This window comes from Cololabis saira, chromosome 3 (genome assembly GCF_033807715.1).
Source record: "Cololabis saira isolate AMF1-May2022 chromosome 3, fColSai1.1, whole genome shotgun sequence".
In the NCBI taxonomy this organism is placed as follows: domain Eukaryota; kingdom Metazoa; phylum Chordata; class Actinopteri; order Beloniformes; family Belonidae; genus Cololabis; species Cololabis saira.
The window spans coordinates 50,295,228-50,360,862 of record NC_084589.1 but is presented as its reverse complement, the minus strand read 5'-3'; the positions used below and the strand labels follow the sequence as shown (position 1 = coordinate 50,360,862).

The following is a 65,635-nucleotide window of genomic DNA, read 5'->3' as shown; positions in this document are numbered from 1 at the left end:
TGACTGAGCCTCCAATCTGCACCATAATAACTCAGGAGACTGAAGCCAATAAATTAGTTTGTGAATATGCGCTGACCAATAGTAAAGCAAAAGGTTTGGCACAGCAGGCTGTTATCGCCCCTTTCTATGGGCAACCCCATGTTATTAATGCTCAGTAGGCACAGAAGTTTTGCAAAAAAAGACATGAAATAGTCTTTGCAGGCCCGAAAAGCAAGAGACGCGGTGACCTTGGACACTTCCGAAGGTCACACAGATCTGAAACTCTGCACATTGGATGAAAGTCACCTCCTCATACAGAGTCTAGAATTTCAGCCTCTTAGCTCAAAGCGTTAGTGAACTATGAAAAAAAGGACACCAAATAGTCTTCGCAGGCCCAAAAAGCAACAGACGCGGTAACCTTTGACACTTCCGAAGGTCACACAGATCTGAAACTCTGCACAGTGGATGAAAGTGCCCTCCTGATACAGAGTTTAGAATTTCAGCCTCCTACCTCAAAGCGTTAGTGAACTATGCAAAAGAAGACACAAAATAGTCTTCGTAGGCCCGAAAAGCAACAGACGCGGTGACCTTTGACACTTCCGAAGGTCACACAGATCTGAAACTCCGCACAGTGGATGAAAGTCACCTCCTGATACAGAGTCTAGAATTTCAGCCTTCTAACTCAAAGCGTTAGTGAACTGTGCAAAAATAGACACAAAATAGGCCTCATAACAATACATAACAAACCTCCTGTGCCTACTGAGCATTAATAACATGTCATAATCGAAGGAGAACTAATTAAAACGGATGTCCTTAACATGAACCTATTGTATTATTGACTTATCAAGGACACTTTCGTGTTTTTGTGTTTAGAAATGTTAAAGATATTAAAAGAAAACCATAACACAATGAGGAAAATACCGTGGCGAACAAGTCGTGCCCAGAGCGTGTCTCGAACCACAGTCTCCCAGACCACAGTCAACTGCAATAACCAGTCGGCCAAATGCTGATGTGTTTCCCAGGCGGGCAAGGCCTTATCTTATCTCTGGTCGTTACACTATGTTCCAAAAAGTATTGTTTTTAATGGACAAGATCCGGCATTTTACGTTGAATTCTATTGTCAGGTTTTAAAATTCTAGCTAAATACATAAAAAAGGAAGGTGAGGTATGAGCTTCATAACAAAACTTCTGTGCCTACTGAGCATTAATAACATGGGGTTAGCCATAGAAAGGGGCGATAACAGCCTCCTGTGCCTACTAATAGGTAGAGTAGGGCCCTACTGGCCCATATCTATGGGATGATTGTTATCGTTTTGTCCTTCATTCAATGGTATGACAGCAGTCAAATCGGGTGACGGATCCCATTGACTTTGCATAGTACTATATCCGTGGTGCTCCCATTAAAACCTCAATAAAACACTGCTAAAACAGCGTTAAAAACGTGCTTTTACAAACTGACAGTAAAAACAGTACCTTGCTCGACAAAAAAGCATAATTTAGCCACTATAACAAAGAATAATATATGAATAATAATAATGTCATAATCCGTGTATATATCACGACCACGGATCCCATTGACTTTGCATAGTACTATATCCGTGGTGCTCCCATTAAAACCTCAATAAAACACTGCTAAAATAGCGTTAAAAACATGTTTTTACAAACTGACAGTAACAAACAGTACCTTGCGTGACAAAAACGCATAATTTAGCCACTATAACAAAGAATAACATATAAATAATAATAATGTCATAATTCGTGTATATATCACGACCACGGATCCCATTGACTTTGCATAGTATTATATCCATGGTGCTCCCATTAAAACCTCAATAAAACACTGCTAAAACAGCGTTAAAAACATGTTTTTACAAACTGACAGTAACAAACAGTACCTTGCGCGACAAAAACGCATAATTTAGCCACTATAACAAAGAATAATATAGAAATAATAATAATGTCATAATCCGTGTATATATCACGACCATGGATCCCATTGACTTTGCATGGTACAATATCCGTGGTGCTCACACGTAATTATACCACTTTCCGTGTTGGTACCACGGAAAATAGTGGTGAGAGGTCGTGGGCATTTCACGGATTTTTGTGAGATCAGGTTGCATTGTGCACCTGTTAGACTCTTCATCCTTCCACCTGTCCCTCCTCCTCCTATCTATCCATTCTCCTCCTCTTCCTCCTCCTCCTCCTCCTCCTCCTCTTTCTCCTCCTCCTCCTCTTTCTCCTCCTCCTCTTCCACAGGTGCAGCTCTGACTCATTCCAGGATCAGTTCAATTGCGTCTCAGTTGGTTTTGTTCAGACTGCAGAATCTTCATCTTCAACTCTTTGGACTGTTTGAAGAAACTGTAAGTTTGAAATTCTTCTTCAGGAACTTTCTTGTTTGTTTCTGCTCTGTCATGGTTGGAGAAGGTATTTACTGGAGACTTTGATCATTCTTGTGTCTGAAGACAAATCTACATGATTGTTAGATGACAATATTTTTAATGGATTTATTTTTGATCTGTTGTAGCCGTTTTGCATTAAAGTGACTTATGTTTAAGAAGATTAATACCTTTTGTAAGATTCCTTTGGTTTCATATTTGTTTTAACTAGTAACAAGTCACAAAGCAGAATATTGCATTTCTATTGGTTGCTGTATGTAGAATAAATATACGGTAACTCAGTGAAAGTTTACAAGTCCCTGGACCTTTTAGCAACACAGTCTTTTGACCAGCATACTTTATTTTATTTACAAAAGTTAAGAATTTGGTTCTGTATTTTGTTTGATTTTTCAGTTTTTGAAGTAAACATACAAAAGAAGAACTTTGCGTTAAGACCTTTCCTTTCCATTATCGGTGTGCTGCGTGCAAAAAACCTTTATGGTCCAAAGCTCGTGAGGCAGCTGCTGCTGCACCCAGAGATAAGAAACAAACGCAAACGCCCCCTTACCCAGCACTCTGGACTCTGAACTCTGTCAATCATCACACCTATATCACATATTACTTGTTTATTTGTTACTATTTACTAGTTTATCTCTCCTTATCTTTGCACATTAAACCTTTGTCTCTGCAGATCAACCTCTGAGCTTCCTCACATTTGCAATAACAAGATCTTCGAGTTTCTGCAGTAAAACTCTGTTCACAGAATCACATCATTGTTGTTTCACACTTGTTCCAGCTAGTTAGAGCATGTTAGTCCTGGTGGACTGGCTTGGTGGAGGAGAGGCTGATTACTTTGGGATATTTCCAACATTTGAAGGATAAGAAAGAAAGAAAAATAAAAATAGAGCCAAGTGACCTCTACTGCTCAGTAGAAGCAAAAAAAAAACAAAAGAGAGGAACAAACCAGAGCAGGATCAGCTGATCTGTGTGCAGCACCAGTTATGTGTGTTTCCTCTGTAGGTGAAGGTGTATGTGTGAGCAGATGGGAAGTGCATTCAGTAGAATGGATCAGTGTGAGGACGGAGAGAAGGGAGTCCCTCCCTCTAAAACCTCTCTGTGTGGGGAACATGAGAGTCGGAGCAAAGCTCAGAGGTGAGATGAGCATCTCTAACTGTCCATGACTCTTCTGCATGTCAGAGCTCAAGACTCACATCACCAAACATCATTATTACAGGAATCAACCTGGACCTGGACCTGAACCTGGACCTGGACCTGGACCTGGACCTGGACCTGGACCTGAACCCAGCTGTTTGTCCTTGAAGAGCAACCAGTCAAAGGACTGGTTAATTGACTTTAAAGGAGACCAAAGTTCTTCTTCAGAGAGGTGAGATGTATTTAAACGCATTAAATGTATTTAAATCAGTCCTCATGTTAAGAAATGTCCACATGTGTCTTCCTGAGTAGATCCCTGTAGTCCTGGACCCCTGTGGTCCTCCATCACCTGATGGTGATCTGAGCTTCCTCCTCATAGACCTTCATCTCCTGTCATGAGCTTTTTCCTCCGGTCGACACATCTGGAGGTCTTACCTTCCAGAGGACTGATCCTGATGATGATCCTGAGTTCATCAGCTGCTTCATGTTTCCATCAGTTGTCCGTCTTCTTGATCTCGTAACTTTTCTTGGAGCAGAATTGGATCTTGTGAATATGTGAATGACCAGAGCTATCACTGAGGTCAAGTGTACGTTCTCGGTGGATCAGCAGGACTAGTAAACATTCACCACCACCAGTCCTCTGATGGACTGTCCTCATCCAAACAGGACTTCATGGACCTTCAGTTTGTGTTTGTCTCTGTGAGGACAGACATGATGTGAGCTAATTCTTCCTGGTTCCTCCACAGAGTGGACCAGCAGAGCTCAGAGTCTCCCAGCGGTCCATCTGTCCAGCAGCATCAGAAACAGCTGGACTCCATATTTCTGGTCTGTACATGAACAACAACTGCTTCTCCACCTGTTCTGTTGATGTTTGTGTCCATGCTGGTCTCTGGAGACCAGTGGACTGTCAGTCTGTCCAACATGGGTCTGATGTTTGTCTCCATGCTGGTCTCTGGAGACCAGTGGACTGTCAGTCTGTCCAACATGAATCTGATGTTTGTCTCTGTGGTTTCAGTCTGATTGTGTCCTTCATGTGGTCTTCTGTTCCAGCTGCTGGAGGAAAACATTGCCATGTTTGTGAAGAACGAGCTGAAGAAGATCCAGAGGGGTCTGAGTCCAGATTACCCAGAATCCCTAGAGCATCTGTTGCAGGGTGAGGATGAAGAGCAGAGGAGGAGCAGCAGAGAGGCGTTTGTGAAGATCACTGTGAACTTCCTGAGGAGAATGAAGCAGGAGGAGCTTGCTGAGCGTCTGCAGAGAAGTAAGAGGATTTCTCTGAACATTTAAGCTGCTGGATAAATAACCCAGAATGGCTCAGGAGATGAACAACATTCAAAGATCAGCCAGAACTTTCGCCCCCACATGGCCCCAAATCCTAAACCTGGAAAATCCACTTCACAGACACCACAACATTACAAGAAAGAACACAACAACCCACAAACCCATGACACATCAGGACTGTACTGCTATCATCCTGGTACTAGAAACTCCAGGACACCCAGGTGTTCTTCTCACTTCCACGTCTTGAATGTTCAGAGGTGTTTTGGTGGTAAAATTGATTCTACTCAATATTGGAAAGCTCATCGTAACATTAGAGTTGATCAGTGTCGGTTCACATCCTGATTCTTTGGGATAATTAAGTTGAACTTTATAAAACATTAATTGGTTTCTTTTTTCCACTTTTATTAAGGTACTTTGGCTGAAATTAAAAAGCGGCTGAAGTCTAAGCTGAAGAAGAAGTCCCGGTGTGTGTTTGAGGGGATTGTTATAGCAGGAAACCCAACCCTTCTGAAGCAGATCTACACAGCGCTCTACATCACAGAGGGAGGGACTGGAGAGGTCAATGATGAACATGAAGTCAGACAGATTGAAGCAGCATCCAGGAAACCACACAGAGCAGAAACAACCATCAGACAGGAAGACATCTTTAAACTCCCACCTGGAAGAGATGAACCAATCAGAACAGTGATGACGAAGGGAGTGGCCGGCATCGGGAAAACAGTCCTAACACAGAAGTTCACTCTGGACTGGGCTGAAAGCAAAGCCAACCAGGACATCCAGTTACTTCTTCCCTTTACCTTCAGAGAGCTGAATGTGCTGAAAGACAGAAAGTTCAGCTTGGTGGAACTTGTTCATCACTTCTTCACAGAAACCAGAGAAATCTGCAGCTTTGAAGAGTTCCAGGTCGTGTTCATCTTTGATGGTCTGGATGAGAGTCGACTTCCTCTGGACTTCCACAACAATGAGGTCCTGACTGATGTTACAGAGTCCACCTCAGTGGATGTGCTGCTGACAAACCTCATCAGGGGGAACCTGCTTCCTTCTGCTCGTCTCTGGATCACCACACGGCACGCAGCAGCCAATCAGATCCCTCCTGAGTGTGTCTCCATGGTGACAGAGGTCAGAGGGTTCACTGACCCACAGAAGGAGGAATACTTCAGTAAGAGGATCAGAGATAAGAAGCAGACCAGCAGGATCATCTCCCACATCAAGAAATCACGAAGCGTCCACATCATGTGCCACATCCCAGTCTTCTGCTGGATCACTGCTACGGTCCTGGAGAGAGTCCTGGAAACCAGAGAGGGAGGGAAGCTGCCCAAGACCCTTACTGAGATGTACATCCACTTCCTGGTGGTCCAGGTCAAACTGAAGAAGGTCAAGTATGATGGAGGAGCTGATACGGATCCACACTGGAGTCCAGAGAGCAGGAAGATGGTGGAGTCTCTGGGAAAACTGGCTTTTGAGCAGCTGCAGAAAGGAAACCTGATCTTCTATGAACCAGACCTGAGAGAGTGTGGCATCGATGTCAGAGAGGCTTCAGTGTACTCAGGAGTGTTCACCCAGATCTTTAGAGAGGAGAGCAGCCTGTACCAGGACCAGGTCTTCTGCTTCATCCATCTGAGTGTTCAGGAGTTTCTGGCTGCTCTTCATGTCCATCAGACCTTCATCAAGTCAGGAGTCAACCTGCTGGAGAAACAAAAAGACACAGAGACTCACCTCTATACGAGTGCTGTGGACAAGGCCTTACAGAGTCCAAACGGACACCTGGACTTGTTCCTCCGCTTCCTCCTGGGTCTTTCACTGGAGACCAATCAGACTCTCCTACGAGGTCTGCTGGAACCAGATCAAAGAAGTTCACAGAACAATCAGGAAACAGTTGAATACATCAAGAAGAAAATCAGTAAAGATCTGTCTGCAGAGAAAAGCATCAACCTGTTCCACTGTCTGAATGAACTGAACGATGGTTCTCTAGTGGAGGGGGTCCAGTGGACCCTGAGGTCAGGACTTCTCTCCACAGATAAACTGTCTCCTGCTCAGTGGTCGGCTCTGGTCTTCATCTTACTGTCATCAGAAGATCTGGAGGTGTTTGACCTGAATAAATACTCAGCTTCAGAGGAGGTTCTACGGAGGCTGCTGCCGGTGGTCAAAGCCTCCAAGAAAGTTTTGTAAGGACGAACACGGACACATCTGTTTTAATTACAATCACATGTTGTGTTCTTGGAGGAAACTAAATTCACTGTTGAACTAAGTTCAGGTTCATGTGGGACCAGTTCTCATCAATGATTCATCTCAGGAAACTTTACATGTAGAGAAGAGAAATCCAGCAATCGCTATGATCAGTACTAATTGATTATTAGTTGAAATAATCAGCATTCATTGATATTATATAATTTATTTCTTTGTTAAACGACAAACTTTTAAATAACCTCATGATTTATCTTTAATCTCCTCTGCAGGTTGAGTGATTGTAAACTCTCAAAGAGCATCTGTGCAGATCTGTCCTCAGTTCTCAGCTCTCAGTCCTCCAGTCTGACAGAACTGGACCTGAGTAACAACCACCTGGAGGATTCAGGACTGAAGAAGCTGTGTCCTGGACTGGAGAGTCCACACTGTCACCTGGAGTCTCTCAGGTCAGAATACACCAAGTGTTCAACTGTTGACCTTTAGAACTGTTTGTTTGGTTGTTTTGTTCGATCCCCGTTAGCTGCTGACCTTTCACAGCAGTTTTCCTGGGGAAGCTGAATTACAACATTATTGTTGTGGGCGGCAGTAGTCATTATTATGATTATTATTATGATTATTATTAGGGCCCGAGCACTTACAGTGCGAAGGCCCTATTGTATCTGTAGGAATTCTTCGCGTTATTATTATTATTTTTCTGACAAAAGGAAGGCCTTTTTGCCCCCCTAAACGTGCCCAAAAAGTCACCAAATTTTGCATGCAAGTCAGGCCTGGCGAAAAATTTGATATTTATTGGTTAGCATTAATGGGCGTGGCAAAATAGCTCAACAGCGCCCCCTTGAAAACTTTGTGCCTCAAGCCCCACAATGCGGTTTGTCGTACATGCACGAAAATCGGTACACACCTGTATCATGGCGCAACTTAAAGAAAAGTCTCTGGGCGTCATGTCGAGAAACCGAACAGGATGTCGGCCATTTTGAATTAATCGTGTCATTTTGACGAAATGTATGCCTTCCTTCGGCAGTTAATACGGCCCGAACCGTAACGTGCACCCAGGTGTGTTATACATCAAAATGTGCGTCTCCATCCTGCGACACCACGCATTACTTTTCTCTTTCAAAAGCGTTACCGTGGCGACGCTAGACGCCAAAAAGCGCGCCCACCCTTCATCTGATTGGTTCAAACAGAAAAAACTTTGCGCCTCAAGCCCCATTATACGGTTTGACGTACATTAACGAAAATCGGTACACACCTGTATCATGTCGCAACTTAAAGAAAAGTCTCTTGGCGCCATGGCCGAAACCGAACAGGAAGTCGGCCATTTTGAACATTCTGAATTAATCGCGTAATTTTGGAGCAATATATGACATTCCTTCGAGAATTAATACGGCCCGAACCGTATCATGAACCCAGATGTGTTATACATCAAAATGTGCGTCTCCATCCTGCGACTACGCGCATTACTTTTCTCTTTCAAAAGTGTTACCGTGGCGACGCTAGACGCCAACAAGCGCACCCCCCCTTCATCTGATTGGTCCATATTTGATAGTTCCCCAAAAGGCACCAAATTTGGCACGCAAGCCAGGCCTGGCGATAAATGTGATATTTCATGGTTTGCATTAATGGGCGTGGCAAAATGGCTCAACAGCGCCCCCCAGAAAACTTTGTGCCTCAAGCCCCACAATACGGTTTGACGTACATGCACGAAAATCGCTACACACCTGTATCATGGCACAACTTAAAGAAAAGTCTCTTGGAGCCATGGCCGAAACCGGACAGGAAGTCGGCCATTTTGAATTAATTGTGTAATTTTGGCGCAATTTATGCCATTCCTTCGGCAATTAATACGGACCGAACCGTAATGTGCACCCAGGTGTGTTATACATCAATATGTGCGTCTCCATCCTGCGACTACGCGCATTACTTTTCTCTTTCAAAAGTGTTACCGTGGCGACGCTAGACGCCAAAAGGCGCGCCCCCCCTTCATGTGATTGGTCCATATTTGATAGTCACCAAATTTTGCTCGCAAGCCAGGCTTGGCGATACATTTGATATTTCATGGTTTGCATTAATGAGCGTGGCCTAACGGCTCAACAGCGCTCCCTAGAATACTATTCTCTGCCATAACTTTTGAATGGTTTGACATAGAGAGTTGTGAGTGGTGTCATGGGACTCGATATTGAGTCCTTGACAATAATTGGTGAAAATTAGCTCCGCCCCTTCTTCTGATTGGTTGTCCATATTTCCTGCTATAAATTTTGAATGTTTTGACATAGAGAGTCGTGGGTGATGTCATCTGAATCAGTATTGAGTCCTTGAGCTTCATTGGCCTGAATTAGCCCCGCCTCTTCTTCTGATTGGTTGTCCCTATTTTCTGTTATAACTTTTGAATGGTTTGACATAGAGAGTCGTGGGTGGTGTCATTGGACGTTGTATTGAGTCCTTGACCTTCTTTGGCCTGAATTAGCCCCGCCCCTTCTTCTGATTGGTTGTCCCGATTTTCTACTATAACTTTTGAATGGTTTGACATAGAAAGTCGTGGGTGGTGTCATTTCTGATATGCTTATGGGGGGCGGTGGCCGTGAGTGCGAGGGCCCGTTCATCGCTGCTTGCAGCTTTAATTATGATTATTATTATTAGGGCCCGAGCACCTTCAGTGCGAAGGCCCTATTGTATCTGTAGGAATTTTTTTTTTTCTTTCTTTTTTTTCTTTCTTCTGACAAAAGGAGGGCCTTTTTGCCCCCCTAAACGTGCCCAAAAAGTCACCAAATTTTGCATGCAAGTCAGGCCTGGCGAAAAATTTGATATTTAATGGTTTACATTAATGGGCGTGGCAAAATGGCTCAACAGCGCCCCCCAGAAAACTTTGTGCCTCAAGCCCCACAATACGGTTTGACGTACATGCACGAAAATCGCTACACACCTGTATCAGTACACAACTTAAAGAAAAGTCTCTTGGCAACATGGCCGAAACCGAACAGGATGTCGGCCATTTTGAATTAATCGTGTCACTTCGGCGCAATTTATGCCATTCCTTCGGCAGTTAATACGGCCCGAACCGTAACGTGCACCCAGGTGTGTTATACATCAAAATGTGCGTCTCCATCCTGCGACAACACGCATTACTTTTCTCTTTCAAAAGCGTTACCGTGGCGACGCTAGACGCCAAAAAGCGCGCCCACCCTTCATCTGGTTGGTTCAGACAGAAAAAACTTTGCGCCTCAAGCCCCATAATACGGTTTGACGTACATGTACGAAAATCGCTACACACCTGTATCATGTCCCAACTTAAAGAAAAGTCTCTTGGCGCCATGGCCGAAACCGAACAGGAAGTCGGCCATTTTGAAATCTGATTGGTCCATATTTGATAGTTCTCCAAAAGTCACCAAATTTTGCATGCAAGACAGACTTGGCCATAAATTTGATATTTCATGGTTTGCATTAATGGGCGTGGCCTAACGGCTCAACAGCGCCCCCTAGAATACTTTTCTCTGCCATAACTTTTGAATGGTTTGACATAGGAAGTTGTGGGTGGTGTCATGGGACTCTGTAATGAGTCCTTAAGCTTCGTTGGCCTTAATTAGCTCCGCCCCTTCTTCTGATTGGTTGTCCCGATTTTCTGCTATAACTTTGGAATGGTTTGACATAGAGAGTCGTGGGTGGTGTCATCAGATTCTGCATGGAGTCCTTGACCTTCATTGGCCTGAATTAGCCCCGCCCCTTCTTCTGATTGGTTGTCCCGATTTTCTGCTATAACTTTGGAATGGTTTGACATAGAGAGTCGTGGGTGGTGTCATCAGATTCTGTATGGAGTCCTTGACCTTCATTGGCCTGAATTAGCCCCGCCACTTCTTCTGATTGGTTGTCCCTTTTTTCTGATATAACTTTTTTTTTTTTTTTTTTTTTTTACTAATATTTTTATCCCGGTTTTTTCCCCATTTTATCACCCAGTGCTCCTACCTAACAGTCCTGTGCATTGCCATCCTCTACCAACCCCGGGAGGGCCCTGCATTGAGCTCAGGTCTCCTCCTTAACCTGAGGAGTGAGCAGGCCGCATCTTTTCACCAGACAGGGTGGGGTTTCTCCGGCCGGACGTAGCGCGTGGAAGGATCATGTTATTCCGGCCGGATCCTCCCCACCCCATCTGGCGCCCCAGTTGGCCAGAGGGGGCATGTGTAGCCCAGGACTGTTGCATGTTTTTGTGAGGGTAGCTCCCATTAGCTACCAAGGGGACACGGGGAGAACATGCAAACTCCACACAGAAAGATCCTTTCGCAGTGTTCTCCGTATTTCAGCACACAGATTGGTCCCTAATGAAAACTGCAGAGAGCACAATAGCCTCAACTTTCACGTATTTGTCCAAATCCCATGCAGTATATATCTAAATTGAGTATTCCAAAACGAATAATGCAAGTTACAGATCACGTCATTGGCCCCCCAGAATACAGCTTTGCCACCGAGGTGGCAAACGGCTCTCTGCTCTGTGCGCTCTGTGCGCTCTGAATTTGGGCACAACATAGGTCTGGGTAATGTACTCGCAAATATCCAGTGTAACAGTCTTTGTGAGGAAATATCTAATCTTCTCTTTGCCACCTCCAAAACAGACAAACAGTTGTTGCGTCTCTCTCATGGAAGGTGCGCTCCTAAACCCGAATCGCGCAAACCCGAAGCGCATGAGGAGATGAGGTCTCTCCTCCTCCTCCATTTGCACAAATTGATTAAACCAAAACAAACTAAGCAAACGTAATTAATTTGGTAGATAGAGTCCAGTTACTACTGAATAGCCTACAGTTCAGTTGAGTGGCCTAACGTTACACTCCCCGAAAAAGTGTCTGACACATCCACATCATTAATTATGCAGGGCAGGCTGCGAGAGTGCGGATGGGTTTTATTATAATTTTCATTCACCGGCTAGTTTGCAAAATAGCCGTTTTTCTACATTAACCGTAACATATATACATACCAACAACCATTATTCATTGCATTATTACATATGTGGGAAGTTATTACAACATTGAAAGTTGAAGATTTTCACTTCCCCACAAACGTAATAAATCTCTACAAACGTAATAGTTATTACATTTGTGGGAAATCGCGTGTTACGTTTGTAGTAGGCAGGACTATTACGTTTGTGGGAAATGTATTACATTTGCAGGATTATTACATTAAAAGCTGCATATTTTTATTACGTTTGTGGTTTATTACGTTTGCGGGCATTATTACATTGGCGGGCGTTACAAGGCTGTGCGCATTTACGCACAAGGCACAGCACCAGTAACTTCATTAACACTGGATCGGGATCAGATCAGGATCTAATGGTAATTCATGTTCTTTGTTTTGCTACACACACCTACAGGTCAGCTGTTAAACACACACATTCTAGATTTATATGTTTATATGGTGGAATTGTTTGTAATAAAGCAGCCCCTTATGTATGGATGAATCCTGAACTCCGTCCTGTTACTTTTATTTTTAAATCCGATAAGTCCACAACCCCACTTGATCTGATTGTCTACAGTCATGTCTGACTATAGATTTCACCCTTAATATCATTCAGTATCACACAGGCTTTAATGACATTGAAGAGAGAGAGAGAAACAGAGAGATTGGGAGTGAGTAGTGAGTTTGCGCGCAGTTAGTACACGCTTACAAAAGACGGTATTTGCTCCACTATTTTTGCGTGTGGCAAATAGCGCTGGCCTTTGTGAATTAGGCGCTTTTTGCAATGAGGCTTATTTGCATAGAAAGGGGGCAATTTTGCGCCGAATGTATGAATATTACCTAATTTGCATGCATGCAAATGGCACCGGCGCAGACTGCCACTATTTGCTTGGCAGCGCAGTTTGTGGAGCAATTCGCCCTTTGCGGGTGCTTTGTGAATTAGACACTCTCTTTTTGTCTCATTTGCACCGGTTTAGCGGCCGCAAAAGCCGCGCAATCCTTTTGTGGATTTGGCCCTATAATTCTTTTAAAAAAAAATTTATTTTCAAAATGTTTTTATTTTAACACTTTGAGTTGCCTTGTACATGAAATGTTATACACAAACCTTTCTAAATAACCTTATCATTTCTCTTTTATCTCCTCTGCAGGTTGAGTGGTTGTAACCTCTCAGAGAACATCTGTGCAGATCTGTCTTCAGTTCTCAGCTCTCAGTCCTCCAGTCTTACAGAACTGGACCTGAGTAACAACCTCCTGCAGGATTCAGGACTGGAGCAGCTGTGTCCTGGACTGGAGAGTCCACACTGTCACCTGGAGTCTCTCAGGTCAGAATACATCAAGGGCCCGATTTACTAAGATCCTAAATAAAGAGTACTAAATTGCGTGTGCACTGAAAAAGTTTGCGCGTGCTGTTGTTGTGTGTTTTGCGGGTGATCAACTAAGATTGCGTGCGCAATTGATAACAGGTACAAACTGCAGTATTTAAATGAGGTGTTGCGCGTCTCCGTGTATCATTCGTTCTTTCCATTTTAAATTGCCAATCAAAAACCAAAACATGAAAAAGTGACTGGTTATGTTGTTATTAGTTTTTTATTATAACACAAAAAACGGAAAAACGGCTGTTTTTCCATATTTCAATTTTAGGCACAGATCAAAAATACGAAATAGAAAAACGGGCCACAGGACTGAATTTGATTTTAATATTTAGTTGGTCGGGTTTACGTGACCCCGCGGTGCTCGGCATGATCTGAGGAGAAAAAGACAATCAGACACAGAGCTGGAGAGCGCTTTGATTCAATCTATTTATGAGTTAAGTTTTTATTCAGATGTCCACAGTATATTGCAAATATTATATATTATATAGCAAACACTGACAGTAAATGTGTGACAGACAGGACCATCATTTGGCCGAAAGAAGAGAAGAGAAGTGTTCAGAACAGCGCACAGAGCGCACACTAAAGGCTGATTTATGGTTCCGCGTTACACTAACGCAGAAACGACAGCGTAGGGTATGCGGCGACGCACACCGCACCGCGACCCTACGCCATCGATTTAACGCAGAACCATATTTCAGGCGAAGCTGCAGTCTGTCTGCGCTGATACTGACACAGCGGGTCGGAGCGGATTTGGTCATGATGTTTAACCTGTGTTTTGTGATTAATAAGCACGGGTTTTAATTAAATGTAATTTACTAAGGATGATTTCACGTTCAATAAGATAAGCAATCAATAAAATACGAAGTTTGGCACAAAGGCTTGGCCTGCTTGTGGGCGAGTGGAGAGGGGCACAATAAGAGAAGGTGGCAAGATATAAGGCGAAGAACTAAAGAAAAAGTGGCCTTTAATAAAACTTGTGCAACCATTTTTAAAATAGCATGCAGCAGAATAAAGACTCTCTCTCTGCGTATTCTTTGATTTTGGATGTCGCCTCCTTGCCACAATAACGGCAGCAGCAGATTAGCACCTTCCTTTCGAACGTATTAAATACAGACGCAATCACAATACGCGCAATTACTTTCAGGCTTGGTAAATCTCATTGCGCGTGGTAAATGGAGCAATTTGCATCTTCCCCTCCCAGTATTTAGGATTTCTGCCAGGTACGCCCCATATTGATTATTCATCAGAGCAAAAGTACTAACTGAATTGCGTCTGCAATTTTTCGCATTTGAGAGACGCAGTCCTCTTTGCACGCTGTTAGTAGATCAGCTCGCACATTGGTTTGCGGGTGCTGTCAAGTTTGCACAGGTTTTTACGCACGCAAACCTTTAGTAAATCAGGCCCCAAGTGTTCAACTGTTGACCGTTAGAACTGTTTGTTTGGTTGTTTTATTAGATCTCCGTTAGCTGCTGACCTTTCACAGCAGTTTCCCTGGGGTCTTGTCAGAATCATCAGCTGAATTACAACATTATTATGAATTAAAATACATAAACAGGACTTCCCGTCATGGCGGCGAGGTAGACGGACATGCACCACAGGTCTCTGACTATCTTACCAAATATACACCCTTATTAAGTCCCTCAAGGTAACTTAACCAAGCCAAATAAACAAAAATCTATGTCAGTGACAAGATCTGCACGGGCTAGCAATGCAATACAAGCTAGCGCGGACCAGGCTAACCAAAGCAATATGATGGAAGCGGCTAAAGTCTCTGATGAAATTACTCAACAGCACACTTTAACCAGCTCTCATCAGCTGGAGGCTGTGTTTACGGCCATCAAATCCCTTAAGTCAGAAGGTTTAGAGCGACACCGGGAAGTTATTGAAGGCATCGCACACATCAGGACGGATTTAGAAACAATCAAGGGGCGGCTAACCACCGCAGAAAGCCGTATCAGTGACGCGGAGGATGTAACTGCGCAACTCATGTCCAAGGTGACTGCACTGGAAACAAAAGTGAAATTGCTCAATGAGAAGAACGAGGACCTGGAGAATCGCTCACGCCGCTCCAACATTCGTCTCATCGGCTTGCCAGAAAACACGAAGGGGAGGGATGCTGAAGCTTTCCTGGAGAGGTGGCTCCCGGACATCCTCAGAGCAGAGTTTTTCCCCACACCTGTGCGCATTGAGCGGTCCCGACCGGTCCTGCAAAATCCACGAGCCCAGCCTCACCTTCCAGACCGCTGATTATGAAGTTTTTAAAATTCAAAGACAAAGTTCGTGTGATGACAACCGCACAGGAAAAAGGCAGGTTATGCACGAAAACAGGCAAGTGAAGTTTTTTTCTGACTTTTCTGTCGAAGTGCAGCGCCAGAGGAAAGCATATGATGCGGTGAAGCAGAGACTCCGTTCAGAGGGAATCCAATATGGTCTGCAATTCTCTGCTAAACTCCACATCACACATGATGGGAAAAACATAACTTTTTTTTTTATTTTCTTAACACTTTATTTATAGAAATTTTCAGATTACATTACATCAAATAAGAGAAAAATAGACAATAACCAATACATAAACAATAATACAGAATACAATAAAAGACCAACAGTGACGCAGACCTGTAAAATTAAAATAAATAATAAAATAAAAATAAATAAAATAAGGGGGCAAAGGTCACATCGGTACCATCTGCTACACTGTAAAGCTGACTATCTTACCAGGGAGGTGCATAAGCAAGGTAAGCGGGTAAAGAGAGCATCAGTGGTCTTTCATATGCTCTAGCACAGGACTCCATATCTTGGAGAACTTCAGGGGATTACCAGAGAGTTCGCATCTCAGTCTTTCCACATGCAGAATGCTTATGAGTTCCCTCTGCCAAGTCTCAAACTTGGGAGCTAAATCGGACTTCCGCAGTTTCAGGATACATCTCTTAGCAATCATCATACCATGAGTCAAAGCAGTACGTATGTTACAATCCAGGTTTTTCAGAGTATTGGAGTGTCCTAACAAAGCAGTTACAGGGTCAGGTGTTACAATTATGTTGAAGGCAGAGGAAAACCATTGGAAAATGAGAGACCAAAAGTTGTGTAATTTCGGGCAGGTCCAGAAAAGATGGGCAAGAGAACCTTCTGCTGCATTACATCTATTACATAGTGGAGAGAGATTAGGGAAAATGTTGTTTAATCTGGTTTTAGAGTAATGTAATCTATGGACTATCTTGTACTGGATCAGTTGGAGCCTAGCATTAATCGAGCAAGATTTAATGTTAGTTAATACTTCCTCCCATGATTAATCCTCGATCTCGGTACCAAGCTCACCTTCCCAGGCTTGTTTTATTTTGAGAGTAGACGAGTCCAGAGTACTTGAGAAGTAACCAACCAACCCTGAAATCAGGTGTTTGGCTTCGGGGGGTCCTAGGAGAGATTTGAACAGTGCATTTTTTTCAGGTGGTAATTCAGATGACTTAGTAGCCTGTTGAACATGGTGTCTCAGTTGTAAATACCTAAAAAAAAAATTGGTTTTTGAAAGAAAAAATTTGGACTGCAGTTGTTCAAAAGAGCCAAAGTGTCCACCAACGTAAAGGTCTTTCAAACTAACAATACCCTTACAGCTCCACTCTCTAAAGGCTGTGTCTGTAAGAGATGGTAAAAAGTCATGGTTCTGCCAGATTGGAGCATTTACAGAGGTGTCTGGAAAAACACAACATTTTCTAATTTGATTCCAGATCTTCTGAGCATTTAACATAACAAAATGGTCTTTCCTGTAGACTGTGGAGGACCTTGGGGAAGAAAGAGAAAGAGGAGAGCAGGGAGAGAAGTCTTGCTAGTCAGGCTTTTTTCAATGGCTAACCAAGGAGGTGGGACGAACCCGTCCCCTCTCTCAAAGCCATACTGCCAGTATACCATAACTCTGACATTGGCCGCCCAGTAGTAATGCAGAAATTTTTTTTGGAAATCCTATGTGCCTTGTACCCCCAAACAAACGGCATGATGATGGAGTCGAGAAGCTTAAAAAAAGATTTGGGAATAAAAACAGGGACGTTCTGAAATAAATACAAAAATCTCGGCAGCGAGACCATCTTGATAGCGTTTACACGTCCAATCATTGATAAAAGCAGCGTTCTCCATTTTTCTATGTTCTCCTTAAGTTTGTCCAATGTTTCTGTGAAATTCAGTTTGAAAAGGGCGCTTGGTTTTTTGATATTTTAATGCCCAGGTATTTCACATAATCAGAGGCTATTTTAAAATGTGTGGATGACAGGAATAGTGGGTCCAGGTCTTTGGCTACTGAAATGAGCTCGCTCTTCTGCCAGTTAATAGTATAACCGGAGACCTCTCCAAAGGAGTTGATAAGTTGGAGTAGATGTGGTATTGATTGTTCAGGGTCGGATACAAAAAGGGCTACGTCATCCGCGTAAAGAGAAATCTTATGATCAACTCCACCTAGTGTTGCCTAGTGCCCCTGCTGCGTCCCCCTCTGCAAAGGGAAGGAGGGTGACCTGTCCAGGTTAGTGAGAACGGATGCCGTAGGTTGTGTATATATCATGCGCACCCAGGAAATAAAGGATGGACCGAGACCAAACCTCTCCAGAACCCCCGTGAGATACGGCCATTCCACCTGGTCGAAGGCTTTCTCTGCATCTAGACACAGGATGGCTTGCTTAGAAAATTTGTCGAAAGAATAATACATAATGTCCATAACACGTCTAACATTAAAGAAGGAGTATCGATTTGGGATGAAACCCGTCTGATCAGTGTGAATGATGGATTCTATACACTTATTTAACCTATTTGCAAGTATTTTAGTGAATATCTTAAAATCTAGGTTGAGCATGGATATTGGACGATATGATGAAGGCTTGGTTTCATCCCTGTCCTGCTTCAACAAGAGTGAAATGTTAGCATCATACAAGGTTGGATGAAGTCTTTCAGAATCCATTGAGTGGGAAAACATCCTGTGTAATATTGGAGTTATCTGATTTGCAAATTTCTTATAAAATTCAACGCCAAAACCATCTGGTCCCAAACTCTTCCCATTCTGCATTGATCTGATAGAATCTAGTATTTCCTCCGGAGACAGTTCTGCATTAAGGGCCTCCCGAGAGGTGTCGTCTAGATTTGGTATGTTTAGGTCCTTTAACCAGTTATCCACATCACCTGTAGCCTTGGATCTATAAAGCTCCTCATAATATTCTCTGAAGCGAGAGTTTATCAGCTTAGGGTCTGTTAAGATTACTCCAGAGCGAGATTTTATTTTGTGGATAGCCCTATTGGCCTGTTGCCCCCTGAGCTGGCAAGCTAAAAGTGTGTGAGGTTTGTCCCCAAGCTCGAAATATTGTCTCCTAAGTCGCAGGAGCTGGTCACAAACCTGACGTGATAAGATTGTATTATATTCCTATTTAAAGGAGCCGTCTGTAAGAAATGGCCAAAACTGGTACTGCAGTCACTTTCAAAATATTGTGGAGCGGCGTGTACCCTCCCCCTCCTCCCCCCGACCAGAGGTTGCCAGGTAGGCTGCAGAATGCAGCAGGAACGTAGGCTGCCATGGCTGCGATCATTACAGCCGAGCTGGCAACCCGGATGCCGAAACAATACTGACTTGGTGATTGGGAGATAGGTGGAGGGTGGAGCTTCAGGCCAAAACAAAAAATGACAACATAAACATCAGTTGAGGGCTGCAACTCCTCTTTTTAAACTGGAATATCCTGGCTTGAGTGCTGTTGTCAGTGACAGTGTCAGTATTTAAAATGAACATGATTTTTAAATGTCTGTTGACATATCGGGGTCATTTTATGATTCGTTTTATTATTGCTCTTACATACAGCTCCTTTAAGTTTGAGAATGTTATTCAATGTTTGAGAGTCGCCTTTGTGTAGCAGTAAGTCAGCAGCTGGGACCAATCAAGAGGAACACAGGAACTCTTTAAAAGCAGGTGTGACGAAGGGTGTCACTCTCTGTGTCCTTCGTGTGAGTTGGCTGTGTTCCTGACTCTCTGCCCCCCCCGGACTGAAACTGTCACTGTTTTAAAATGTAGAGGTATAGCACTGACTGCCGTTTATTTTAGTTTAGTATTTTATGTTTTAGTTGTATTGGTTTTAACATTCTGTCTTCTCCTGTTTTCTAGTGTTGCGGCTGGCGGTGTCCTCCATTCACCGTGTGGTCGAGGTGCTGGGAGTTCACTTATAGTGTGGTGGTTTCATTTGATGTGTGTTAAGTTTATACTTATTTTCTTTAATATTTCTTATTTACTTTACTCCCAGCGTCCTAGGCAGTGAGTGGTTGGCTCCCCAGCCGTGATGTGTCTGTCTATCTTCTTTTCCTTCATTGACTGTGGTATTTTAGAGTTTTATTCATTGTCAAATAAATGGCAGATTGACCCACGCTGACCATCTTGGCCTCTTAATTGAAGCCCCTGTTATATCGGCATCCTCACCAAGGTTACATTTGCTTCTATATAATGGTTCTAATTGTGTGATCTTGGAGTCAATTTTGTCCAACAGCATCTTGTTTGACTTCTTCAAAGCCGCCTCATATGCGATAATGACAGCTCATGACAGCTTTGAATGTTTCCCACAGGGTGGAATCAGAAATGTCTGAGGTGTCATTATTCTCAAGGTATTCTGTGATTTTTACTGACATTTGTTTACAAAAATTTTCGTCTGCTAACAAGGATGGGCGGAAACACCACGAGGAGCGCAGTCCAGTTTTTTTTAAATTGAGAGTAATGGAGGCTGGGGCGTGATCCGAAATCAAAATGTTATGGTATTTGGTATTTGTAACATTTCTATCTATACGGGAATATGACTTGTGTTTATTAGAAAAAAAAAGAATATTCTCTGTCTGTCGGGTGTTGAAGCAGATTAGTGGAGGTGATAAGATTGTTCAGGACCGTGGATGCATTAGAGGGGTTACATATTTTGCTAGCTGACCTGTCAAGATGGAGCTCAAGTATTACGTTGTGGTCCCCAGCAACTATTAAATTTGTGTTTGAAAGGTCAGGTAACTTCTCAAACGTTTTTCTGAAAAATGCTTCGTCATCAACGTTTGGCCCGTAGATGTTCAACAGCGTTACATGAGTAGAATGAAGATGGCCTGTAGATGGCCAATAATGTATCGACCATTCGGGTCACATAGTGTTGAAATGTGTTTAAAAGGTATGTTTTTACGAATAATGATTGCAACGCCGCAAGCTTTGCTTGAGAACGTGGATTGAAATATTTGGTCTGCCCAGCTGCAGCGCAGACGCTTCTGTTCAGATGGTCTAATATGAATCTCTTGAAGGAATGACACATCGGCAGCGAGAGAGTTAAGGTGTGCAAAAACCTTAGCACACTTAATTGAATGACCTAGGCCACGAACATTCCAGCTGACCAAGTTGATACACTCATCTTTACCTCTAGGAATCATGAATAAGTGAAAATGATGTTATATTTACAGTAACATGGAAAACTGCCCCAAATTTAAAAAAAAGCAAAAACACTGAGGAAAACACATGAAGTGAACTTACATTTACCCACCCCAAGCTCCCACTTTCCAAAACAAAGCGAGAGGAAATACCTTAACATGCCCTACAGGGGTCCTATACTAGTTAACACCTAACCAGTAATACCGCTAGTCAGCTGACTTAAAAGCAGCGGTCCCATCTAATATCAGGAAAAAAACCTTGAAACATTTCTGTGACAAAAATTAGAGAAGAAAAAAAAAAAAACCCAGGTGGTGTTGTAAGAAGATGTGAAGCAAATTAAGTCCATAAAACAACCAAAACAGAGCACATCTGGCACTTAGTGTTACTGGTGAGAATAAGGCACCCTGGGAATAAACAAATGGTGACAAACAAACTCACAAACCCGCAGTTATAGGGTAATGTTAAAACACTGGACTATTGTTGAATATATATATATATATATATATATATTTATTTATTTAACATTATTATGTTTTAACATTACCCTATAACTGCGGGTTTGTGCCACATCTGGATACAGCAGGATACAGCAGCCGGGTCAAATCCGACAGACAGTGCAGGGCCATCACCCCTCCTCAGAAGCCCAGTAGTCGAGCAGGAAGCGATCGGCATCTTTTGGGGTGTTGAAGATCCTGTCGACGTCGGTGCCTTTGGTGATTCGGAGCCGTGCAGGATAGAGGAATCCGGTGCGCATCCCAGCGCTGTTGAATTTTCTCCTCACCTCCTCGAATGGCTGGCGCCGCTCCATTATCTCCGCCGGATAATCGGGATATATGTGGATCCGTGTACCGTTGTAGGTCAGAGGGGTGTTCTCCCGCGCCAGCCGCAGTACCTTCTCCTTCACCCGAAAGCTGTGGATCCTGGCTATCATGACACGAGGACGTGCCGCGGCGTCAGGTGGCTGTCCCAGTCTGTGCGCTCTGTCAACCTCTATCGGGGTGGGGAAGTGAGCAGCACCCAGCAAATTGCGCAGAAAAGTGGCAAAAAAGTCCACTGGGTTTTTACCCTCAGCTCGTTCTGGCAGGCCCACTACTTTTATATTCTGGGGTCTGGAGCCCGCTTCGAGGTCAATAATCTTTTCTTGGAGCTATTTGTGACTGGCCTCCAGCCGCAGCCATTGCTGTTCCAGCCCGGTCAGCTCTGAGAAAGTGCGTCTACACCATAGCGTGCGCTCTAGCGCCCCCCCGGAAAAACATAACTTTTCAGACTCCTCAGGATGTTCACGTTTCTCCAGAATAAAAACAAAGAGTGACTTTTTTTTTCTTCCCCTTTCTCAACATGCGCTGCGCATGATGTGAGTGACGTTCAAGTTACACCTGGAAAACTCGACTTCAGAGGCGATGTTTCGTTTTCTGTTGTGAGTTTATGTTTGTCACCATCTGAAGATAGCACATTATAGATGGTAATGGAGTGATGGCCTTGTGTGAACTATTAAAAGACAAAACTATACTATCACTGACTACTCCAGTCATTAAGGTAAATAATCCGCTCCAATTTAGATTTCGGTTTGTTCTAAATGCTTGTTCACCAGTGTAAGTGACTGATAATGGTTATCAGTCACTTGATACATAGTACAAAAAGCAGAGTGACTTTTGTCATTTGAGTTGTGAGCAATTTGACAGCAAGGTAAAAGAGTTTTTTTTTCAAATAATATAAACAGAGTTCTCTGACTTTGTGTTGAACAATCTAATTTTAAAATAATTTCCTCACATGCAAAAGGGCCATGATACAATTGAAACTAATGATTAGAGATAAATGGTAGCAGAGGTGAGTTCATTTCGTTTATTGCAGCTCCTCTGTGTAGGAGCAATAAGAGCCAAGGAAGTTGTTATATTAATCTGGTTTTGACTGTAGGAAGGCAGTCGATAGCTGTTGGTATGGAGTTAAGGTTTTGTTATCTTGCAGGTTATACAGAAATACAGATACAGATTCCCCTCTAACATAATGCTTTCTAAAATACTCCATGGCTTGTAACCAGCTATGTAAAATATCTTCTTGGAATGTCCGAGGCCTGGGTAGACTGGTGAAATTAAAATAACTTATGACTAGGCTTCGGCACCTGGGGTCTAAAATTGTGTTTCTTCAGGAGACGCACTTGACTCAGGGTGAGGTAATTGTTGTGATGCAGTAGTTTTCAATAGTTTCTCCACTAGATGGCACAGGTTGACTACTTATTGATACTGCCTCTACTGACTGCATTAGTGACTGTTTTAGAGAAGAGAGAAGAGTATACAGTGCTTCCTGTTTTTTTTTTGTTGTGTACCCTGTTGATGTGTGCGCATGCATGGTGAATAAAGCTCTGCAACAGGTTATGGGCCCAGATCGTCGCTAAAAAAGCTGTTGTACACGGACCTTGTGTGAAGATATAAACAGTATTTTGGGATTTCACAATGGAGGATAAGCTGTTTATTGACAGGCTGAGCGGACCGGAGAATTGGGCAACATGGAAGTTTCAGATGGAGCACCTGCTAAAGGCTAAAGGACTATGGGGCATGCTAATGGAGACGGAGACGCTAGCTGCAGATGCTAATGCAGCAGCACAGGCTGAATTCACTCGACGGAGAGAGAAGTCATTCTCCATGTTAGTGCTGAATGTAAGTACACCCCAGCTGTACCTGATAACAAGCTGTACAACTCCCAAAGAGGCGTGGGATACGCTGAAAGCCCATTTTGAGAGAGACACTTTGGCAAATAAACTGTTCCTGAAGAAAAGATATTTCAGATGTGAAATGAAGGAAGGAGGTGCTTTAACTGATCATTTAAAACAAATGAAGGAATTGACTGATCAGCTCACAGCAATTGGATCTGTAATTGAGGAGGAAGATCAAATCGTAACACTGCTGGGTAGTTTGCCACCAAGTTATGCTACAATTGTCACTGCACTAGAAACTAAGATTGACAACCTGACACTGAAGTTTGTTCAGCAAGCATTAATAAATGAAGAACAAAAGCGAGTGAATGCTAATGATTCAAGTGGTGCTACGTCAGGAGGTGCATCAGCCATGTCATCACAATTTCGAGGAAATGTGCAGGATAGCTCTAAGACAGTGGGAGCGGTAGACAGAAGCACGTGGAGATGTTACAAATGTGGAAAAGAAGGCCACTTAAAACGTGACTGCCCGAGCTTGAAAAATAAAACGAAAAAGAAAATTCACAAAGCAAAACACGTGACATGTGAGGATGATGAAGACTCCTCTGAGAGTGCCTTTGTGATCAGAGAGGCAAACGGTGAGAAACCACAGCAAGTTGAATGGTTAATTGATTCTGGAGCATCAAAACACATGACATGTAATGAGGACATTCTTCACGACTACCAGCCATTCACAAAAAATCAGTCAGTGAAACTGGGTGACAGAAGGGTGGTCGACGCCCTAGGAATTGGACGTGTCAACATGAAAATGACTTTCAAATCAAGTGATGTAAAAAATGTCACAATGTATGACGTGCTGTATGTTCCAAAGCTGTCTGGGAATTTATTCTCAGTGGGAGCTGCTACCAAGAAAGGGAATTCAGTGCAGTTCAAAAAGTCTCGTTGCTACATACGTGGAAGAAATGGAACACTTCAAGGCATGGGAACACAAAGAGCTGATGGACTATATCAGTTGGACATTGAAGGAAGTGACACTGCATGTCACAGTTCATTAGTAGCGGCCAGTCTGTGGCACCAGCGCCTAGGTCACACTACTAAGCTGAAGGAACTCAAAGATCTGGTGAACGGAGTGAACTTCTCTGCAGAAAAGGAGATTCCCTTCTGTGAAGGATGTGTGGAAGGCAAGTTGGCTAAAAAGCCATTCAAGTCGATTGGAGGAATCCGTTCTAAACGAAAGATGCAGCTGATTCACAGTGATGTCTGTGGTCCCATGCAGACTGAATCTATAAGTGGATCAAAATATTTTGTGACTTTCATTGATGACTACACAAGATGCTGCAAAGTATACTTCATGAAACGGAAGAATGAGGTGCTAAGCAAATTCAAGGAATTTGAGAGAACATTCTCAAATGAGTCTGGACTGAGCGTCACAAAGCTGAGGACAGATGGTGGTGGTGAGTACACATCGAAGGAGTTTCAAGAATATTTGAAGTCTCAAGGCATCCACCATGAAATGACTGTACCTTATACGCCACAGCAGAATGGCGTGTCGGAACGCAAAAACAGGACATTAGTTGAAGCAGCCAGGAGCATGCTGTCACATGCGAAGTTTCCAAAAATGTACTGGGCAGAGGCTGTAGCCACCGCAGCTTACATACAGAACAGGCTCCCCACAGCTGTTCTGAAGGAAGAGACACCCTATGAGAGATGGTGTGGAAAGAAACCTGACATGAGTCACATGAAGGTATTTGGCTGTATTGCTTATGCTCATATCCCAGATGAACAAAGAAAGAAACTTGACAAGAAAGCTGTGAAGCTTCGTTTCGTTGGATATGCAAACAATGCCAAGGGATATCGTCTGTATGATGAAGAGAAAAGGAGGATTCTAATCCGCCGTGATGTCATCTTCGATGAATCAAACTTCAACTGGATGCAGGAAGCGAAAGTACCCTGCACAGAGAACGAGATAATCATAAAAGAAGATGAGAGTGAAACGCGACATGATGAGGTCACAGCTGACAGTACTGTGAGAACAAGTGGCAGAATCAGAAACGCTCCAAGAAGATTTGGATATGATGAGTTTGCTGATACAGTGACTGTTGATCATCATGCAAATATGTGTTGTGTGACAGAGCCGGTCACACTGAAAGAAGCGCTGATGAGTCCTAATGCAAAAGAATGGCAGGAGGCGGCTGACTTGGAGTATGAGTCACTGCTGGAAAATGAAACGTGGGACTTAGTGGACTTACCAAGAGAAAGAAAGGCAGTAGGATCGAGATGGGTGTTCAGAGTCAAGCATCACAGTGATGGAAGAGTGGAGCGATACAAGTGCAGGCTCATTGCCAAGGGCTACTCACAGGTGTATGGTGCTGACTATGATGAAACGTTTTCACCAGTAGTACGTTTCAGCTCGATTCGTACATTACTGTCCTTCGCCATTCAAAACAATCTACATGTACACCAGATGGATGTTGTAACTGCATTCCTTAACGGACACCTGGAAGAGGAAATTTACATGGAACAGCCGGAGGGCTACATTAAACCAGGGCAGGAACACCTGGTATGCAAACTGAAAAAATCAATCTATGGACTGAAACAGTCTCCTCGCTGTTGGAGCAAGGCTTTCACAGAGTTCATGATGGAAATCGGATTCAAGAAAAGTACATCAGACCCCTGCGTGTTTGTGAGATCAAGGAAAGAGCTTGAAATACTCGCAGTCTACGTTGATGATTTAATCCTGATAACAGAGTCAACTGAAAGCATGAACGAGCTCAAAGTAGCTCTCAAGGAGCGCTACAAGATGAAAGACATGGGAGAGTTGTCCTATATCCTGGGCATCTCTGTAATCCAAGACAAAGAGAAGAACCGTGTCATTCTTCATCAGAAACATTACATCGAAGCCATACTGAAGAAATATGGAATGGATAATGCAAATCCTGTGGCAACTCCTGCTGATGGCAATGTCAAGCTGAAGAAAAGTGATGGTGTCAGCAAGCCAGTGGCCAGCATACCTATCAGTCAATGGTGGGAAGTCTGCTGTATGCTGCAATGGCCACTCGACCAGACATAGCTCAAGCAGTGAGTGCTGTGTCAAAGTTCAACGCGAATCCAGATGTTGCACATCTAACCGCCGTGAAGAGGATACTTAGATACTTGAAAGGGACAGTGAACTTTGCTCTCAAGTATGACAAATCTGACACTGGAGCACTGATTGGATTCTCAGATGCTGACTGGGCTGGAGATCAGGATGACCGCCGCTCAACAACAGGCAACGTCTTTCTACTGAGTGGAGGAGCAGTGAGCTGGCTTAGCAAGAAGCAAGCAACAGTTGCACTTTCAACTGCAGAAGCGGAGTACATCGCACTCAGTCAAGCAGCACAAGAAGGAATCTGGCTGAAAAGATTACTGAGTGATCTCGGAGTGGAAGCTATGTCCACATTGATCCTGGAAGACAACCAAGGAGCAATCGCAATTGCAAAGAATCCTGTGAACCACTCCAGGACCAAACACATAGACATTCGCTACCACTACATCCGTGAATGTGTACAGAATGGACAAATAGAACTGCAGTATTGTCCAACAAATGACATGAAAGCGGATATCTTTACCAAACCACTGTCTAAACAGAAGTTTGAATACCTCAGGGGAGAGATTGGACTTTTCCCTGTTTAACTTTTGAGTGCATATGTGTGCTTGACAGGTGTACGCCGAACGCTGCCTGATCAATTAAAAATCTAAAAAAGAAAAGTAAAAAGAGTTCCATTAAAAAACATTGTGAAAAAGAGTTCCAGATAAAACATTGTAAACAAACAAAATAGTTTCAGTGAACACAATGTGAGAGAAATGTTTTTTTGTTGTTGTTTGACATTATTTTGTGAATGAGAGCAAGGCTCTGTAATATTATTTAAAGGAACTTAATGTTATTGAAAAACTAAGTGGGAGTGTTGTGATGCAGTAGTTTTCAATAGTTTCTCCACTAGATGGCACAGGTTGACTACTTATTGATACTGCCTCTACTGACTGCATTAGTGACTGTTTTAGAGAAGAGAGAAGAGTATACAGTGCTTCCTGTTTTTTTTGTTGTGTACCCTGTTGATGTGTGCGCATGCATGGTGAATAAAGCTCTGCAACAGTAATCAGGTTGAGGAGGAGGAGAAGGTGACAGGGACAGGTATTTGATGCTAATTACTCATCCTTTGCTAGGGGTGTGGTCATATTAATCCATAAATCCATCCCTTTTCAAATAACTACCACCACTCTGGATCCTGGGGGAAAATTTATTATTCTACAGGGTACTCTATTTGGTCAACATCTTAATTTAGTAAATGTCTACGGCCCTAATAAAGACAATTTTACACTGTCATCACTAAGGGGGGGAATTATTATGGGTGGGCATTATAATTGTGCATTGAACCCCAATATTGATCAAAATGGTATTCATGACCACAACCAATCTAGGAAGGTAATCCTTAACTTTATACATGAGTTGGGCCTGTGTGATGTCTGGAGGGAGTTGAATCCAGATAAGAGAGAATTCTCCTGCTATTCAGCTCCACATAAAACTCTTTCATGGTTGGACTTCTTTTTGATTTCTAGGACTTCACTTTGTAATGTTGAGAACTGTTATTACAGTAGCATAATAATTTCTGACCATGCAACAGTGTCTATAGAATACAGTACTTCTAAACAATTCTGTGGACCTCCCAGATGGAGATTTGATACCAAGTGGCTACAGGACCCGGAGTTTATCCGCTTCATTGATCAACAGATAGAATTGTTATTCCAGGTTAACTTGTCTGAAACTTCACCCTTAATTAGATGGGAAGCTTTTAAAGCTCATATCAGAGGACAAATAATTAGCTATACCAGTTTTAACTCTAAACAATTCAAAAACAAAATGTTGGAAATTGAAAAAGAAATCAAAACATTGGAAAGTGAAACTATAATTAATAACACTCCAGTGCTTGAGCATAAACTGACCTTACTTAGAGCCCATCATATTGAGCAGTCAGCAAACATGGCTCTAACAAATTAAAACAAACTAAGACAATCGTTCTATGACCAGGGGGAAGGGGCTGGTAAACTGCTTGCTTGGAGAATCAAAACTTTACAAATTGAAAAAAGTATCCATGAGATAGAAAACTTAAATGGAATTAACACATCTGATCCAAAAAGAAATAAATGAAGCATTCAAAATATTTGATGAAAAACTCATATAAAATCGGATCTATCATCCAACAAGAGCATACAAAACAGTTTTCTTGATAAATTGGAGCTCCCCACTCTTCCCCTAGGGACCAAGAAATCCTAGACAGACCAGTGGAACTTTCAGAGTTACATGAGGCCCTTACGTGCATGAAGGGAGGGAAAGCAGCGGGCCCTGATGGGCTCCCCATCGATATCTACAAAACCTTTAAAGAACCTTTAAAGCTGCTGCCTCCTCTTTTAAATATGTTTGAAGAGGCATTTAGAGCCAACTCCTTGCCATCTTCTCTTTCAAGAGCCCTTATTACAAACATCCTGAAACCTGGTAGACCGCCATTTAAGTGTGATTCCTACCGACCTATATCACTCTTGAAGTCTGATACTAAACTCATAGCTAAAGTCATAGCACTGAGATTAGAGCAATACCTGCCAGATCTTATACATGTAGACCAAAATGGGTTTATCAGGGGAAGGCAGGCATTTCACAATCTGAGAAGGGTACTAAACATTTTGCATGCTGGGGAGGGGTGTCCGGATGCGGCCATTCTATCCATGGATGCTGACAAGGCCTTTGACAGGGTGGAGTGGCCGTATCTGTTTGACTTGCTCCCTAGATTTGGCCTTGCAGAAAATATAATTAAGTGGATAAAACTACTATATAGCAACCCTAGTGCAGAGGTTCTGACCAATACCATTATCTCAAAACCCATTAGCCTATCCAGGGGAACATGCCAAGGGTGCCCACTGTCGCCCCTCCTGTTTATACTATCAATTGAACCCCTGGCTTTGACAATCAGATCTCACCCCCTAATCACTGGAGTAACAATTGGGAACTATGAACACCGTATTGGCCTTTATGCGGATGATATTGTACTTTTCTTAAAAAAAATCTGTCACAGTCCATACCAACACTTACTAATTTAATAAAATATTTTGGGAGTTTCTCCGGTTACAAGGTAAATAACACAAAGTCTAAGATACTGTTTCTTAGAAAGAATGAAAGGGACAGCCCACCAGCGGCGAATATATTTCAAAATTTACCTTGTGGCTTTACCTATCTGGGAATAAAAATTACTCCAGACATAAAGGACTTAGTTTCAGAGAATTATAATCCTATTTTAACATCCGTATCAGAATCCCTTAAAAGATGGTCAGATCTTCCCATTTCTTTAATTGGTCGCTAAAATGAATGTTTTGCCTAAATTTTTATATTTATTCCAATCCAGTCCTTTACACCCCCATTGCATCTATTTAATAAATTGAAAGAATTAAATACTAGCTTCATCTGGAATAATAAACGCCCGAGACTCAGACTCACGCTGCTCTACCTGCCCTATGAAAGGGGAGGGCTCCAAATTCCAAACTATCTCTGGTACTATTGGGCAGCCCAGATTAGAGCAGCAATGTACTGGTTTGTAGATAGTCCTGTAATGCCTTGGGTCACAATAGAAAAGACCACTACATCACCATTGCCCTTAAATCTCTATTTATATGCGGCGTCTTTGAAACATTTGCTAAAAAGTACCCCTAAACCAGTAGTTCTCAAACTTTTTTCATCATTCCCCAATTTGAACAAGTGGGGATTTTCAAGCCCCACTTGCCCCCGTCGCCTAAAAAAAAAATCTTGACGAATTACTTCAAATTATTTTAAATGTATTGAAATTACTTGCACCAAGTTTATCAGTCATATTTGATACTGAATCAAAAACAACAAATAACACAAAGTTCAAAAAGAGAAAATAAAAGTGCAGTTTTGCCATCATAACTTAATTTGCAAAAACATAAACAAGAGAACTTTCCCTGCATTAGTGGCTGCAGTGTGCCTGTTTTGCACTGCACAAAGTTCAAAAAGAGAAAATAAAAGTTCAGTTGTACCATCATAACTTAATTTGCAATCTATGCAAAAAACAAAAACATAAACAAGTGAACTTTCCTTGCATTGCTATTGGCTGCAGTGTGCCTGTTTTGCACTGCACATCCTTTCAAAACGGGGTTGCAGGCTGGAAACTGCCACTCTCAAATCATGCTCAATGTTGAGCTGGGATCTATACTTGTTTTTTAGAGAAGCAACAGCTGAAAAGCCTATCTCGCAGAGATATGAAGTGGCAAAGGGAAAAAGGATGTTTAAAGCTTTCTGTTCGATAAGGGGATATTCCCTTTCAACTCCAATCCAGAACTCACTAAGAGTATGAGCTGTAAACCTCAGCCTCAGGTTGTAGTCAGAGGTCATGTCAATGAATTGGTCCTCTTCAGCCTGGCTCAAATCAGCAGGCACTGCAGATAGAATAAAACATAGGATTACTTTATTTGTCATTGCATAATAAAAATGAAGAAATCTGTCTATTTCGGTTAGTAAGTATTAACAACATACATAAAATATATGATTATGATCAATAAAATCTTAAAATACCAACCTGCTGCACTGAATGGATCCATAACACTGAGCACTGTTGTTCAGGAAGTATCTCTGAAACATTTCTCTCAGAGAAGAGATGTTCTGCTTTATACACGGGATCACTGGGGTGGCTCCAGTGTAAATGGTTTCAGCAACTTCACTCAGGTTCTCAAAGAACTCTACATTTTGTTGATCGAGGCGTCTGCCCCATGCCTCGAGTTTTCTGGAGAATACAGTGATCTTATCTGCCAGGTGAGGTAGGTGCTTGTCTTTGCCTTGTAGCAGAAGATTTAACTCATTCAGCTTGCAAAACACATCACTGAGATAGGCCAGCTTCAACAGAAATTGTTCATCACTGAATTTGCTTGCAGCGACGTGCGCTCCTCCCAAAAAAAGCAGAATCTCCACTCTCAGCTCAAACTCAGCAACACTTTGCCCCTGGAGAGCCACCTTGCTTCGCTGTGAAACAGCACAGATGTATGATCAGCTCCCATCTCCTCGCAAAGTGCAGAGAGCAGTTGCGTTTTCAGGGGTTGGGTTTTAATGAAATTTAAAATGCCCACAACCTCTGTTAAAACCTTGTTTAGTTCGGGGCTGAGCTGTCTTGACGCGAGCGCTTCCCTGTGAATGACACAGTGCGTCCAGTGCGCAACTGAAGCAACCTTCTTTATCAGTGCCTGCAGCCCGCTTCGTTTCCCTGCCATGGCCTGTGCGCCATCAGAGCAAACGCCCACACAATTTTCCCATTTAAGGCCGTGTTCTTTGAAGTAACTGTCCATGATCTTAAATAGCTCATCAGCTGTGGCTCTCTTTTTTATGTATTTGCAAAACAGCAAATCCTCACACATTCGCTGTTCACAAAGCGGACGTATGAAATCCGCGTTTGTCGCGCTCCACCTGTCATGTCTCCGTTCCCCACCAGCGGGGCGCGCCCCACACTTTGAGAAGCACTGAGTTATGGGGACATTTTATAAAATATCTTGAAAGTCACCAATCAGGAAGTGTATAAAGAAAGTGTAATATTCAACACATCAGCTCTATAGGAAACGCAGGGTTATATATATTTTTTATTTTTTATTTCTTTTTTTTATTTTATTTTATTGAATTTCTGTTTATTCATTTATATATTTTGCAGTAGTTCTTGGTTTTGTCTTTTCCTTATGAATGTGGACATGTAAATCATCATTAATGAATATGTCATGTTAAATCTGAAAACCCAATAAATATAATAAAAAAAAAAAACATGAACAAAATGCTCACAACTCAGACACAACAGACAGTAAGACACCTGCTCAAAGTGCAAAAAAACAACATTATAATCGGGGATGGATGGGGATTCATTATACTTCCACTGGTCTGATAAAGGCGCTGAATGACTTAGCCAGCTGCTTTGTTCTGATTTACCTGCAGCCTGGCCAGGTTACGTTTGGTTGTACTGGACCAAATCACAGAGGAATAATCTACATTCGACAAGACCGATGCGTGTATCACCTGTTTTATCAAATCATTAGGCAAAAACTTCCTGCAGTGTTTAATCACAGCTATACCTCTAGCCATTCTCTGCACTATTTGGTCAATTTGTCTATTCCAGGACATTTGACTCTCTACAACTTCCCCTAATACCTTCACTTCTGTTACTTGCTCTATCACTACATCACTCATAGTTAAGCATAGCATAGGGTAATTTCTTAATTAATGTTTTGAACCTAAAACAGTACACTTTCTCTTCACCTGATTTCGGATCAAAATACATCTCTGATCTCCTGGGCCCGGTTTTTCAAAAGGTTTAATCCGGATCAAATTGATCCGGATTTAGTAACCCTTTTTTTTGCTATCCAGGATCACGTAATCCAGCTTACTTTTGAGCCGGTTTTTCAAAGCAACATCGGATTGGATCAATCTGATCCGGATAGAAACTTTTCAGGATCACCAAATCTGGATAACCAGTGCTCAAATAGGGTAGGAAACACAATGTAGAACTATAGATATGTAAAGAGAGAAGTAGAATAGCCAGTGTGGGGTCAATAAAGTCTATTTGTATTTGAAACGAAAACACACACACACACACACAAAAACACCCTCTTCTGGCAGTCCGCTCATCTGAGACCTACAACAAATAAATAAAAACATTACTCACAAACACTGTACATTGAGGATATTTTGAACAAGTTTCAAATACAGATGTATTGAATTCAATAAAAAGGCTTAATATCAAATACAATCATTTCAGAGTTCTTCATCTGATGTGGAGAGACCAGCTTGTCTGAGCCCCTTGGAGACCCTGACCAACCTCCTGCATTCTGCCAGAACGAGCAAACAGGACGTGCAACAAGGGACGCAATAGTTAGACACTATTTCTGATTTGGATTTGTTTTGGATTTCAAAAACCAGTGATGCCATTGCCATTGCTTTGTTATTCTGTTTTATCATTGCATGCATCACTAAAAAATCATCTAAAAACAAAACAAAAATATTTTTGATTGTGATGAATTATAATATTATAATTAGTGACAGAATGATATATATTATTTGTGGTCAATATTGACAGCTGTTTGGGGGATTATTTTATGAGGCCAAACTCTTTCTACTTTGCTGTAGGCCTATACTGAAAGGCTGAATACGTTATAACCTACCTAATCACTAATTAGCGGAGCTCTTTAATGCAGAAACAGAGGATGAGACTTAATGGGTTTGATAAATGTAAAAACTGAAATAAAGTAGCCTACAATCAAACTAAGTTTTGCTCCCGCTGTATTTTTAAATACGCACACTCCTGTGCGTGTGTGTGTGCGTGTGTTCTTGTGTGGGTGCCGTTTCGGTCGGTGCGCCGTGTGTGTTTTAAATACAGAAATGACACAAGACTGAGGGTATGCCTTTCCACACGGCGCCCGTATGGTCGCGAAAATACAGTATTTATATATGAAATGTCAGAATAGGAAATATTTTGACGACACCCCAGGGCGCTACTGATGGCGCTACTACTGAGCAGCGTCGGCAGCGTCGCGTCGACTCGTCTCCTTTCACTTCCGGGTGAATCCCCTCCCCCGGGGGAAAATCTCGAGCATGCGCAGACTGTAATATCCATGTCCCCGTACACATGGCATTAACAAGGCGGTTGCGACTGGCTTATCTAGGTGCTGCAAGCGGGTTGATGAATCCGGTTTGATCAGATTGACTTGACTGACTTATGGTGTTCACATGCAGTTTAAAAGTCAGTACGATGTGTGCAAATGATCTCCAACCAGCTTGAATCGCTGCATGTGCACGTACTGACAGTAGCCTGACGGATGAACAAATCAAATGAAAACCTTATGAATAAATAGGATATCTTGTAGGCTATACTGCATGATCCAAATATAGTGTTATTTGATACAATTTTAAAGTTTCATTACATTTTGGGCCTGAAATCTACGCTGAATCCACCCTTCTGATGGGATCAGTTTAATCCCGATTTTTTGGATCAAAGTGATCCCAATCCTACTAAAAAGTTTTGAAAAACCCAAACTGAAGGTTTGATCCAGATCAAAACCAGGATTGGATTACGTGATCTAATCCGATTACGTAATCCGTTTTGTCTTTTGAAAAACCCATTTTCATGATTTGATCCAATCCCTTATCCAAAATCCGAGCGGATTACTTTTGAAAAACCGGGCCCTGGGGTTAGATATATGATAGCAGCTTCTTATCAGTTCTCTTGGCTGCCCCCTGGGGTCCGTTTCACAAAGCAGGTTCAACAAACTCTGAGTCTAATCCTGAACTCTTAGTTGATCTACTCTGAGATCGGAAACTCTGAGTTTTCGGTTCCAGAACAGCGGATTTGAGTTAATTTACTCAACTCTAAATAGTTTCACCTGGAGTTAAGCGCATGCACCACAACTATAAAAAGCTAGCATCTATGGAGCCCTGATACAAGGATTCACCGTGGCAACCGGCGACAACAAAAGATCCACATACTTTTTCTTTTTTGTTTTTAAACTTTATTTAACATTTCAATTTACAAAATCCCTTTGAGGAAACATTAGTTTGCATCTGAAGATCCACACACATCACGCCGTGTTCTTTTTCACCCGAATGGAATTAGAGATTTAAATGCGCGCTTACGGCGAATTTGAACATGTTTTTCGAAAAAAGAGTAACACCGCAGCACAGAATATAATATAAAATTAATTTAACAGATCTCCACATCATTCACCTGCAATCCTGTGGAACTCCTTGGCTTGGACAGGTTTATGTAGGCTTGCCACCCGTCCCTTGAAATACGGAATTGTTCCGTAATCGGGAATTAAAAGTTGCGTTCCGTATTGAACCAATACAGACACATATTATGCTCTTATTTATTTATGTAATAATATACAGGTGGAGGTTGGAAAATTTGAATATATTGCAAAACTTCATTCGTAGTAAATTCAACTTAAGGTGAAACAAATATTATTTCCCACTACATGCAAAGTGAGATATGTCATGCCTTTTATTTGTTATAATTTTGATTAACATATATTGCTTTGCCTGTAATGAGAATATGTAATGTATTATGCGGTCTGATAACCATCTCCCGACGAATATTTAATTCTCTTTAATTCTCAGCGACATTAATGCTGCACCTTCATCAATTGGGTCTTCATCAAAAGGACATGTCTGTTCGTGACAATGGACTTCTTATATATATACTGACTCTGTTTTTAATGACAGACGGCAGAACTTCGCCAAAACTCGCCTGCTGACTGAATGAATGAGGAAATCAAATGTGCGTGCGGCTCTGAAAGAGGCGGAGACGCAGAGAAACTCCAGGTTCATTGAGATAAACCTGGTCCCGACCAGGTTAGGTTCAGAGCGTCTGTTACTACGGTAACTGACCAGGTTAGGTTCAGAGCATCTTTTACGTCGGTAACTGACCGAGAGCTTAAGTTACCTCTCTTTGTGAAACAGGCTAGAGTTACCTCTCTTTCTCTGGTTTGAGTTACCTCCCTTTGTGAAACGGAAAACTCAGAGTTTCCCTCATTTCAGGGTTAACAGACTCAGAGTTTTCACTAAACCTGCTTTGTGAAACGGACCCATGGTCCATGATGAACGAACCAGAACCCTCAGGTCGTCAGGGAAACGCCTACTTTCTATACCCAGATTTAAAACCAAACATGATGAGTCAGCGTTCAGCTTTTGCTCCTCACCTGTGCTGTGTAACAAACTCCCAGAATGCATCTGGGATGCTGAAACTCTCAATAGGTTTAAGTCAAGTTGAAAACGTTTTTATTTACTTATGTCTTTCTGTCTTTAATTACTAGTCTTAAATTCTTAAATGATTTATTCATTTTTCAAAATATTTTTATTTTAAGCACTTTGGGCCTGATTTACTTGCGTGTGTAAAAACGTGTGCAAACTTGACATCACCCGCAAACCAATGTGCAAGCTGATCTACTAACAGCGTGCAAAGAGGACTGCGCCTCTCAAATGAGCAAAATAGCACACGCTGTTCATTTAGTACTTTTGCCCTGATGAATAATCAATATGGGGCGTACCCGCCAGAAAGCGCTAAATACTGGGAGGGGAAAATGCAAATAGGTTCATTTACCACACGCAATGAGATTTACCAAGCCTGAAAGTTAATGCGGGGATTGTGATTGCGTCTGTATTTAATACGTTCGAAAGGAAGGTGCTAATCTGCCCAGCATTACGCACCGATGGCTGCTGTTATTGTGGCAAGGAGGCGACATCCAAAATCAAAGAATACGCAGAGAGAGAGTCTTTATTCTGCTGCATGCTATTTTAAAAATGGTTGCACAAGTTTTATTAAAGGCCACTTTTTCTTTAGTTCTTCGCCTTATATCTTGCCACCTTCTTTTAACCTCATCTGCCGTTCTTTTTGTCTTACCAACTGCATTTATTCTATCGCAGATTTTCTCCCATATTGCGTTTCTTTTGGTAATGTTTCAATTTCTTTGCTGTAGTTCATGAATGTGTTTATTTGCCTCTTCCACTAATATCTCTAACTCCAACTCGTCAAATTTCAATCAGGCCCTTTGAGTTGTCTTGTACATGAAGTGTTATGCACAGACTTTCCTAAATAACCTCATCATTTTTCTTTAATCTCGTCTGCAGGTTGAGTGACTGTAACCTCTCAGGGAACATCTGTGCAGATCTGTCCTCAGTTCTCAGCTCTCAGTCCTCCAGTCTGACAGAACTGGACCTGAGTAACAACCACCTGCAGGATTCAGGACTGAAGAAGCTGTGTCCTGGACTGGAGAGTCCACACTGTCACCTGGAGTCTCTCAGGTCAGAATCCACCAAGTGATCAAATGTTGACCGTTAGAACTGTGGTTGATATTGAAAGATTGTTGATGTGTTTCTGCTGATCCTCTGTCTTTTCCATCAGCACCATCATCAGGTGAACATGAGGACAGAGTCAGCTTTAGTCTCAGAGCAGTTCTCTCAGAGTCTCTGCATGTGTGTTGTGTTGTGTTGTGTGTCTGCAGGCTGTCAGGCTGTCTGATCTCAGAGGAAGGCTGTGCTTCTCTGGTATCAGCTCTGAGCTCCAACCCCTCCCATCTGAGAGAGTTGGACCTGAGCTACAACCATCCAGGAGAGTCAGCAGGGAAGCTTTTGTCTGCTGGACTGAAGGATCCCCACTGGAGACTGGACACTCTCAGGTATGAAGACAGAAGGACATCAGTGTGCTGGACTCTTCATGGAGTTGTTGTGGACATCATCTTTGTGGCTGTCTGGATTTTGTTGTGGTATTTTTTTATTATTTTCACAGAGTAAAATACAGATACCTGCACCTGACATGCGGATGCTAGTCCTCTTAGAGGAAGGTATACATTACAAAAGAGATGTGACCCTTTCATCTGCATTTACATGTTTTATATCCCCCTCTTCTCATCCTGTTCCTTAAAGCTGTTGGCCTTTTGTTACAAACCATATAATGGCCGGTGTAGGAGCCATTTCTATGTGGGTGTGTGTTTGTGTATACCAAATTGGGCCAGTAGGTGTCCTCACTGTGTCACTTGCAATTAGTATAAAGGTGAGAGTTTGCAATCAGCTGGCAGGTGTTGCTAGACGGAGGAGCATATAGTTTTTTGACCGCTACGCTACGCTCTGCTCCGCTCCGATCTGTAACTTTGTTTGGTAGTGGTGAAAAGGTGATAAATAAAAGAACATCACAAAAGAAGTAAAGCTTAAATGTCATTTGTCTCACTAGACACAAAGTTCAGTAGAGCAGCAAGCGCGTCAATCAAATCCAGCCTGTCTATGCAGCCCCTCAGTGGCTTTAAGTTTTGGGCTTAGCCGCTACATTCAAGTCAAAAAACTGCTTGGATCTGGATTACCAAGCACCAGGAGGTCTGCTCGGGTTTATTGAGTTCCAGGAGGAACCTGTTTCATGGTGAAACTACGTTTTCTTTGGAAACCACGGATGTGAGGAGCGCAAATGTTTGGAGTTGCGAGTCCTTATTGGAGCTGCGGGATCAGCTGGAACCGGGATCAGCTGGAGCCAGGGTCGGCTGGAGCTGCGGGATCCGCTGAGCTGCGGGATCGTCTGGAGCTGCTGGATCTTCTGGAGCTGCTGGATCTTCTGGAGCTGCTGGATCGTCTGGAGCTGCTGGATCTTCTGGAGCTGCTGGATCTTCTGGAGCTGCTGGATCGTCTGGAGCTGCTGGATCGTCTGGAGCTGCTGGATCGTCTGGAGCTGCTGGATCGTCTGGAGCTGCTGGATCGTCTGGAGCTGCTGGATCGTCTGGAGCTGCTGGATCGTCTGGAGCTGCTGGATCGTCTGGAGCTGCTGGATCTTCTGGAGCTGCTGGATCGTCTGGAGCTGCGGGGTCCGCTGGGCTGCGGGATCGTCTGGGGCCAAGACAAGCCGGGCCGGCGCCATCGCACCGGACACCATCATCTCAGCCGGCCAACTGGGAGCTCAGTTAACACCCGCTGTCGGCGTGAGGACACCGGGAGCTGATTTTCGGACTTCGGCGGTGCAGGACTCATTCATCGGGACGATCAAGGCGCCCAACGTGAGTAGTATCACTACAAATTAATGAATGGCCATTCATGCTCATGTGCACAATTGTTTCATATATCGGGACGGGGCGTAAATCCAAAGCATTGGTGGTCAAAACGGGAGGACAGTTAACTTTGTGGGGGAAATCATGGATGCGCGTGAAGCTGTGGACAAGCCCGTGGAGGCTATTGCGCAATCGGCTATTGCGCAATCGGCTATTGCGCAATCGGCTGAAAGGAACATTAACACTGATGGCATTGGTACGCAAAGGAAGACTGAAAAACGTGTTGTAAAGCTAACTGCTAAGGCTTTTGCTGAAAAGATTGAAAGGTTGCAAAGTACTAGGAAAGCTAAGCTAAATAAGACGGGTATTTTAAGACAAAAAATGCAGGTGCTTATGCAAAACAAAGATAAACTAAAGGTACAATGTGCTCTTGATGATCTTGTCAATTTGTGTGATGAAGCTAAAGGTATTCATGGTTCTTTGGTTGGTATTTTACCTGATGAGGAAAAGGAAAAACACAACATATGGTTCAAAGCAAAAATGATATGCAATGATGAATGTATGTTTAATGTGAAAAAATGGTTATGTGCTGAACAAACACCAAAAGATGATAGTGATGATGATGATGATGATGATGTTGTGAATCCAGAGGACAGTGTTTCAAATGTGGCTAGCAAACACTCCAGCAGAAGAAGCTCATATAGTGGAAAGTCAAGCACTACTTCCTCTGCAAGAATTAAAGCACAGGCTGAAAGGGCTGCGTTGCTTGCTCATGCAGCAGCTTTGCAGAAAATGCATGCTCTCGAGGAACAAGAGCAACAGCTCAAGAGGAAAAAGGAACAGCTTGGACTGGAAACTAAGTTAGCCGCATCCACTGCTAAATTAGCCGTGTTACAGGCCTCTGACTCTCAAAGTGTTTCTAGAGCATCATCAAATGCAATGAACTCCTACCTGGACAAGCAAATAAAGGCAGCAGCTTCTAAGCAATTAAACCCAATAGCAAAGGAGTACAGACCTGTAACTCAGAGCAAGCGACAGCCAAAAGATTGGTCACTGCCAACATATAACCCACCAGCAGTTGCTATGCTAACACAGGAGGCCAGTCAGCAATGTACAGCTGGACTAAGGGAGTGTATGGATTTAAAAGGGCTAAATGTTTATTCAACAACGCAAGTGGAGGCATCCATGCCACCTTTGCAACCCACACTGTTAAATGCTCAGCCTACAGATGAAAGGCAATTTGGAAATATCTGTGCCATAATGGAAAAACAGAATGAAATAACATCAGCTCTTGTACATCAGCAGCGTTTAATGTTATTGCCAGCGAGAGATATTCCCATATTTGATGGGGATCCTCTTCAATATATTTCCTTTAAGCGAGCGTTTGAGCAAGGAGTGGAGGAGAAGGTCAGCAGAGGTGATTGCTTGTATTATCTCGAGCAGTTTACCAGAGGGCAGCCAAGGGAACTGGTTCGGAGCTGCCAGCATATGGCTCCAGAGTATGGCTATGCTCGAGCAAACCAGCTGCTCCAAGAACACTTTGGCAATGAGTATAGGATCGCCACTGCATACATTGAAAGGGTTTTGGCTTGGCCTGCAATAAAATCAGAGGATGTAAATGCTTTACAATCTTACTCTCTTTTTCTGCGTTCATGTTGTAATGTCATGGAGAAGCTGCAGTACATTCGGGAGCTGGACATTCCAAGTAACATGAGGGCTGTTATGTCTAAGCTGCCATTTAAGCTGAGAGACCAATGGAGGACTGTTGCACATGACATACTGGAAACATCTGAGCATAGGGCTATGTTCAAGGATCTGGTTGCATTCATTGAAAAGCAGGTCCGTATACTATCTGACCCTCTATTTGGTGACATTCAGGATGTAAAATCTGGAACAACTAGCTTTAAGGTCAGCAATAGGATGAAGTCACAACCAGTGAATAAGATGAGAGGAAACAGCTTTGCCACTAGCATTGAACCAGTGCAATCGGTGGAGATCTCTAGAGATGCATCAGAACATGGTACTCCAGTGAAGTTAACTTGTGTGTGTTGTTTTAGAAGTCATTCATTGGAAGGATGTCAACATTTTGAAAGGAAGAAACACCGAGATAAGATAAGCTTTCTAAAGGAAAAGGAGCTTTGTTTTGGTTGTTTAGGTGCTGGGCACATGAGTCGAGACTGTGACAAGCGTTTGACCTGCAGGGTTTGTGGTCAAAACCATCCCAGTGTGCTTCATGTTGACAAAAATGACAAAGTTAAAGCAAACACAAAGTATTCCAAGGAGCCTGTGGCATGTAACATCACAGCATCTCACAAAACTTGTGGTCATACAGGGGCCGGAGATGATCGCTGTCTTCTTTCCATCCTCCCAGTCCAAGTTAAGTCCATCAAAGGAGACTGTATAATAAACACATATGCATTTTTGGATCCTGGCAGTACAGCCACCTTTTGTTCAGAACATCTTATGCAAAGGCTCAATCTTGCTGGTAGACGAACCAATTTTCTCCTACAAACTATGGGACAGGAAAGGGTTGTCCCAGCATATTCACTACCTGGTTTAGAAATATCTGGTTTGGAGACCGACCTTTTCTATAAACTTCCTGAAGTCCTCACACAAAAGAAAATGCCTGTAAGCATGGACAACATTGTGACTGAAAGAGATTTAGCAAAGTGGTCCTACCTAGCAAAGGTAAAAATTCCCAGCATAAAGGCGAATGTGGATTTGTTGATTGGAAGCAACGCTCCCAAGATATTAGAGCCTTGGGAGGTCATACATAGGCAAGGGGAAGGCCCCTATGCTATGAGAACAGCACTGGGGTGGGTTATTAACGGCCCTTTGCAAGGAAATGGCAGCAGCTTGGAAGCTGAGGTCTCTTCAGTAGTTGTCAACAGGATTTCTGTGAGCAGGTTGGAAAAGATGTTGAGTGAGCAGTACAACCATGACTTTAATGAGAGAGCTACAGAGCAAAAGGGACTCTCAAGAGAGGACATGAAGTTCATAGAGATTATGGAAAGGTCTGCAACACTCAAAGATGGTCATTATAGCTTGAAATTGCCCTTTAAAAAGCATGACGTGTCTCTGCCTAACAACTTTTCTGTGGTGAAACAAAGGTTACTTGGGCTGAAAAGGAAGTTCCTTAACCATGAGCAGTTTTATGATGAGTATAAAACATACCTTAATGGAATGATTAGTAAGGGTTATGCAGAACAAATAACTGCACAGCAGCTTGATCGAGACTGGGGCAAGGTTTGGTATATCCCTCACCACGGTGTATATCATCCAAGGAAGAAGACTCTGCGGGTAGTGTTTGACTGTGGTGCAGCATACAAGGGAACATCCTTGAACCAACAGCTCTTGCAAGGTCCAAACCTCACAAGTACATTGCTTGGGGTACTCATTAGGTTCAGGCAGGAACCAGTGGCAGTTATGGGTGACATCCAAGCAATGTTTCATCAGGTTAAGGTTGCAGAGGAGGATAGAGACTACCTGCGCTTTTTATGGTGGCCGGAGGGAGATCTGACCAAGGAGCTGGCTGAGTTTCGTATGACTGTTCATCTGTTTGGTGCGGTGTCCTCTCCAAGTTGTGCTAGTTTTGCTTTGAGGAAAACAGCAGATGACAATGAGTTCAACTTTCCAGCTGCAGTGGTTCAAACAGTCAAGGAGAACTTTTATGTTGATGACTGCCTGAAGAGCATGGTCTCTGAAGAGGAAGCCACCCTCATGGTCAAAGATCTTACCGCTCTCTGTCAAAAAGGAGGTTTCATTCTGACCAAATGGATTAGCAACAATCGCACCATATTGCAAACCTTTCCTGAGGAACACAGAGCTAAAGATCTGAGTGAACTTAATCTGGATAGAGACAAACTCCCTGTCGAAAGAGCACTTGGGTTGCAGTGGTGTGTTGAGACTGATGCATTTAACTTTAAAATGGAGGTCCAACAAAAGACTTGCACCAGACGGGGAATGTTGTCTGTCTCTAGTTCTGTGTATGATCCTCTGGGGTTTCTTGCACCAGTCGTGTTGCCTGCTAAAATCATGCTGCAAGAGCTTTGTAGAAGAAGTTTTGGATGGGATGAGACCATACCCCAAGACATCTTGCAGCAGTGGACAAAGTGGATGGAGGACCTGGATATGTTGTCTGAGTTTAAGGTTGAAAGGGCCATTAAACTTAAGGGCTTTGAACATCCCATACATGCGCAGCTGCATCATTTTTCAGATGCTAGTGAAGCAGGATATGGAGCCGTTACTTATCTCAGGATGCAGAACAACAGAAATGACGTTCATGTTGCATTCATGATGGGCAAGGCTAGAGTTACACCTTTAAAGACCGTTACTATTCCTCGCTTGGAGCTGACTGCTGCTGTCCTGGCTGTGCGTGTTGACCTCATGCTGAAGGCAGAGCTGAAGCTCCAGCTGCAAGAGTCAGTCTTTTGGACGGATAGCACTTCTGTGCTGAAATATATCATGAATGAGGACAAGCGTTTCCATACGTTTGTAGCCAATAGGATCTCGGTTATCAGAGGAGCCTCTATAGGTGCACAATGGCGGTATGTGAGCTCTAAGGAAAACCCTGCGGATGTTGCATCCAGAGGAGTGAGAGTTGGGGATTTCATTCGTGACAACAGGTGGATTGAGGGTCCAAAGTTCTTGCGTAAACCAGAAGGGGAATGGCCAGCAAATCTGGTAGAGACTGCATTAGCAGCAGATGACGCAGAGGTCAAGAAAGAAGCCATAGTGAACATCATTAATGTTGAGGGCTCATCTGATGCCACTGGGCGGCTAATGGCCTACTTTTCAAATTGGATGAAGCTCAGGGTATCTGTTGCCTGGTTCCTGAAACTAAAAGGCTTTCTTTTGGAAAGGTGGCGCAGGAGGAGTGAGGCAGAGGCTTCCAATACAAGCAGGTTAAGATCAGACATGCCAAAGGGACAGGCCTTGTCAGCTAAGGATCTTGTGGAGGCTGAGCTTGCCATCATTCAGTTCTGCCAGCAACAAAGATTTGGAGAAGAGATTGCCACGCTATCATCTGGTAAAGCTATTGTGAGCAGGCAGAGTGTTATCTACAGGTTGAATCCATATTTGGATAATGGGCTTCTGAGAGTTGGAGGACGGTTGGCTAGAGGCTCCCTGCCAGAGGAAACTAAACATCCGCTGATTCTCTCCAAGGATCAACATATTGCCACTCTCATCCTGAAGCACATTCACAATCGGCTTGGTCATAGTGGTCGTAATCACACACTGTCCACACTGAGGAGGAAGTACTGGGTCACAAGTGCCAATTCAGCCGTGAGAAAGGTCATAACAAACTGTGGTTTCTGCAGAAGGTATAATGGAAGAATGGTGGAGCAAAAGATGGCAGATTTGCCAAAAGAAAGAATTCTTCCTGATTATCCGCCTTTTACCAATGTGGGAATTGACTATTTTGGACCTATTGTCGTGACCAAAGGAAGAGGCACAGCCAAGCGCTATGGTGTGATTTTCACCTGTCTAGCCAGCAGAGCGGTCCATTTGGAAGTGGCTAACTCTTTAGATACAGATGCATGTATCAATGCTCTGCGCCGTTTCATCAGTAGGAGAGGTCAAGTGGTTCAGATTCGGTCCGACAATGCAACCAACTTCGTCGGAGCAGATACGGAACTAAGGAAGGCGCTCGCATCGTTGAATCATGCACAAATTCAAGGAGCTTTGCAAGAAAATGGAGTTAAATGGAGTTTTAATCCTCCTGCTGGTTCGCATCATGGTGGAGTCTGGGAGCGTGTGATCCGCATGGTGAGAAAGATTCTGAGTTCAGTACTTCAACAGCAAAGACTGGATGACGATGGACTTCAAACAGTAATGTGTGAAGCTGAGGCTATTTTAAATGATCGGCCTATTACCAAACTCTCGGATGATCCAAACGATCTGGAGCCGCTCACTCCCAATCATATCCTCCTCATGAAAGGAAAACCATCTTTACCACCTGGATTGTTCGAGCCCCATGATCTGTACGTAAAAAGAAGATGGAGGCAAGTCCAATACATCTCTGACCTTTTCTGGAAGCGATGGGTACGGGAATACCTACCTCTGCTGCAGGAGAGGCAAAAGTGGAACCAGGAGAGGAGAAATCTGAAGACTGGAGATATTGTGGTCGTAATGGATGCTACGGCCCCACGAGGTTCTTGGCCATTAGGAAGAGTCTTGGAGGCTTTTCGAGATAAAAAGGGACTTGTGCGTTCAGTGCGTCTGAAGACAAAGTCTAGTGTCATTGAACGTCCGGTGACCAAACTTTGTTTATTACATGAGATTACAGATTAGCAGATCTTCTCAGGTTTCTGTGTATGTGGTACATGATATTACATTGTGTGGTAGATGTGTTCATTGTATCATTTTAATTACGGCTCCTTAGTTTGTATTTGAAGGAATTGTATGTCTGTTAGCCATTACAATTAGGGGCCGGTATGTAGGAGCCATTTCTATGTGGGTGTGTGTTTGTGTATACCAAATTGGGCCAGTAGGTGTCCTCACTGTGTCACTTGCAATTAGTATAAAGGTGAGAGTTTGCAATCAGCTGGCAGGTGTTGCTAGACGGAGGAGCATATAGTTTTTTGACCGCTACGCTACGCTCTGCTCCGCTCCGATCTGTAACTTTGTTTGGTAGTGGTGAAAAGGTGATAAATAAAAGAACATCACAAAAGAAGTAAAGCTTAAATGTCATTTGTCTCACTAGACACAAAGTTCAGTAGAGCAGCAAGCGCGTCAATCAAATCCAGCCTGTCTATGCAGCCCCTCAGTGGCTTTAAGTTTTGGGCTTAGCCGCTACAGCCGGGTTTCCCAGATCCAACCTCTCTTAAGGATTTAAGAGAGGTTCAAAGAAGGTTTGAACTAAGAGAGAACCCTAAGATATGGGTGTTTCCCAGATGACTTCTTAACACCGTTCTTTAGTTTCGCTCTTTCAGAAGCTCTTTGGAGCAGCTGTCCGGTTCTGAAACCAAATCAATCGATGCCAGGCAAATCGATCACCGATCACTATCAGCGCATTTTTACACACAGCACTGCTGCCTAACGCACTAATTCACTGCTGCTTGTGCGTTATAATGAAAAATTAAGATGATAAATATAATTCAATGACCCTTTTTCATCCAAACGGTGCGTTACTCCGTTATTTCTGGCTACAGTGAGGCTTTTTTTCCCCACACGCAGAAACCGGGAGGAAACGTGGTGGGCGTTTGTGTGCGTTCAAAAACATGAGCCAAGAGAAGGCGAGTTTCGCAAATCGCAACGTGGAATTACAGCAATCCCTGGTTTTTCGCAGGGGTTATGTTCCAAAAAGAACCCGTGATAAGTGAAATTCTTTTTACAATTATAGAGGGCTTCAGATTGCAGAGATCATCCCCGCCTCGCACGTATTCCTCCTCTTCTGAATGATGCTGCATCCCGCAGGTGGGTTTTTTCAAGAGAAGAAAATAGTTATGGGTCGTTGTCTTCGCTCTTTTTTCTTCTGGGCAAAAAGATTCTTTAATATAAACCGACACCATTGATTATATTTGAGACTGTAATGAACGATTCATCAAAGGATCCCGTTGATCAGCTGCTGCTTCCCTGTCATCACATAGATGCGCTCGGGCTCGGCGCAGGAGGATCGGTGTCCCGGCTGCCTGGACAGCCCGGTCCGACACACGTCCAGGGGACTGAAGTGCTGACGCACGAATGCGTTCATAAAAACAGTTCTGCTTCGCGCACGGTGACGCGGTTGATTTGCAGCGAGAACATGCTGTATAGCAGCCAAATCATCAAATAAATGATATTCATGATGATCGTTTTATTTGTGCGTAATGCATAAAGCATATACAGGAACACACTTGTTATTCCTTATTTTTCTTTTTTTTCCCCCCTTTGCTGTCACCAATAAATGCTAAACAATATAAATCTAAAGTATAAAATAGATCAAAACTTGTGCGGGGTGCATTGTTTTAATATCTCATTGCTTGGTGTAATATTGATTTGCCTGACGCGGCTGGATCTGTGAGTCTTTGTTCACTAAGATGGTTGTAAAGACTGGGTCAGCAGCATCTTTCATTTCCTTCTTAATGAAAGAGATACTTAAGCTAAGAGCGACTCTGGGAAACGCGATTTTCTTTCACAGGCTCCTTAAGAAGGTTTGAAAGAAGTCTTTCACTGTTAAGAACTACTTAACTGATCTGGGAAACCCGGCCAATGTCTGAATTTTTTCCATGACACTTTGAGCAGAGATCTTTGAGCAGATGGAGCTGCTGCAGCTCATCTGGTGCTGCTGCAGAGCTGATAGATGCAGTTCACAACTCTGAGCCGTTCTTGACCCAGTAAACATCCCAGAACCAGAGCAGTGTGGTTTTCAGGCCCATCACAGCACAATAACAGCTGCACCTTCACTCATCCATGACATGGTCTCCTCCTGCTGCTGATTCAGCAGAGATGAAATCAGATGAAAAGAATGTGTTCAAACTGTGCTGGAACGTGACGGCCACAGGGCAGGACTTCAGAGATGCTGCATTCAAGTGCACCTGTCCAAGTGTTGGACTGTTCCTTCATCAGTGTGTGAGAGCCATGTAATGTCCATGTTTGCTGAAAGAGACTGTGCTGGTCTGACCCCCCTCCTCCTTTCAGGGTGGAGCCTGCTGGACAACGATGGATGACACCAGGTCTGAGGAAGTGTAAGTGTGTTTTTATTTCATTCACACATTCAACCATCTTCACACTGACACATCACTTATTCATGAGTCCATCAATGATCAATGACAGATCAATAATAACTGCAGCTGGATTGTTTGTTCTCTCCATCAGATTCCTGTCGACTCACCATCGACACAAACACAGTCAACAAAAAAATCAAACTCTCTGACAACAACAGAGAGATGACAAGTGTGGAGGAGAATCAGTCATATCCTGATCATCCAGACAGGTTTGACATCTGGCCTCAGCTGCTGTGTAGAGAAGTTCTGACGGGTCGCTGTTACTGGGAGGTCCAGTGGAGAGGAGATGTTTCTGTATCAGTGAGTTACAGAAGAATCAGCAGGAAAGGAAACTCTAAAGACTGTTGCTTTGGAATGAACGATCATTCCTGGAGTCTGTTCTGTTCTGATGATGGTCAGTACTATGTCTTTCACAATAACAGAGTAACATATTCCTCCTCCTCTTCCTCAGTCTCTGACAGAGTAGCAGTGTATGTGGACGTTCCTGCTGGAACTCTGTCCTTCTACAGCGTCTCCTCTGACAGACTGATCCACATCCACACCGTCAACACCACATTCAATGAACCTCTTTATCCTGGGTTCAGGTTCGGGTTCGGGCCTGGTTTTTCAGTGTCTCTGTGTTGAGTTCAGTCTCAAGAGTCTCCTCCTGTCAGAGCTGCTTATAAAATTATTATTTGGATTGTGTGCTTTGGTTAAACATATGTTTATTGCTGTTTATTGATTTCTATTATTCTATGGTATATTCCAGAACCACACACACACACCACACCTGTAAGTGCACTCTCTAGACTCGATTAAAGCATTGTAAAGGAAATTAACCGCTTCCTGCATCTTCATTTAAGTCTTGACACGCACTGATTAAAATACAGAGAAAGTCAGTGTACAACTGTTAATCATTAAGCCTCCAAAACATATGGTCCTTGGAGCCGGATAAGGTCATTACGAAGTGATAATGGCTTATGTTCCCCCAAGTGAAGATGTAGGTCCACGCCGACGAATGCGATAACCAAGACTGATGGAAGATTATGAAGGGAACACCCTCCCACAGGCTGTTAGTCACCCTGCAGGAACCCCCGCTGTGATAGAGGAGACTGAATGGAGGCATAGAGAGGGATTTGCAGAGATGACACCCCTCACACGGCGCCCAGGTCAGAATCACCCTGCTGAGCTCGTAGAGACATCTCCCAGTCACATTAGAGCACCTGTGTATGTGGGTAAGCCACAGCCGTATCAAGGCCCACCTGCAATGATGTATGTGCTGCAGCAAATACAAGAGAACCGGAGGCTGCGGCTGATGGTGATGGACATGAGACGTCAGATGGACAGTAGTGGTGCAGCCCCTCCCAGTTTAGTCTCCACTGCTGCACCATCCACATGAGAGGCCGACTCCTACCGGAGGAGAGGACACCAGGCCCCTCCATCCCAACCTCCCCTGCTCCCTTCACCACCGGGAACACGTCATCCACAGCCCGGAGACCAGTAAAGGCAGCCTATGTCACCACCACCCTTACAGGCCACACCGCCCCTTCAGCAAGGGAGCACCGCCTGCAGCAAAACACAATTAAGTTTAGACAGGAGTTAGTACCAAGGTCATATGATCACATTGTAAATGTTCATCAATGTCAATATAAAAACGATTTCTCAGAATCAGTTGTATAATATCCAAATATGTGTGCTCTTTATCTAGAAAACCCCAAAACAATTATAATACATTAAAAGGTTTGAAATGCTATCTTTTTTTAATAATTATTAGAAAAGACAAGATCCACAGCAATGGTACATTACATTAATGAGACGAAGAAAAAAATACTGTGGTTTAATGAATTAATATTAATGACCGTGTGTGTGTGTGTGTGTGTGTGTGTGTGTGTGTGTGTGTGTGTGTGTGTGTGTGTGTGTGTGTGTGTGTGTGTGTGTGTGTGTGTGTGTGTGTGTGTGTGTGTGTGTGTGTGTGTGTGTGTGTGTGTGTGTGTGTGTGTGTGTGTGTGTGTGTGTGTGTGCGCGCGCGTGTGTGTGTGCGTGCGTGCGTGCGTGCGTGCGTGCGTGCGTGCGTGCGTGCGTGCGTGCGTGCGTGCGTGCGAAACAAAGAGAGAATTTTTTTGAGTTTTTCAAACCACTATTATTTATTCAAAAACGTGTCCAACCAAACACACAGACAAAAACTTTCAGTACAAACAAAAACAATACAAAACCAATACATTTCCACTCAGAATATTTCCAAAGAGCAGCATGCTGCCCTCCACTGAACACAGCACCTTGTCAACACACCACATGTCATTAAACTCCTTTATGTTGTTAGTCAGACAGTAGAAATTAAAATCAGTCCTGAGTCTGACTTTCAACATCGGACAAAAAAATGTATCCAACATCAGTATCCACAGAACCCTCCAGTCTGCTTCTCCTGCTGACATAAATCACCAATTTGGCTTGACCAATGACAAAATTGAACAATTGACATTTAGATTTTTTCGGTTTACTGCGCCTGACACATAAAATGAACACCTGGTGTGAAAAAGTCTCACCAAACATCGAGAACATTCGACTCAGCAGGTGAAACAGAGCAGAAAGATGAGTACACTCTAAGAAAGAATGAAACACTGTCTCTCTCTGTGCACAGAAGGGACAAACAGGCTGAACATTTGGATTAATAACAGAAACAAAGTAATTCACAGCGAGCACCCCGTGCAGGAGCCTCCACTGTAAATCCCCAACACTCCTGGTTAATGGAGGTTTATACAGTACTCTCCACCCAGGCCTCTGAGCCTGTGTGAGGGCCAGGGGCCATGTACAAAACGTGAAAAACGTGCGTACGCCAATTTCTACGCTCACGGTCGGATATACAAAAATTGATTTGAACTTAGAAAGTTGCAGTCTTTCACGCACACACCAAGGCTGTTGTACGCACTTTTCTGAGGTTTTGTCCGTTGGTGACTCTCACTGGTGATGCAGTGAAGTCCAGAATATGAGGAAACGTAACGTCAACAATAAGTTCACGACCACGTGAAGGACACGACAGTCCCGACATCACCAGATAATTTACACACGAGTGGAGCTGCAACAATCTCACAATCAACCACATGATCTGAACAAACAACTAAAGGAGCTCAACGATGGAACCTGCAAATCCTGATGGAGCTTTGGCTCCGTTAGAGGAACCTGCTGATGATCAGATCACACCGACCTGCTGGTCCAGGACTAAGACTGGACCATCAGCTGGTTTAGTCTGGATCTGCTGGTCCAGGACTAAGACTGGACCATCAGCTGGTTTAGGTACCAAGAGGATCTTCTGGATATCTGCCCTGAACTGGACCAGCTGCTCCGGTTCAGACCAACATGATTTTTTCAGCTGGAGCTGCTACAGGTCGGACATCTCTGTCACCATGACGACCGTATGGGACGACTACGCGATATAAAAGCCAGATCCTAAAACATCCCATAACTGTGTCTGGACAGAAAAACATTAAAATACATTTTTCAGCGAAAAATCGGTTTTGTAAAGTTGTCTTTTAAAATAAAACTAGGATGTCACAGAAAGGTTGGTTGGTACGAACTGATGTGATTCAGCAATGATGAATAAAGTTTTTATTGAATGTTTAGGCAACTTTCAGAGTCTGATATGGAGTCAGCTGCAGGTGCTGCAGATCCAGAAAGTGTTTCTCCGGTGATGGACCGGGATCTAGACCGGTCTCTCTTTCTGCGGATGCAACACTCCGAGTTACAGCAACTTTGCTCTTTATTTCTCACGTTTGCACCTCAAATATCTCGTCGGCACAAGTCTTTATTTCTGCAGCAGAGGAATCAGATCGTGATGCTTCATGTTTTAAATATGAACGTACATACAAATACCTCGGGGTCCTCTTGGATGACAAGCTGGACTGGTCCCCTAACACCGACGCCCTCTACAGGAAGTGGCAGAGCCGCCTGTTCTTCCTGCGGACACTGAGGTCTTTTGATGTGTGTGTGGAGATGATGGCCATGTTCTACCACACGCTGGTGGCCAGTGCACTCTTTTTTGCTTCTGTGTGTTGGGGAGGCAGCCTTGCAATCAAAAATACCAAGCGACTGGAAAAACTGGTGAAAAAAGCGGGCTCAGTGTTGGGCAGGAGTCTGGACCCGCTAAGATCTGTGGTGGAGAGGGAACACCGAACAAACTGAGTGCTATAATGGACAATAGCAGACAGCGTCTCCACAGCCTCCTGGAGCAACAGAGGAGCAGGAGCAGCTGCAGCGGTCGCTCCGCTCACTGCGCTGCAGAACGGAGAGATTCAGGAGATCCTTCATCCCCACAGCAATAAGACTGTTTAACTCCTCCTGAACTCACACACACAAACTCACACACTCACCTCTGCCACAACTGGACCATGTTTTAGTTTGCACTTTACATGATATTTTTGAAACCTTATATTTCATGTTTATTTTTTATGAATGTGCTTTTATTGTCTGAATGGAAGTGTGGTTGATTTTTATGTTTAGATGAGCTGCTGGACAGTTGAATTTCCCTTCGGGGATGAATAAAGTTCTATCTATCTATCTATCTATCTATCTATCTATCGTTCACATTGTTATACTTATGAGAGAGGTGATCGCGGACATCCACAATGTTTAGGACTCAATAAACGTGTACATTGGTCTTAATCCGTCAGTATATAATACGTGTGACAATAAAGCAGAACGAGGAGCCGTTTTTCATCCACCAATTTAAGTTCTGGTGTCGGTTCTTAAAATACAAACAAGAAAAGCAGAGTGTAAAGATGGACTAACGCTGCCCATAAACATTCACAAACCCGTACGATCATAATAAAACCAAAACTCTTCACGGAACGCAACACAAAGCAAAGAACAGCATTACTCATAATGCAATGCAGCTGAAATCGGAAGAAATGCCCCCAAATAAATTATTTATTCCAGCTCACAGCTGATGTTTTTTTTAATTTGTTTGACCTGTTTTTGCACATTTCTTGTTAGGATGAGCGGTTTTTAATGGATAATTATCTTCATTATCGTATTCAAACATATGTATTTGAGGGAGGAGACAGGGCGGAGGGTTGTGCTCCCGCATGTACGCTCAAATCCACGCTGATTGGTTTGTAAAGAGCAACCTGCGTGGATTTGGGCGTACGCAGTTTTGTACATCAGAATTTTTGCGTTCGTGTAAATTCCACGCACGGTTTCACGTTGAAATCCACGCACTCTTAGTACATGAGGCCCCTGGTGCGGTCGGAACAACCTAGAGCTCAACGCTCTAAAGACAGTGGAGATGATGGTGGACTACAGGGGGAACGCAGCCCCACCTGCCCCCCTCACCCTGTGTGACTCCCCAGCAGACACGGTGGAGTCTTACCGCTTCCTGGGGACCATCATAACCCAGGACCTCAAGTGGGAGCTGAACATCACCTCCCTCACCAAAAAAGCACAGCAGAGGATGTACTTCCTGCGGCAGCTGAAGAAGTTTAACCTGCATGCCAAAGAAAATGATGGTGCAGTTTTACACGGCCATCATTGAGTCCATCCTCACCTCCTCCATCACCTCCTCCATCATTGAGTCCATCCTCACCTCCTCCATCACCGTCTGGTAGCTGCTGCCACTGTGAAGGACAGGAGCACCTGCAGCGTATCATCCGCTCTGCAAAGAAGGTGATTGGCTGCAATCTTCCATCTCTCCAGGACCTGCAGCCTCCAGGACCTGAAGCGTGCAGGAAAGATTGCAGCAGACCCCTCCCACCCCCGACACAAACTGTTCCAGACTCTTCCCTCTGGCAGGAGGCTGCGGTCCATCAGGACCAAAACCTCACGCCACAAGAACAGTTTTTTCCCGTCTGCAGCCGTCCTCATCAACAAGGCCCCGGTCCCCCCTACCCCCCGTCTACCACGAACTGTCCCCCCTTCCCACTCTACGTTACATTAACGTAAAGATTCCAATCCTGACCTGTGCGTTACATTAACGTACATCATAAATCACTTTTGTACAGACTCATATCCGGCACTTTAAAAACCTCATATTGTACATTTTTGTTTATACATTTTCTCTCTTATATATTTGCTTTTATATTTGTATTGTATTGCACCAATCACCACAACACATTCTTTGTGTGTGTTTAACAAACTTGGCAATAAACCTTTTTCTGATTCTGATTCTGTTGAGCTTTTATAACTCACCACCAGGGGACACTGCTGCTCTTGGAGCTCTGGAGAGTGTAATATTCCAGAATTAACAATAAAATAATTCATCCATCTTAAATGAAAACTTAATTACATTTTTCATGATTGTTTCTGACAAATATGAGTTGAGGTAAAAAGAGTTTACTTCTAAACGGATGTCTGATATAAAAGGGTTAAATCCAAAGTCTGTCCTCTTCCTGGAATCTGATCCCGATGATCCTCCCTCTTCTTCCTGCTCTCCAACCTGCAGATCTGCAGCTTCAACACGGATCTCAACATCAGCTTTATAATAAATCATGTGTCAAACGAGTTGTAAATCTAGTACAACTTGATATTATACATGTGATTAAATAATATTGGTAAAATCTCATTATGTAAATAATATGAAAACATACACAAATATGTTGTAACTTTAGCTTATAAAGTTACAATAACACAGCATGGATCATTTGAATTGCATTGTTTTGACTTAGTTTGTCCCATGAATTATCACGATAATCTGATGTACGCGCAGCTCAGATTTAAAATGCATAAAGCCTTTTACAGTTTTCAGAAAACTATGTATAACATCGCAATATATCGCAAAATTTGGATACCGCAATATCGTATTGTATCGTGACTCAAGTATCGTGATGTGTATCCCACATCACACTCATTTCCTCATTCATTTGCAAACCAAATGTTCTTGTTTTCTAAATCAATAAAAACATTTTAAAGGGGAAATAAAAGCAAACCGTATCTGACTGCACTGAGTTCTGAAATCTTCAAGGTTTTTTGTTTAATGCTGCAGACATTAAAATTTATAACATGGTGACAGATGGTTGGCTGTTCTGTTTCTGACGTGTCGATGGTTGCGTTTCTTCTTTTGTCCTCGTTTCTATGAAGTTTCTTCGTGTTTTTCAGAGGAACGTTGTAAAAACCGAACACGTAAATATATCAAACTTGGACTAACCTCTGAACGGAGTAGATGGAGAGAGTTTAACAACATGGAGCTGCAGATTAACTTTACAAAGAGAATGTGAGTGAAGAAGAAACAGACGGGAAAAAGGACGTGTGAGAGAGGCTTTGTAGATGAACGAAATAAACTGTCACGTTTAAAGAAACTTCAGCACATACTAACAGCTCTTTATTTGCACCGTGGAGACGGAAAGTTACCAACAGCAACAAATAATACGATTTTAAGAAGGAACAGGGTTTCAAACAACCTCAATGCAGAACTTTACAAAAAAGTACACAACCACATCGTTCCCTCTGCGTCAAGTTGATGGAGAAGCATAAATCTGGGTTGAACCTGCAACCCTTCTGGGGAGGGGATTAGTCTCATCAACCACAGGAGGTGGTGGTTGGACTTCTGCGGGTTCTTCTTCTGTGGGTCAGACAGGAGTGGACAGCTGCCCCGGTAGGACGACAACATGAGCTTCATTTGTCACGAGTCACCAGACTTCTCCAGGTGATTTTTCATGTGACTCAGCAAATAAATTCTGCGGCTAAAACCTTTGTTGCACGTCTTGCACAAATATCGCTTCACGCCCATGTGTTTGGTTATGTGGTTTTTAAGATCTGATGATCTAGTAAAGGTTTTGCTGCAGGTGTTGCACACGTACGGCCTTTCACCGGTGTGGATCCTCGAGTGAACCACTAGGTGGGAAAGTTGCTTGTAACTTTTTCCACATGTTTTGCAGATGTAGGGCTTCTCACCCGTGTGCGTGGTTATGTGGCTCTTAAGAGCTGATAATTGAGTAAAGGTTTTTCCGCAGGTGTGGCACAGGTACGGCTTCTCGCCCGTGTGGATCCTTGAGTGAACCAGCAGGTGGGAACGTAGCCTGTAACTTTTACCACATGTTTTGCACATGTAGGGCTTCTCGCCCGTGTGCGTGGTTATGTGGCTTTTAAGAGCTGATAATTGAGTAGAGGTTTTTCCGCAGGTGTTGCACAGGTACGGCTTCTCGCCCGTGTGGATCCTTGAGTGAACCAGCAGGTGGGAACGTAGCCTGTAACTTTTACCACATGTTGTGCAGATGTAAGGCTTGTCGCCCGTGTGCGTGGTTATGTGGCGTTTAAGATCTGATGATTTAGTAAACGATTTTGCGCAGGTGTTGCACAGGTACGGCCTTTCGCCAGTGTGGATCTTGATGTGAGCCATTAAATTACAACTTTTACTGAACTCTTTCCTGCAAGTGCTGCAAGAAAACGCCTTCTTCTCCGTGTGGGTCCTGGTCAGCTTTGATTTACAGTTGCTGTCTGACGGGACAGCAGCATCTTCGTGGTCACCGTGTCGTCTCATTGGCTCCGGATCTGCAGTTTTACTGGAGTCTGAGCGTACACTTTCAGTCCCTTCCTCATCTTTGTTTTGAGCTTCAGGAGAAGTGTGCAACAGCAGCTGGCCACAGTTTGGTCCTGGTTCACCATTTTCAACTTTCACATCAGCGACATTGACCAATGAGACATCCACCTCTACGTCCTCTTGCTTCATCTCCTGACCGGTGGAGTCTTCCTCCAATTCTGTAGTCTGTGGATGCCCTGGTTCCTCCTGGTCCGGGCTGCAGCTCCTCTCCAGGTTATCCAGGTGCTGGTCACTGAAAACCCCGTCCTCCTCCACCTTACAAACATTTTCTTGTGGGGGGTCTGGAATTACAAAAAGGGACAAAAAGATAGGATTTTAACAAGTCAAAAGTGTTTCCCAGTGTTGATTGTTTGGTTGTATTCGTGAGGTTTAAAGTTTGTCCTGAACCTTCGGTCTTCTCCTTCATCTATGTAGTATATTTGAAAACAAGTGCATTACTCTGTGTGACCATTAGGTGGCACTGTGACTCTACTCTTGTGTTACTGCGTTGGTATCGAGACAGTTGAAAAATAAAGTTGTTGTTCTAGAAATGGCTTCTTCCGCGTCATATATAACATGGTGTCAGAGTAAAAACTTGAAGTAAAACAAAGATAGGAAGATAAAATGGAGCAGATGAAACCTCCGACCTCATTAAGTGTAGAAGGAAATCTAGCGGAAAATTGGAGAGTCTCTATTGTCGCCAGCGGAATAGACAAAAAATCTGATGCAGTGAAAAGAGCCACGTTCCTACATGTGGCCGGGGACGAAGCAATTAAAGGTATATAAAACCTTTGACTTTGATGAAGACGTAGATGACTATGATACATTGAAAGAACTTTTTCGCCAACATTGTGAGCCAAGGAAAATTGTGACATATTTGAGGCACCTGTTTGTTATTTGAGTGCAAGGAAAATCAGAGACAGAGATGCATGTGTGACTGATTTAAAAAAACAAAGTGAAAGACTGCGAGTTTGAGCACCTCACCAACTCACTGATACGAGATAGAATCGTGTGTGGAATCACAGATGACCAAGTGAGAGGACGACTACTGAGAGAACCGGACCTCACGCTAAATAAAGCCAGACATTTGCAGAGCCAGTGGGTTGAGTCGGAGTCAGCTAAAAAGTCTACATGAAGAGGTTGAAATTCCTGTCAATAAAGTCACTAAGATAAAACAACGTGACAAACAGAAAGACAGTGGTACCACACCACAGAATGTAAAGATGAAAACTCAAGGAAACTGCACAAGATGCAGCTACAGGCATGAGCGAAAGAAGTGCCCTGCCTACGGACAAATGTGCAAAGCCTGCCACGGGGAAAATCACTATGCCAAAATGTGCAACTCACGCAAACACACAAATAATCATGAAGTGCATCATATAAACAAGGCCGAGGTAGATGATCAGGACTTCTTTATTGGCACAATCCAAGCAGAAAAACAAGTCTCACAAATCGATGCAGTGGATGCAAAGAAAGAAAAGTGGCGTGAAGATCTGATTGTCAACAAGAAAGTTTTGAAAGTCAAGCTGGACACTGGGGCTGATTGCAACGTAATTTCTATGAAAGACCTCAGAAAGTTGAGACTGGATAAAAAAGGTGAGCAAATCTCACTCCAAGCTTGTTGCTTATGCAGGACATCACATTCCAGCTTAAGGTAAAGTCATGTTGACATGTCAGTACAAAGATAAAAAGTATGACATGGAGTTTGAGGTCATAAAGAACAATGCACATCAGCCGTCTGTCGGGCCCCCTACTATCCACTAGCCAGGGACAACTTGGAAAGGGCCCTGTGTGGGAGAATTCTGATGCATTGTGGGTGCAGCTGATGGTGATGACGATGATGATGATGATGATGATGATGGTGAGAATGATGATGGTTATGAGGATGATGGAGATGATGATGGAGGTGGTGATGATGATGATGATGATGATGATGATGAGGATGATGATGGTGAGGATGATGATGATGATGGTGAGGATGATGATGATGATGATGATGAGGATGGTGATGATGATGGTGAGGATGATGATGGTGAGGATGATGATGATGATGGTGAGGATGATGATGGTGAGGATGATGATGATGATGATGATGGTGAGGATGAGGATGATGGTGGTGATGATGGTGAGGATGATGATGGTGATGATGAGGATGATGATGGTGAGGATGATGATGATGGTGAGGATGATGATGGTGAGGATGATGATGATGATGATGATGGTGAGGATGATGATGGTGAGGATGATGATGATGGTGATGATGAGGATGATGATGGTGAGGATGATGATGGTGATGATGAGGATGATGATGGTGAGGATGATGATGGTGATGAGGATGATGATGGTGAGGATGATGATGATGATGCCTCTCAGTGATGCATGGCAGGTGACGAAGCTGGTCACTGATGGAGCTGTCCATGGTGCTGATGGATGACTAGTACTACTACTACAGAACAGGACAGAGCTAGTACTACTACTACAGTACAGGACAGAGCTAGTACTACTACTACAGTACAGGACAGAGCTAGTACTACTACTACAGTACAGGACAGAGCCCGCTTTCCTCACCTTTTCCAGTCTGTTCCTTTCTACTGCTGTGATGCTGCTGCTCCAGCAGACCACAACATAAAAGATAAAAGTACCAGTTATAGTACCAGTAGTACCAGTTATAGTATCAATTGTAGTACCAGTTATAGTACCAGTAGTACCAGTTATAGTACCAGTAGTACCACTTGTAGTACCAGTTATAGTATCAACTGTAGTACCAGTTATAGTTCCAGTACAACCACTTGTAGTACCAGTAGTACCAGTTATAGTATCAATCAGTGGCGGCCTTTGGCATCAGGGGGCCCGTTTCAATATTTAATATGGGGCCCTATTTATTAATATATTTGCCAGCTATGTGTCCTGCGTCCGTGACGCATTATAAGCTGAAAGAACGCAGTAAACGCATCCATGCGTCCGAAGGACCCACATATTTTCCCATATAAAACGATACATTGTGACCAAGTGCTAAAATCATAACCAGGACAAGAAACCAGGACTCAGCAGAAAAGGTGAGGATTCAGGTTGGTTTGCAACACATAAGGATATACTTTATTGTCCCTTACAATCCCCTCAAATTAAATTAACAACAAAAAAAATAATGAGTGCTCCGCGTTATTTTTGTCCAGCTGTGATCAGAGCACTCTCTCGGTTAGAGAAACGGAAATAAAAGAGAAACAAACTTCTACACATTTGTTTTAAAAATTCAGCAAAAAAAATCAAAAATTCAAAATTCTCAACATATATCAACAACAAAAATAATGAGTGCTCCACGTCATTTCAGCACCACGGACAGCTCACTACCTGCATGAAAAGACAGAGACAGACGGAGGAAAAAAAAGAAAGAAATTACACTAGGCTACTGCCACGGTAGGCCTACATACACCGTGCACATTGAGTAAAATCAGTAGGCTAGTTTGTTTTATTGATAATATTGGGCCACTAAAGTTTTTGCCAAAACTATTTAAAAGACTCACCGTACCAGGCGGCGGGCGCAGATCCGTCATTTAGCTACTGAAATCCGCCCTTTCTGTTTTTCAGTGCTGAGAAGGCTCGTATCAGCTCATCTCTGTCAAGGGATTTTGTCACCTCGTGCTCAATTGAGATCTGGGCGAGAGCTGACAGCCGCTCCTGCAGCATCGTCGATCTCAAATGAGTCTTGATTAATTTTAAACGCGAGAAACTCCTCTCTCCACTCGCTACAGTCACGGGCACTGTCACCATGAGCCTGAGAGCGATGCTGAGGTTGGGATACAGTTCCACTACATTGTTGCTGTAAATGTAGCTCAGAATCTGCAGGCCAGTGGTTTCTTGTGCCGGCATGGCGGTGACAGCAGCCCTTACCTCGCGCACAAGCTCATCAGCATCCACATCTCCAAGTGTTTGTTCCATGTTCATGCAGCTGTTTTCCAGTGTACGAGTTTCCAAAGCCTTCTTCATTTCCTTTCTTCCATATATGAAGCCAAACAGACTGTGAAATGACTCCATCAGCTTGAAACGCTCACTAGTACCCATGGTGGCAGAATCCACTAGTGGAAGGAAAACATCTCTCTTAAACCGTTCTTCTGGTGTCATTGTCAGGGAAGGATCCGCACTTTGGGACTCATACTGAAACTGGCGTTTTGGTTTTCGGCCTCGTGCAGTGGGGAAGACCATTGGAATTTCCATTTCTTCAGCGATGTCTCTGGCATCTGTCTGGGCAGATGAAAGGCCGTTCTCTCTGTATTCCCTCAGGAATTTCAGAACATATTCCACCTCGCGCTGCAGAACATCGATCCCCACTTCAGGGCTCTGAAGCAGCTTGCTGACGCGATTCACTTCATATAGAATGTTGTACCAGATGATGACAGTTAGCAGGAATTTCCATGTCACGATCTCCCGTTCAAGGCCTCTGGCTGCAGATGCAGTCTCACCGTCACCTGATGACAACAATACTTTTTTTAAATTTCAGCTATTTAAAAAGACGCTTATACAGTGCATCAGGCGGGTCCCGCTGTCCATTGTACTAACGCCGGCCAGAACTGACTTAAATTACACAAGTTAAAAACATTTAGATTGGTAACACACTAAGGTCATACAGGCAATCAAAAAGCAAAAACACTCACACACACCTTTTTTTGTGGCATGATCGATCAGAGAGAGGAGAGCGTTGCCAACACCTGGAAGCTCATAGCGCAGCACTTTGACACTTTCCACGCGGCACTCCCATCGTGTGCTGGATATGGCCTTGAGAGTCATCTGTGGGACGTGTTCCTTGAAAATTTCCCATCTCTGTGGGGATGAGCTGAATAGTGTGTATAGACGTTGTAGCACCCCGAAGAAGCTTACAGATTCCACTGTTGATTTTGCAGCATCTACAATAACAAGGTTTAAACTGTGGCTGGCGCATGGCATAAACAGCGCTTTTTTGTTGATGTCCAGCACCCTTTTCTGCACTCCGCTGTTTTTCCCCCGCATATTGCTCCCGTTATCGTACGCCTGTCCCCTGCATTTTTCGATATCCATAAACTCTGCAAGCAGCTCCACCAGACCCAGAAAATTTCCATTGTTTGGTTGATGTAGATTGGAATTATGGCCACGGAAAGCTTGATTTCGTTCTGCAAGGTGACAGACTATTGCAATTATCCTTTTCATTACGTCGTTCCAGTGTTTTTTCTCAAGCATTTGTATTTCTTGATATTTTTTGTCAATGGCACTGTGCGTTCTTACGCGCGTCTCCAGCTCGCGCCAGCTGTCCATGTTGGAACGGTGTGCATTTGATTTTTCATGATCCTGGAGTGTGAGAGTGAGTCGTTCCCACATTCTGAAACCTTTGTCAGTGAGACTGTGATTTCGCTTGCCAAATAGGGTACAGCAGAAACAGAAAACGGAGTCTGATGATTTTGAATACACCAACCATGACCTGCGTATTTTTTCTCCATTTTTCATCCTCATGAAATATCTGTCATTTGTAAAACGGCGGCGTGTTTGGCTCTGTGGGAAGTTTAAGTCCTCTATCTGAACGGGACCTGTCTGAACAATATCGATACGTTGGTCACTGGTAATATGCTCTGGCCAGCATGCCGGGTCTGTCTCTGTGTATCTCAGTGGGACTTTCTCCCTGGCTGCAGTGCTCATGGTGGCATCTCCCTCACCTGTCTCAGTTGTGGGATTATGATCATGTCGTGGTGCTTCCAACGATAATGTTTGATCATCATTATCACCAGTTGTATCAGAAAGGTTATTAAAGTGGGCGGCGGCCGCTGCTGTTGTCGGTGCAGATGCACGAGCAAAGAAAGATGTCACTTTCGGAAGAGTACTAACAGCTTTCTTTTTTACATCTGCCAATTTTCGCTTTTCAGCACCACTCTGGTATGTTCGTTTCATTTTGAGCTGGTTAGTTTAAATTTGGCGGGTAGTGATTTATTATTGTGTCTTCCTTGCGACATTTATTTTTTTTGTCGGTCAGTTGGGGCGGGGGCCCCCTGGTGGCCGGGGCCCGTTTCAACTGAAACGGTTGAAACATAGGTAAGGCCGCCTATGGTATCAATTGTAGTACCAGTTATAGTACCAGTAGTACCACTTGTAGTACCAGTTATAGTACCAGTTATAGTATCAACTGTAGTACCAGTTATAGTACCAGTTAAAGAACCAGTAGAACCAGTTATAGTACCGGTAGTAGTTCCAGTTATAGTACCAGTAGTACCAGTAGTAGTACCAGTTATCGTACCAGTTACAGTACCAGTTGTAGTACCAGTCACAGTACCAGTATAAGTACCAGTTATAGTACTAGTAGTACCAGTTATAGTACTATTATAGTGCCAGTTATAGTACCACTACTACAAGTACTGCATATGAACTCCTACATGAACATCCTCCAACGATCAGGTTTTTTGCCAGTGTCATCTCACATCTTACACGGAGCCACTGTGATCTGCATCTTTTCTACTAAATAAACGATTAAGTCTAAAGAAATGTATGGATCTAGTTAAGAAATGTATGGATCTGGTTAAATACAAAACAGTGCAAATAATGTTCAAAGCAAGGAATAATCTACTACCAAAAAATATGAGAGGAATGTTCACTGAGAGAGAAAGGGGCTATAATCTAAGGGGAGAACTACATTTTAGAAAACATAAAGTAGAACAACAATGTGCAGCATGTGCATATGGAACTGTGGAGACTCTGTGGAACAGTTTGGAGCTGGAAATGAAAAGGTACTAACATAAATCTGTTTAAAAAGAGATACAAAAAATGATTTATAAACAGGTACATGGAAGAGGAAATGGGGTAACGAGTGTGAGAAACAAATAAAATAGGGAAAAATGGTATATTATACTTGCTTAAGATATGTTTAGATATTTATGTGGATATTTATGTAGTATATTTATATGTTGAGAGGGATAGTTATAATTATGTAATATATGTTATGTATTTATTAGGTATGTAGCATATATATATTTATAGGGATATTTATGTAGTTACATAGTGTATATTTATATAGATTTATAAAATATTTGTATTGTCTATATATTGATATAATATTCATGTAATATTTATATTTTGTATTTTGACTATATTTATATGGATATTGTGTAGATATAATAATAGCAATAATGTAAATTCATAGAGTTATAAAGGGGTAGGAACTAGGAAAAAGTGTAGACTTCTTCCTACTCCTTTTTTCCAACATATGTGAATATGAAGATGTTACTGTTTATTTTTTATATAGACGTTCGAAATAAAAATTAATTAACTAATTAATTAATTAATTGATAAAGTGTGAAATCTCAGTCTGGTCCAGAGTGTGAATGGAGCATGAAAGGCAGCACCAAGTAAACAGAACAACAAGTTAGTTCGGGATGTTTCCGAATCCCACATCAGCAGCTGCTTGAGCTGGGGAGTTTCCCATTTAATTGGTTTGCTTCATCACCACGGCTTTTAACTGGAAACAAAGGGATCTTGTAGGAGTCATACTCATGTGTTCATTCATTCAACTTTCCAGGGTTACGTACCGACTCTGTGGAGTCTGATTTCAGGTTTCCAGGCGAGGTCCAACAGTCTGCGCTGACGGTCGAGCTCTTCTTCATACTCCAAGATGCTTTTTTCAAACACTGACAATATTTCTACAGCAGCTGCTGTTAGTCGCTGACCGATAAACTCTCTCAGATGATTCACCTTAGACATTGTTGAAGAGGAAAAAGAAAGGAAACAACAGAACCGTCCTCTCCTTCTTCTTCTCTAGGTTTAATGGCGGATCACAACCAACGTTATTAGGTTCTACCGCCACCTGCTGTACCGGAGTGTGTAACATCAGGATCATTATTACACCAGGTTACAGTCTAACTTAAAGGGGGGAAAAAAGGAAATACCTAAATAAAATAAGATAACCACATTTAAATCTTATTATCTGTCCCTGCATCTTTAAGAAAGACAAGGATTTCCTTATAACAATCCCTCATCACCTCACTCCTCCCTAATAACCTACTAAACTCCATTCCCGTCCCAGCTCGTACATCCTGTCTCTTAAAGCGTTCCTTTCTACCTCATACTTGCCACATTTAAGAATCACATGCTCTACATTCTCTGTGACATCACACTCATCACATTTATCTGACACGGACTTTGACATTAAATACAGAGTTGATTTTAAACTAGTATGACCTAATCTTAATCTAGAAATGATGACTTCCTCTCTCCTACACTTTCCTTTGAAAACCTTCACGTTAATTGACTTCTGTATGTTATAAAAATGTCTCCCTTTTACACCGTTGTCCCACACCTTCTGCCATGAATCCCTCACTGCCTTTCTAATTCATGATTTTGCTTCACCTTTACCAAAAGCAATTTCCACAATTACCTCACTACTCAGTTTCAATGCTCTTTTATCAATATTGGCCCGGTTTCCCAGATCAGTTAAGTAGTTCTTAACAGCGAAAGACTTCTTTCAAACCTTCTTAAGGAGCCTGTGAAAGAAAATCGCGTTTCCCAGAGTTGCTCTTAGCTTAAGAATCTCTTTCATTAAGAAGGAAATGAAAGATGCTGCTGACCCAGTCTTTACAACCATCTTAGTGAACAAAGACTCACAGATCCAGCCGCGTCAGGCAAATCAATATCACACCAAGCAATGAGATATTAAAACAATGCACCCCGCACACATTTTGATCTATTTCATACTTTAGATTTATATTGTTTAGCATTCATTGGTGACAGCAAAGGGGGGAAAAAAAAGAAAAATAAGGAATAACAAGTGTGTTCCTTTATATGCTTTATGCATTACGCACAAATAAAACGATCATCATGAATATCATTTATTTGATAATTTGGCTGCTATACAGCATGTTCTCGCTGCAAATCAACCGGACGAAGCAGAACTGTTTTTATGAACGCATTCGTGCGTCAGCACTTCAGTCCCCTGGACGTGCTGTCGGACCGGGCTGTCCAGGCAGCCGTGACACCGATCCTCCTGCGCCGTGCCCGAGCCCGAGCACCTACATGTGTGATGACAGGGAATTAGTGCATTGAGCAGCAGCGCTGCGGCTCCACCAGTGTTGTGCTAGTTACTGAAAAATTTACCGTTACTAGTTACTTCATTAAAAAGTAACTCAGTAACTCAGCTACTTAGACCAAAAAGTAATGCGTTACTATGAAAAGTAACTTTTTAGTTACTTTAAATAAAAACATTATTTTAAATGCTCCGATTTCATGCCCCTCTAGCCTTCATTTCAGCAGGTACTGTATGGATTTGCATTGTGCATCATTTCTGCATGCTAAACAGTCTCCCCGCTTCTTCACTTCCTGTGTCAATAACGTTGGTTGCTTAGCAACAAGCTGAGAACGGCCAATGAGCTTCAGCAGCAGCTGAAGAACAGGAGCCTTTGATGAATAGTTCATTAAAGTCCTCAAATATAATAACCAATGGTAGCATGTCGGTTTATAAGAATCTTTTTTCCCAGAAGAAAAAAGAGTGAAGACAACGACCCCTAACTATTTT

The 65,635-nt window shown here is 43.0% G+C and overlaps 1 protein-coding gene across 1 annotated transcript; it reads left to right on the top strand.

Moving 5' to 3' along the window:
* Positions 1–5,342: 5,342 nt before the first annotated feature.
* On the top strand, positions 5,343–48,260 carry LOC133441186 (NACHT, LRR and PYD domains-containing protein 3-like). Its single transcript, XM_061718585.1, has 7 exons — positions 5,343–6,955; positions 7,247–7,420; positions 13,061–13,234; positions 37,031–37,204; positions 37,405–37,578; positions 47,551–47,597; positions 47,728–48,260. The coding sequence occupies exons 1-7, from the start codon at positions 5,478–5,480 to the stop codon at positions 48,258–48,260; spliced, it is 2,754 nt and encodes a 917-aa protein (XP_061574569.1). The 5' UTR covers positions 5,343–5,477.
* The last annotated feature ends 17,375 nt before the right edge of the window (positions 48,261–65,635 follow it).

Excerpts from the sequence above, each read along its gene's own strand:
- LOC133441186 (XM_061718585.1), top strand. The coding sequence starts at position 5,478 with ATGACGAAGGGAGTGGCCGGCATCGGGAAAACAGTCCTAACACAGAAG. Across the intron at positions 37,205-37,404 it reads TGTCACCTGGAGTCTCTCAG|GCTGTCAGGCTGTCTGATCT; the intron begins GTCAGAATCCAC and ends GTGTGTCTGCAG. Across the intron at positions 47,598-47,727 it reads GACACCAGGTCTGAGGAAGT|ATTCCTGTCGACTCACCATC; the intron begins GTAAGTGTGTTT and ends TCTCTCCATCAG.